The 72,089-nt window shown below is 44.6% G+C and overlaps 1 protein-coding gene and 1 non-coding gene across 2 annotated transcripts; one reads left to right on the forward strand and one right to left on the reverse strand.

Annotated features, from left to right (window-relative positions):
- Positions 1-26,891: 26,891 nt before the first annotated feature.
- LOC144674457 (zinc-binding protein A33-like) lies at positions 26,892-49,754 on the forward strand. The gene is made up of 6 exons (XM_078535796.1): positions 26,892-27,327; positions 27,418-27,513; positions 27,607-27,840; positions 28,919-28,941; positions 32,835-32,953; positions 47,923-49,754. The coding sequence occupies exons 1-6, from the start codon at positions 26,917-26,919 to the stop codon at positions 48,471-48,473; spliced, it is 1,434 nt and encodes a 477-aa protein (XP_078391922.1). The 5' UTR covers positions 26,892-26,916; the 3' UTR covers positions 48,474-49,754.
- Positions 49,755-58,495: 8,741 nt separating this feature from the next.
- LOC144674459 (U1 spliceosomal RNA) lies at positions 58,496-58,657 on the reverse strand. The gene has a single exon (XR_013574563.1). It is a non-coding gene; the product is annotated as a U1 spliceosomal RNA (small nuclear RNA).
- Between the last annotated feature and the right edge of the window lie 13,432 nt (positions 58,658-72,089).

A 72,089-nucleotide genomic window follows, 5' to 3' on the forward strand; every position in this document is an offset into this window, starting at 1 on the left:
CAGTTTTCACTGGCTTAAAAATTCCTACATTTCTATCTTTCTAAAGTTCTGATGAAAACTCATCTCTGCCTGAAACATTAACTCAGACTGACCTGAGTTTTTTCAGCATTTTTTTTTTTGTTTTTCACTTCAGACCTCCAGAATCTGCTGTATTTTGACTTTTCTTTAATGGTTAACCATATGGTTAAATAAATGGTTTATGTGGTGATGTCCTGCCATTTGTCAGCAAAATACAAGCTCATTTTTCTGGCTGTAAGATCTCATTAGGTTATCTTTAATATTGCCACTCCTCTTCCTTTTCTATCTTTTCTGAACATTTCGTATCCAGGAATATTTAATCCCCAGGTCTGCCTTTCTTTGAGCCAGGTCTCTGTTATAGTCACAATATCATATTTCCACATGGCAATCTGGGACTATAGCTCACCAATCTTATTTACCACAGGCCGTGCATTTACGTACATGCACAGCAGCCCTAATTTAGACTTCATTAATTTCTCCCATACTCTGAACCCACTTAATCTTCCACTATTTCCCCTTAGTCCACTCATAACAAATATCGAACTATTCCCCTCTCCAGAACTCGCCTAGTGTCTAACTTTACACACCCCGTTCCTTTTTTTCCCCATATGTGCTGGTGCCTATCCCCAGCGAATTTAGCTTAACCATCACCAGCCACACTAGGGAAGCGATTGTATTTGACATGAAGGATTGACTTGAGGAGTTCACCTGACATGCATCATAAACTCTCCTTTTTTTGTTTCATCATATTCTTTGTCTCCAACCACATCCACTAATTGGCCACTTGTGGAGCTCAATAAGCCTGAAGGTGCCGGGGCCATCCAACGCCTTCCCCACCCGCTTTGTAAAATTTCAGACAGGTTGGGTGTGGGCGGGTAAGTGGAGTGAAGCCAGCCCCGCTGGATATTACCCCAGCCTTTAAAATAATTTATGGGGGAGAATAAAATCCAGCCAGTGAGGTTCTACAAGAGATATCCTACAAGAGGCAGCCAATCTGCAACAGTAATTTTACATCCGGGTAGCAAATTGAAAATCAACCCCATAGGCCGGGATTTTGCAGCGCCGTCGTGGTGGGACCGGCCGTGGGAGATTCAGCGGCCCAGCCAAAAACCCATTGACTTTCAGCAGGGACGGACTATCCCAGTGGTGGGTAGGGCCAATAAATCTCACCCATCGTCTTTCATATTTGGCCTAACAAAACCTTTAATCATCTTACAAAGACTCCAAGCTAAGCCAAATTCTGACCATCTACCATCTAGATAAGCTTCTTTTCATTTATTCATTGGATATGGACATCACTGGTTCGGGCAATGCTTATTGCCCATTCCTAATTGCACTTCAGAAGGTGGCGGTGAGTCAACTTTTTGAAGCACTGCAGTACATGTGGTGTAGGTACACCCACGGTGCTCTTCGGGAGGGAGTCCCAGGAATTTGAACCAGCAACGGTTAAGGAACAGCGATATCGTTCCAAGACAGGTTGGTGAGTGAGTTGGAAGGGAATTTGCAGGTTCCCACGCATCTACTGCCCCTGTCCTTCTGGGTGGTAGAGGTCGTGGGTTTGGAAGGTGCTTTTGAAGGAGCCTTGGTGAGTTACTGAAGTGCATCTTGTAGATGGTACACACTACTGCACTAGTGTGTCGGTGGTGGATGGGGTGCCAATCAAATGGGCCACTTTGTCCTTGATGGTGTTGAGCTTCTTGAGTGTTGTTGGAGCTTATCCAGGCAAATGGAGCGTATTCCATCACACTCCTGGCTTGTGACTTGTAGATGGTGGACAGGCTTTGCGGAGTCAGGAATTGAGTTACTCGCTGCAGGATACCCAGCCTCTGTCCTGTTCTTGTAGCTGCTACTCCAGTTCAGTTTCTGGCCAATGCTAATCCACAGGATGTTGACAGTGAGGGATTAAGTAATGGTAATGCCATTGAATGTCAAGAGGAGATGTTTAGATTGTGTCTCGTTGGAGATTGTCATTGCCTGATACTTGTGTGGCATGAGTATTACCTGCCACTTATCAGGCCAAGCCTGAATGTTGTCCAGTCTTGCTGAAAGTGGACATGAACTACTTCAGTATCTGAGAAATCACAAATGGTGTTGAACATTGTACAATCATCAGTGAACAACCCCACTTCTGACCTTATGATGGAAGGAAAGTCATTGATGAAGCAGCTGAAGATGGGATCCAGCATCAGTCCAACTCGAGGGCAGGATTTTCACCTTCCGAGGTCCTTGATCCCATGGGAGGCCCTACGCTTACAATTGCCTGAGTGTACTTGAACTACTACTGTGTATAAACATACAGATTAGAAGAAGGCCATTCGACCCCTCGAGCCTTCTCTTTCATTCGATAAGATCATGGCTGATCTGATTGTGACCTCAACTTCACATTCCAGCTACTCCTGATAACCTTTGACTCCCTTGTTACTCAAGAATCTATCTACTTCTGCCTTAAAAATATTCAATGCCCCTGTCCCTACTGCTCTCTGGTGAAGGGAATTCCACAGACTCAGGACCCTCTTGAGAGAAAAAAACTTCTCATCTCCATTTTAAATGGGAAACCCCTTTAGTATTAAATTGTGTCCTCGAGCTCTAGTCTCTCTCAAAAGGGGAAAAACCCTCTCAGCATCCACTCTGTGAAGGCCTCTCAGGACCTTATATCAGGTGATCAACAAGATCACATCTCATTCTTCTAAATTCCAGTAAATATAGACCCAACCTGTCCAACCTTTCCTAAGATAACCCCTTGATCCCATAAATCAGTCGAGTGAACCTAATGCAATTATGCCCTTGCTTAAATAAGGAGACCAAAACTACACGGTACTCTAGGTGTGGTCTCACTGACACTCTGTACAACTGTAGCAAAATATTCGTCTATTTCCCTTGCAATAAATACCAACGTTCCATCTGCCTTCCTATTCATTTGCTGTACTTCCACAACAACCTTTTGTGATTCAAGTACCAGACACCCCACTTTCTTTGTACATCACAGCTCTGTAATCTCTCTCTATTTCATTAATTTGCTGCTTTTGTATTCTTCCTGCCAAAGTTGTCAAGTTCACATTTTCCCACAATATACTCCATCTGCCATTTTTTTTGCCCACTCACTTAACCTATCTATATCCCTTTTCAGAATCATTATGTTCTCTTCGCAACTTACTTTCCGATCTATCTTTGTGTCATCAGCAAATTTAGCAACCGTACATTTGGTCCCTCCATTAAAGACATTGATGTAGATTGTAAATGGTTGAGGCCCCAGCCCTGATCCCTGTGACATTCCACTAGTTACATCTTGCCAACCCAAAGATGACCAATTTATGCCTGCTCTCTGCATCCTGTAAACTAATCAGTCCTCTATCCGTGCTAATGCATTACCCTGTACACCATGACCTCTTGTATGGTAAACTTTTGATGTGGTGTGAGGCTCCCATTGGTTCTCCAACCTGTGGTGGTGGATTCTGTGGCCCTTGAGCTTAATTCTGCCCATGATTTCCACATTCGCAAGCAACCCCAGTTTCCTTAGGGCCTGTTTTTTCAGGTATGGTCACTTTTATACTTTTGCTTTGAAGGATTTTTTTTTAATGATCTAGTTTCAGATTTTTTGGATGGATAATCCTGGTGCACTCCAGGCAAGGTGACCAACCATGCCACCTTTTCCAGGGCTGTCCTGAAAGAGTTGTCTGCACTGAGAGTTGGTGGGTGAGAGAGTTTTAAGAGTTAATTTCTAACTAAAGTCTAGTTATTTCTTTAATTTAGCAATGAACTAAAAATTACTCTTTAAGTTAAGAGAAGTTAAGCTTTATTCCATCCATAAAACAGTGATATAGAAGCTCTCTGAGAGCAGTTGCAGCTAGTTAATTAGATAGCTGGCCTAAACTGGTTATCAGAAGCTTGAATCAGTAATCAGGGAGCATAAAAAGAGGCCTTCCTCAGCGCTGCCTTGTCTGCACTTGTTTTGCACCCGATTTCTTCTTTTGCTGTTCCCGGCATGAACTTCCTTCACTACCGTGTGTCTGCCCTGCATGTAAGTAGTTTTGATCCTGGAACGCACTCCGGCTGAATTGATGAACTGGAAGCGATAATCCCTCACTCCCCACTCTTTCGGGTCCGCACCCGCCCCTCTGCTCTTTCGGGTCCGCACCCGCCCCTCTGCTCTTTCCGGTCCGCACCCGCCCCTCTGCTCTTTCGGGTCCGCACCCGCCCCTCTGCTCTTTCGGGTCCGCACACGCCCCTCTGCTCTTTCGGGTCCGCACCCGCCCCTCTGCTCTTTCCGGTCCGCACCCGCCCCTCTGCTCTTTCCGGTCCGCATTTCCCCCTCCTCCCTCTTTCGGGTCCGCATTCCCCCCTCACCCCCTTTCGGGTCCGCATTCCCCCATCACCCTCTTTCGGATCCTCATCCCCCCCCCCTCTCCGACTTACCGTAATGCTCCGTATCCCTGTGCCAAGGTGTTTCAATCATCACAAAATATGATATTTCAAAGCGTAAGAGTTAATTGCATGCTGTACCTGACAACTTGCCCTTAAATATGGTTACAATATTTCTTCAGCAACTACCTCATGAAGAATAACAAGCTGATGGCTCTCTCCACCAAGCAGAGATAAACATCAGTCTTCCCAAGAGGCGCTTCCGTTGCCTGGAACGCTCAGGGGGTGCATTCCAGTACCCCCCAGATCGGGGTCTCTGTGATAGTGGTGGCATGCTGCGCTCTGCACAATCTTGCGCTGGAAAGGGGGGGATACAATTGACGATGAAGACCTTGACGCAGTGGATGAGGCTGCACATGCTGAATCCAGCAGTGGCTCAGAGGATGAGGGAGCACGGGACAATGAGGGGCAGGACTCCAACACGCTACTACACAAAGGAGGCAGGGACACCCGGGACACTTTAATCCAACGAACCTTCAGCTAGCGCCACACACGTTGGTCTGCAGGACCAGCATTGCCTGGCGCTTCCACATGTAGCACTTTGGTGCTACATCTTTTACCTCATCAGCTGCAAGTAAGGGCTTAGTACAGAAACATCAGTGTCCATTCAAACACGCATGATATGTCTGTGAAACATACAAATGCAGCACAAAGGAAACACCCTCAGCCATGGTGAGAAAAGTGGACTTTATTGCCACCAAAATAAATTACAAACGTCGCTCTGATGCAGATAATGATATATTCCCGAATCTAGGGCCAACACAAAATCACCAGTGACACACCTGTGGAGTGCCAAACGTTCCTTATACTTACATTTGCGGGTTGCTACGTCTTGGTGCCGCCCCATTGCTCCGAGTGGCTTGTGAGACAGCCTGCTGACTCTGCTTTCCTGTTGGCCTCGATGACCTTGGCGGGCATCCTCTGGCCCGTGGAGCTTGTGCTGGCCCCGCCTGGGAGGGAGTGGCCAGTTCCAGAACTCCCCAGTTGTCCCAGCCTCAACGCATGCAATGGTCACTGGCAGAGGGTCGGAGGAGCTGCTGCCCTCATCCGGAGCGCCCTGAGATGAGCTCGCAGCGATGACAGGCAGCTGCTGCACTGACGTGAGGTCACATTGGACCTCCCTGCTCACCGCAAATGAACGGGTACTGAGCTGCGACACTTGGCGCCCAGAACATCTCCCACATTGCCAATGACTACCTGTGGCCACTCGCGATGTGAGGGCTTGTAGGTCAGAGCGTAACCCAATCAGAAGATTCTCAATCTGCTGGAAGCCCCTCTCCATGATAGTCACCAATCTCTCAATGGAGGAAGCCTGCAGCTCTGTCCTGAGGTTCATGCCATCGCTGACACTCTGCCTGGATTCCTCCACCACACAGACCAAGTGAAGCACACCCTTGTGCAACCCTGCCAGATGCTCCCACGCACCCTGCCACTTCTCCTGCAGCTGCTGCATAGCTGACATCTCCAGAGGCAAATCATCACTGCCCAACTCAGCATATGCCTGGTCCCCTGCAGTCCCCCAGCTGCTGGCGCCATAGGCACTCTCTGTCCATGCCATCTCCTCCAGCGATTGTGAAGTGCCCTCTCCACTGTGCCCCGGGACGCTAGCCGATGTCATAATCCCTACCGATGTGTTTGTCGCTGCGCTGGTGCCTGGCTCGCTGAAATGATGTGACACAAGTTGCAAGTCTTGGCCCTCAGGTGTGGAGGGGGGGGGGCTCTGGACTTGTTGTTGATGATGCTGAAATTAACAACAAGGACAGTGCATCAGTTAGCATTCAGTCAGTAACACCTTTCATCCCTTTCCCCTCCAGCCTCATAATGCGCTCAACCTTCAAGAACCTATGGAGATGAACATTGGTGGGGTGGTAAATAGTCAAGAGGAGGCCCAAACATTACACGCACATACAGACAGGCTGGTCAGATGACCTAAGGAATGCCACGTGGAATGTGATGTGGATAAGTGTGCAGTTAAGCACTTGGGCAAGACAAACAAGGCACAGGAATACATGAGTAATGGTAGGACCGTGGGAAGTCACGACAATTACAGGGACCTTGTTGGGCAGAACCGTTCGGGTAGCAGAAGAGGAGCATAAGGCGTTTAACAAGGTCAAAGCCAGACTTGCCTTTATTAGCCGAGAAATAGAATGTATGAAATTAGAGGTCATGTTGCAGGTGCAGAAAACGCTGTCGAGGCCACATCTACACTTCTGCATTCACTTGTGATCTGCGCTTCATGGGAGGGATGGTAATTGAGTGGGGAGAGTGCAGAGGTTCCTGACCTGGATGCATGCTGGCCTGGAGAGTTGGAGTTATGAGGAAACATTTCATACACTTGCGACATTTGCTGTGGAGCACAGGAGATTGACAGGTCACATTATTGACCTTCATACTGTTATGAGGAGCATAGACCAGGTGGACAGAAGGCAACATTTCACTTTGGCGCAGGGATGACTAATGTGGTGGCATTTATTTAAGTTGAGTGCCATGAGGTTGACAGGTGAGGTGCTGAGGACCTTTTGGACAGAGTAATGTGGGACGCACTGGCTGAAAGAGTGGTGGAGGTACAAACCCTCCTAAGATGCAATAAGTCTTTGGATGTGCAGCAGCGATGCGATAGTGGTCACAAGTGGGATAAGGCGACATTGGAAGGAGCTAGAGACGTGCATCCTCAAGGGGCCGAGGGACCTTTGTGTATGACCCACTTGTCTGACTGTATCAGTCTGTGAATGAGCAGTGTTGCTGCATTAACGATTGCAGCAACCATCAGTGCTTTGGATGGTGGGGAGAAAGAGTGGATGGGACTGTGGCCCTCAAATACCTGGCCGCTGAACCCCAGCGTCGCCGACACCTGCCGACCTGGCCACCTGCCTCCTCCCCAGCTCCATTGCCTGCTCCTCATAAGTGGTGATGTGCTGCAGCATGGTGTGCCCACCACCAGTCCGCTGATGCTCCCGGCTATTGTTCTCGGTCTTTGCCTGCAGGGCAGAGAAGAGCATTTATTGGGGCTGATCGCTCATGTACTCTGCACATGCACCATGCACCCCAAACACAGTGGCCCATCTGAGGTCTCCAGCGGCTCCTGTCCACATTACTGGTGATCAGTCACCAGTAGATAGTACGGCTGCTCCCAACCCCCTCCCCTAATGGCCACCTTGGACACATTCGGCGTCCATCATTTTGAATAACACACGGATCTTAGCGCCCATGGCAAGGAGGCGCAACTAGGTGTGGCGCAGAGGCCAACAGACAGATAACCCTGGGAACCACAAGGGTTGGGAGGGCCTCAAAGGGCTAAGGCTACCTGCTGGGTAAAATGGCCATGGCGGACATGGTACTCACCCTTCCAGAGCACAAATCATTGAAGCGCTTGCAGCACTGTGTTCCTGTGTGCCACACAACATCTTGAGAGCTAACAGCCTCTGCCACCTCCTGCCATGCCTGCCTGGTCATGTGGGGGGCTCTCTTCCTCCCATCCTCTGGAAACAACACCTCCCGACGTTTTGACACCTCTTCCAGGAGGGCAGCAAGGTAGGCATCGGAGAACCGAGTGGCACATTGGACCCCTGCTGGCCTACCCTGCAGCCTGCCCCCCTGCTCCTCTGCCCTCACCTCTTCTGGTGCCCGGTCGCTGGCCATGGTAAACAGCCTAAAGGAGGCTGCCTGGCCTTTCTTTATACAGAGTGTCGATTCCCCATTGGAACCGGTGGTCTGAACATGCCGCTGCAGATTAGAATTTCCAGCTGGACACGGGAGTCTGAAACGTGTTGGGTGGGCCTTAACTGGCCCGCCCGTGCAAAATGGCAGCGCTGCCCGTTTCCCCGGCGGCGATCGTCTCCGTGCCCGCTGCCGATTGGGTCGGGCCCGCCCACTCGACAAACAGAAAATTCAGAAGAGAATGAAATGGAATATCAGACTGACGTAGAACAAAGAGTTGATTGAATAACGCCCATTAATCTGTGTTTCTTCGTCAACTTGTGCAATTCCAGACATTTACAAGTATTCTCTAAAATTATGAATTCGCTCACACCACATTCGTCCGGGTGGTCCATAATCACCCAAGTAATTCTTCTCTCATTCCCAAAGAGCCCTGGAACAATTTTCATATATAAGGACATTTGGAATATTGGAGGCAGAGCCTCTGTTAGCTCCTCTCTGACTTCCTTTCATAGTCCAGGTTACATGACATCGGATCTGGTGACTTAGTCACCTTGAGCTCTGCTATGATTTTCTTATAAAATTTCTATTTTTCCACAGTTGTTACCATTATTTCTTTTTCCATATTCTTCTCGACCATGCCTAAACATTTATTTCCACACCACTTGTATGAAAAAGGTGACAAATATTTATGTAGTGGCTCCACCATATTCCATCACCCTCCACAATTAAAGGGCTAGAAAGAGAAAGAGGGGTTCCTTTTCATGGCATATTGGCACTAGATCTGGGAGAGGGAAGATTCTCTATTGGACCGAGTAATGAGAATGAACCAGTGCAGATAAGAGAAGGAAAAGAAAGAGAACACACCAAGGCAATAGTGACCATAAGATGATGATAGAGAAGGACATAATCACAGACTCAGAATTTTAATGGCACAGAAGGAAGCCCTCATCATGTCTGCACTGGCTCAAATGAGCATTATGACCTAGTGCCATTGCCCTGCCTTTTCCCTGTACCCTTGGATGGCGTGAGGAGGGCGAATGGGTGTTTGAGGAGGAGGGGGAATGGGCAGGTGAGGAGGATGGGGATGGGTGGGTGAGAAGGAGGCATATGGGGTAAGAAGGAAGGGAATGGGAGATGAAGAGGAAGGGGCATGGTGAGGGTAAGGAGGAGAGTGCGATGGGGAGCTGAGGGAGAGGGGGAATCTGGAGGCTGAGAAGGGGGAGATGTGGTGAGGAGGAGGGAGGAGGGGGATGGCGAAAAGGGGGATGGGTTGAGGTGGAGGGAGGATGGCGTGAGGAGGGGGATGGGGAAAGGAGGAGGGGCGAATGGTGGCTTAGGAGGAGGGGTATGGGGCTGAGGAGGAGGTGAGTTGGGGTGTTGAGGAGACAAATTCAGGAAAATCAGCGAGAAATACAAGGCAAAAACAAAGATAAAAACCAAAAAGGGTCATGAGGACTCGAAACATCAACTCTTTTCTTCTCTGCCGATGCTGCCAGACCTGCTGATTTTTTCCAGGTAATTCTGTTTTTGTTTTGAGAAATACAAGGCAATTGACAAGAAACTATTTTGTATATAATAAGTTAGACTTGGTTATAAAAATTACACTTTTAAAATTTGCAGATGATACTAAACTTGGCAGCGAGCTGAATAGTGAAGAGAAGAGTAGCTGACTTCAGGAGCATATGGACTGGTGAAATGGACAGGCTCAAGGCAAATGAGATTTAATGTGGATAAGTGTGAAGTGATGCACTTCCATAGTGGAAAGATGTAGAGACATCATAACCTAAATGGACTTATTTAGACAGGGCCGGTCTTAATGTTGATTGACTGCCTGGGGAGAGCCTGATAATACTGAAAACAACCTCTGCAAAGAATTTGGCGAACTCCAAAATCTGTTTCGAACTAACACTAGTGCTAGTTAAATAGAACAAATTTCTGGTTTCTGAACACATGGATAACACTCAACACCCTGTTAACTCACATCAGTGGTGAGCAGTCAACAGTTGTAGCTTAGAAAATCACATTAGTGATTGAATGTGGGAGAGGACAGACTATCTTCACTTGTGACCCTGTCTATCGAAAATGATGTGATTCAAAATGTCTTGGTGAATAAGGTTTTTTTAAAATCGGCATTATTATTTATTAGTTCAGTGTTTAACGTGTAGATTATTTGCCACTTAAATGCAATGTTATTCTTATAACTTAAATAATAGTCAATCGAAGAAAAACTTCCAAGATTGCAGTTTTCTTTCTGAAACTTTCACTAAATACCACTACATACAACTCAAAGGGCATCAAAATACACATTTGTCCAGGCCAGCATTTTCCTAAAGGAACATAGGAACAGCAGAAGGGGTATTTAGCCCCTTGAAGCTGTTCTGTCATTCAGTGAGATCATAGCTGAGCTTCGATCTAACTCCATATACCTGCCTTTTCCTTTATCCCTTGGCTGACAAATATCAATCTATGTCTGACTTGAAATTCAAAATTGATCTAGCATCGATTGCCATTTGGGGAAGAGAGTTGCAGACTTCTACCAGTCTTTTCATCTTGAAGTATTTCCTCGTTTCACTCCTGTAACGTCTGGCTCTATTTTCCGGAATAACTTCCATCATTTCTTACTTTGTTATTTTGTCCTTCCCGCTCCTCTAGTACCTTTTCTTATTCATCCTCACCGTACACATATCTTTCTCTAGATACTCAACTCATCATCATTCCCACACTCATCACTACTCACAGCCAGAATCTCCCTGCACCTTCCCAACAGCATGTTTGTCCTAACCACGTTCTCTGGCTTCTGATCTACTGGATCTTCTGTATTAGGCTTTAGTGTTTGATTGAATGAAATGGTGGGGAGGTTCAATAGGCTTAATGTCCTACTCCTGTTCCAGTAGCTTCCCATTGTTGTGGCTTTATCAGTGTCTTTACAAGTGTTCTCCCTGTTGTCAGTGCATCCTCTATTATTTTATGTGTTTGGTTTCCCCCCGCACTTATTTCTGTTTCCTGCTGACTCTGTCTGTTGGTAAAAATCCCTGACACAGTTCTCCAGTGATTCCCCCCTCAATATTGAATACCAGCCCGTCCACTGACCGTTTAGCCAATTAGTCCTATATTATTCACTCTGCTTTTCTAATTAGCTTTTCAATCGCTTCCTTCCATTAGTTCATGTCCACTCCTGTCCAAGACCCAAAGGCTCTCCCTTCATGTTCTTTGCAGCTGAGATCAGCAATTTGCTCATCATTTTACTATTGACTCTTGTGCTCTTTCATGCTGGAAAATCAAAGCTTTTTGAGTCTATTTTTGGACTTTCATCAGGCTACAATGTGTTAACATTTGAATTTTGTATATTCCAGGACAGTACATCTGATGACATGTTCTCGAAAAATTACTGAGTAACATTATGAAGTGTTTGTTTCAGTTTCTGCTATTAAATATATCACATTTGCATAATTAGTTAAAATGTTTATCAGCCAATCAAAGCAGAAAGCCGTCTGTCACTGGGAGCATTTAATGGATGCACCCAGGATGGAGAATGGAGTGATGTAATAGACCTTCTCAGAACTGGTGTGGAGATATTTTGCTGTTTACTTATTTAACCCACAAACTCCTCAAGTGTGCACATCTACCAAATAGCAGGTATAGGTGAGGTGAGGGTGACTGCCCTTGACATCTCAGCTTCAGGGCATCATTGCAGGAGTTCCTTCAGATAGTGTCCTAGGCCAAACCATCTTCAGCTTCATCAATATACTTCCTTCCATCATAAGGTCAGAAGTGGGTTTGTTTGCTGATGATTGCACAATGTTCAGCACCATTCGTGACTTCTCAGACACTGGAGAAGCCCATGTCCAAATGCAGCAAGGCGTGGATAATATCCAGGCTTGGGCTGACAACTGGCTAGTAACATTTGCACCACACAAATGTCAGGCAATAACCATCTCTAACAAGAGAGAATCGAACCATCACCCCCTAACGTTCAATGGCATTACCATCACTGAATTCTCCACTATCAACCCCCTGGGGTTTACCATTAACCAGAAACTAAATTGGACCAGCCATATAAATACTGTGGCTAGAAGAGCAGTTAAGAGACTAGGAATCCTGCGATGAGTAACTCACCTCCTGACTCCCCAAAGCCTTTCCACCATCTTCACGGCACAAGTCAGGAGTTTGATGGAGTGCGACCCACTTGCCTGGATGAGTGCAGCTCTCACAACACTCAAGAAGCTTGACACCATCCAGGACAAAGTGGCCCGCTTGATTGGCCCCACATCCATAAACATTCACTCTTTCCATCACCGATGCACATCAGCAGCAGTGAGAACCAACTACAAGATGTACTGCAGGAATTCACCAAGGCTCCTTAGACTGCACCATCCAAACCCATGAACACTACTATCTAGAAGGGCAAGGGCAGCAGAAAGTTTGGAACACCACCACCTGGAAGTTCCCCTCCAATTCACTCACCATCATGTTTTGGAAATATATCGCCATTCTTTAACTCTTGGTGGGTCAAAATCCTAGAGCACCCTCCCTAAAAACACTGTGGCTGTACTTGCACCAAATGGACAGCAGCGGTTCAAGAAAACAGCTCACACACTTACCTCTTCTATGTGTCTTTGCTGGCTTCTTATGTCATCTTCACAACTCACTTTCCCAACTTTGTGTTATCAGCAAATTTAGCAATCACACTTTCAGTCCTTTCATCCAAGTCATTGATATAAATTGTAAACAGTGGATGCCCCAGCACTGATCCCTATGACACTCCACTCGCCACATCTTGCCAACTCAAAAGTGACCCACTATGCCTGCTCTCTGCTTCCTGTTAGCTATCTAATCTTCTACCCTTGCTAATATGTTACGCCCGACACCATGAGAAATTTCTTCGCTCATAGGATTGTGATGATTTGCAATTCTCTACACCAGAAGGTTGTGGAATCAGTGAATGTATTTAATACTAAGGACAGATTTTTGATCTCTCCAGGAATCACGGCATAGGGGGAGTGGGCAGGAAAGTGGAGATGATGCAGAATATCAGCGATGATCATATTGAATGATGGAGCAGTGTCTGGGCCCGATCGTCTACCCCTGCTCATGGTTCTTGTGTTCTTCTGGTCTAATCAAATCAATTCATTAATAAGAAACACTGATCTCAATCAGTAAGCTTGTCACAGTGGGTTCTTAAATGGCTTAAGACTGGAAAATTAAAAGAGACAGATGTTCACAACTGATTTGTCAAATAACGTTTGAGTGATAATAGAGAAAAAAACTTATAACATGAAATATTTGCACTTATATTATTAAAGAGTAAGAAACGGATATGAAGGGTGTGGAATTTGAGGAAAGTTGAAAACATTTGACAACAAAATGAGGAAAATCAGAAAGTAATGGTTCATGTGTAGAATGTGTTTTTAAAACCTATAGGAGAGAGAGATCAGAGATGTTAAACTATAATTTTCCCATCAATGTGACGTAAGAGGTTGACTGATACATTTTCACAAAAGGAGGGATTACGGTCAAGTGCTCAACGGTGGAGTTTCCCAACGCCTGTCCTTTATCACTGTGGAGCCTTGGAGAGGCTTCTGGAATATAATTAAACATCAAGTCCTCTTTTTAGATCAAGTGCTGCTTTTACTGTATATTTTAACAACAGTGCTTGGCAGCAAAGGTTTTGCACTGATTCATCTCAAACACGCTGATGTCCCACCACCTTCCGCCTGTGGAGCAACATTACAGGCAGGAAGGTCACCGGGTTCCTGCAGTTCACAGCTCATTCTACCCAGTAAGTTCCTCTCTACAATTGAGCTTCTATTTGTTTCTTCTCTCCCCCTCCTTCTTTCCCCCAGCCCTACAGAGGTCCTCGCTGATCTTTCAGTTCCCAGTTCCCATACAGGGTTTACACCCGGAATGTTAACCTGGCTTCTCTCTCCACCTGTGATAGAGACCCACACCCATCAGTTTACTGCAGGCAGAAGGCAGGGAGACAGTGTGAAATTATGGGATGGATCTGTTAGTGACCTTAAATACCACGGAATGCCAGCGGTGCAGAATTTTCCTGTTGTTATTCCATCCCGGCTTGTAGAAGGGAAAGATTCTCTCAGTGAAAGTGTGGGTGGAAGTGTGGAGATGGGACATGTTGTCCGCATTGTAAAACGACACCTGTCCACCCTCATAGCCCAGGAAAAACCCGATCTTCCGGGGATTCACACTCGGGGGGTCGATGAAGGGGTGGTTCTGCCAGAATAACCTGTTCCTGGTTCGAGCCACACTATCCAGTATCCAGTTTCAGGTCTCTGGTTGATCATCTTTTTACTGTTGGCAGACCCTTGGACCATTGTCAGACCCAACAAGTCTTGTTTCCCACCTTCACCTTCCAGCAATGTCTCCCTTTTATAAATTGCCCTAATCGCAGGACGCAGCCCCAGATGTCAAACCTCTCCGGGCTGCCGTTTGTCTCCGAGCCTCACACTGGTCCGGTTCTCAGACAGGATAAGCCGGGGATTCGCTGTGTTCAGATCCAGAGTCAGAGAGGCTGGATCTGGGGGAAAGTTAAAATAACACAGTCAGTGATTTAATATTCTGCTCTGTTTAATTTGAATGCTTTCCTTTTAAAGATCTCACTCAGGTTGTAGTTTAAATTCTTGGAATTTGCTGTTACCTGAGAGTTTACACCCTGGGTGTCTGGAGATAAAGACCTGAAATTCACTGGAAACATTGGGTGGAGGGGCGGGCTGCGGAGTGTGGGAGAGTGTGGTTGGAGAGCAAGAGTGCTCAGTGGGGAAGACAAACTGAATGATGGTGGGGTAAGGGGAAAGTACATTGCGGCAAGGGGTGAGTGAGCAGGGGTAATGAGGATGGTGCAGGGAAAAGTCTGGTTCAGTCAGAGACAGAGTCGGAGTCAGACACCGTGGACAAGGAGCGGATGGAGAATCGGTAATAACTTTGTAAGGTAATAACTTAAATCTTCTCAATACTCATTTGAAAGAAATTCCGGTTCCTACATAACTGAATTCCAAATAAGCTGCTTGAAAACAAACTGGTGGTGGAAGGTCCAAGACAGTTCGAAGAGAGGTAGAGTTGGTTGTCATTGGTGTACATCTGAAAACTGACCCTGTTTCTGTGGATGAGGTTGACCTGTGCAACATCTGGATCAGTAATAGAGAGATGTAAAGAATAAATCCTGGGGAGATTCCGGATACAGTGCTGAGGGGGGAAGAGAAACTATTGCTGCAGAAACACTTCTGTTGATCAAATTGGCAAATGTGGAACCAAATCAATACAGTCACACTGACAATTGAGGAGAGAAATTGGAGGAGAATGGTACTGATGACCATGTCAATGGTTACAGGATGGTCCAAGAGGATGATGAGGGTTAATGCGCTATACTCGCTGTCATAGTACATGTTATTTGTGACAATTATTAGACCCACTGACGCTCTGATGGATGAAAATCCTGTTGTTGGTTTAAACATGTAACTGCTGGAAAATGGACATGGATTTCAGAAGTGAGCACACATTCAAGGACTTTGTTAAGGTAAGGTTGGAGATCAAGTGCAAGAACAGCGATTGATGGTCGGTATTTTTGAAATGGGCCTTATGAAAGTGGGGGAATTTGAAAATTAGCTGGACAGGAAGTGAGGAGATGCCCCCATTTACAATGTGAGCTAACATGGGAACAGGACGGGAAGTTGGATAGCAGCAGTTCAGTGGGAATGTGCTTAATGGAGCTCGGAGGAGGGTCCAGAAGAGGATACAATCTCAGTAAAAAGCTGCAGCAAATACAGAGATCACAGTACAACTGGAATTCAGCTCAGACGAAAGCCAATTCCTGACCAGAACCCAGCAAAGTAGCAGAGTGAAGCTCAGAGATCAGCTATGCAGCGAAGTATTGTTCTGACCAGGAATTTATAACAAATGACATTAAACTTGAAGCGATTGAGTGGAAGAGCAGAATCATGGTAGCCAGTGAACACTGGGGGTGATATTGGAAATTGGTGAGGACGCAAAACAGTAGAATCACATTTTTTCAATTGTTCATGGGATGTGGATCTGGAGTCACATGTAGGCCAGACCAGGTAAGGACGGCAGATTTCCTTCCCTAAAGGGGCATTAGTGAATCAGATGAGTTTTTAAAACAATCGGCAATGGGGCAATGTAATAGTCATCATCAGACTTTTAATTCCAGATTTTTATTGAATTTAAATTTCACCAGCTGACATGGTGGGATTCGAAACTGACTCCCCAGAGCATAACCCTGGGTCTCTGGAATACTAGTCCAGTTACAGTACCACGATGCCACCTTTCACTCCCTTCCTATCTGCCTTCTCCACTCCCCTCCCCTCCTCCTTCCCACTGACAGGGTGGATATTATGTTTTGTTCAAGTCAATGAAAGTGAATATGGGGCGGAGAGCAGAACAGCTAACCAATTGGATACGGTCTGTATTGACCACCGACCTAAGTCCAATTATATGGCTGGAGCATTTCTCAGCAGAGTAGCACAGTCCTAATGGCTCAGGGATTCCTGAGTTCAGAAAGTCTAATGGGAGCAGCGTTCCAGCCATTGAAAAGAACAGAGGTTCAAACGCAGAACAGACAGAGGATAGGATGGACAATGTGTTCTGTACCTAGATTTACATTGTAGTTTAGGCTTTGTAGCCTGAACTAAACTGTACCAACAATTAGGGACATGAATCTTAAACAGTGCAGGAAAGGAGACTGGGGCTCCATTCTGCAGCCCGGATTCTGATTGGATATCAACTTGTGACAATATGCTTTGCAAAGAGAAGAGTGGAGCGAGAATAAAATAAAAATATCAAAAGATTGATCCGAATTATGCCGCTTTTTTCCAATAGGGATATTGGTTTAAAATATCAGAACAGAGATAGATGTGTATTTAATTGGTGAACTAAGAACTGTAAATAACAGAAACCAGATCAGTGAAAGTGGGTGACAGTCTAGGTTGAAGTGAATGACGCTGAGTGTCCTGTTCAATCAATATTTATCTCTCAAACAACATCACAGAAACAGATTATCTGGTCATTATCACATCTGTAGATTATAGAATGCCTGATGTGTTTCCTATATTGAAACAGTTAACAGACTTTGTAAACAACTCACTGGCTGTAAAGTGCTCTGGGATGTCATGTGGTCGTGAATGGCGCTATAGAAATGTAAAGTTATTTCTTTTTGTTCTCTTTATTGACAGTTTGTGCCCGGGAGGCTGCATGAATTATCCTGCCTGCTGCTGGCTGCTCCTCACCTTTCCACAACCCCGATATACTGCATTCACCACCTTCCCAACCAACCCCACTCCCACCCTACACTCACACTTTAAATACCTCCTACTCACTTTCACTGCTGCGAGAGCTGCTGGGTTTTTCCAGCACTTTCTGTTTTTATTACAAGGAGACCTCATCTTAACTTCGGAAATCTTCACTTTCTGTTTTGTTGTAGCTTACAGAATGGCCAATGTATTTTTTTGTGTGTGATTCTAATGAAGACTTCAACCGATCCTCGGATTGAGAAAGACAATCACAGAATGAAAGTGTTTCTGAAAACATGTGAGTGAATCTCTTGTTGATTGTACCTTGTAGATCTCAACAGCTTCATTGATCAGCAGGAGATGGTGCGACTCGTGATTCTGTTGGTCTCTCCCAGCAGGACATGTCTTGTCAGTTTCACAAAACAGCTTCACTTCTTCCCGATGATCCTCATGTTTAATTTCCTTGTCGCGTCCAGATTGAATTTTCCAGATGTTTTCAGCTGAATCACCATGGTGCCCAGTTCTAAACTCTTAAATCAGATGAAACATCCTTCCAGCATCTACCATGACAAAGCTCTTAACAATTTTAAATGCTGCAATGAGACAACCTTTCATTCTCCTCATCTCTACGGATTACATGCTAGATTTACACAAACTCTCCGCATAGAAATCCCCCATCAATTAGTTTCATGAAACTTCTTTCCACTCCCTCTATAATAAGCATATCCTACGATAGTTAAGGAGACCAAGACTGTACACAGTACCAGTTGACGACTCGCCTAGCCCCTGTATAATTACTGTAAGACTGCTTTACCCTTATACTCTAATCCCTTTGGAATAGAGTGAAAGGCAGGGGTTAACAGTGACCTGATTCGGGGATTAAAAAATATAAGGAAAAGCTTTAGGTGGAAAACACGAGGCTCATAATGACTTTTATTGGCACACGTGTCTCTGTGCTTGTCTGTAGAGTCTAAGGATGTCTGTACAGAGAGTTGACCGTCACATAATTTGCTCCGTAGAGTGAACCCCATTGCGATATTCACTTGAGTACCATACAAACCAGAAGTGTAGAAGATTGGGAGTTCATCACCACCATCTTCTCAAGGGTAATTAGGGGTGGGCAATAAATGCCGGCCTAGCCAGAGAACCGCACATCGCATGATTGAATTAAAGAAACTGACACCTAAACAAGAAGTTTGACACCATACTGACAGTGATTGTGTCTATTTCCTGAGTTCTTCAATCAGTTGGTACCACCATTACTGAACTCAAATCGTTCTGTTAGAACTACACCGTCTTGACGTCAACCATGTTCTTGAGGCTGAAGTTAAAGCCAGTTAAATACTACAGTTTATATCAAAGGTTAGACATTAATGGAAAATCATGCTGATTATATCTATCCCACATAATTGTGGATTTTAGTGTGGGGCTGCCCAGTTAAACTTTCCCAATGATGATCACGGAACATATAACCAAACAAGGGGATTGGATGAATTCAATTTGAGAAAGTGGTATCGATTAGATTTGAGTAGCAGAATACATGATAATCATTGTATGATCCAGCACAGAAGGAGCCCAATCGATCGATATGGCACATAATTTCCACGCACACACAAACCAATAAATTGGTACTAATATAATTTTATGATATTGCTATGTTGCCATTAAAATTTCGAGCACTTCCATTTGCCAACTTTGTAAACTTGTAAGCTTGAGGCCTTCTGACTAAGGTCCATCCTTAAATAATTCTAAATGCCTATAAAGCATCTTTCTTGTCCAGGGAGTTTTTGTACAGTTTTCTACTGATACTTTGATGTATAATACTGAAAATTTATGTGAGATTTGGCTGGGAGAGTGTTTCAATTTTTATTAATTGGAGCTGTTATAATTTAAAATACTGTTGCTGGATTAACCCTGCTGTACTGCAATTACATACCAGCAATAGTCCATTTACAAGTTAGAAGTAATAAAGCTGCTACACCTTCTGAGACCTAACTTCTGTATTTTAACCTTGTAATTTGGATATTTTATTTTATTGAAGCTTTTGCTTACTTTTCTTCACTTGTAGCCTTCCTTTGCAAAGTCACATTATCAGACTTCCTACAAAAGAAGAAAGCAAAATTACGATGCACTCCTGTTCTTTATAGTTGGATGATCAGCCATGATCATAATGAATGACGGAGAAGGCTCAAGGGCCGAATGGCCTACTCCTGCTCCCATTTTCTATGTTTCTATGATCCGTGGTGCCTGTGAACCTTCAAAGTTAGCCCCCACTTCTCGGGTCCTTTTTCTTTCATGCAGCACTGAGCTTCATTCAGCAGGTGGCAGCGGTGCACTTTGTATCAATGAAAAACTTGCGTCCATTCAGAGTCTCAACCCATCCCACAAACTAATGCGGTCCACAGTGAATTACTCACAAGCGCACATTCACCCGTCACAGTAAAATCCCACAAAATGCCCTCTGATAACGATACTCAATGATAATCTTCAGTAATCCTGCAAATAAAAAAATCTGACACCATAAATTCACAACAAGCTCTTAAATGGCTCGTAGCAAGGTGCAAAGTGCATATGGCAAATACTGCTGCCACCGAACACTGGTGGTGAAGGGGGGTGAATGTATAAGATAGTGGATGGGCAGCCGATAAGGCGGGCTGCGTTGTTCTGGATGATGCCGAGTTTCGTGAGTGTTGTTTGTTTTACCAGGCAAGTGGAGAATATTCCTTCACACTCTTGACAAAAAACTAGCATGCAGATGCAGCAAGAAATTGGGAAGGTAAATGCATGCTGGCCTTCATCGCGAGGAATACAGGAGTAAGGATATCTTGCTGCAGTCATGCAGAGACTTGCTGAGACTTCACCTGTAGTAATGTGCACAGTTTTGGTCTTCTCATCTAAAGAGGAATATACTCGCTACAGAAGTAGTGCAGCGGAGCTTCACTAGATTAATCCTGGAGGGATTGTTTTATGAGGAGAGATTGAGCAGACGGTCTGTATTCTCTAGAGGTTCAAAGAATAAGGGGTGACCTCATTGAAACTTACAAAATTCTTACAATGTGATAGGGTGGATGTAGATAAAATGCTCCCCCTGACTGGTGAGTCTAGATCCAGGGGAGATAATCTCAAGATAAGAGGTAGACCATTTAAGGCTGAGATGAGGAGGAATTTCTTCATTCAGAGGGTGGTAAATCTTTGGAATTCTCTACCCCAGAGGACTGTGGAAACTCAATCATCAAGCATGTGCAAGACAGAGATCGACAGATTTCTTGAGACCGATGTCATCAAAGAATATGGAGTTATTGCGGGGGAGTGGCATTGAAATAGATGATCAGCCATGATCTAATTGAATGGCAGAGCATGCTCGACAAGCCGAATGGCCTCCTCCTGTTCCTGTGTTCTTAGGCTCATAAACTGGTTCCAGAGCAGGTGTTAATGGTTACAGCAGAATGTGAACGGTGCTTAGAATCTGAAGATCCTGAATTCAATGCTGAGGCTGAAAGGCTGTAAAGGGCAGGATGGCAACATTCCTAATTCCTGTCAGGAACAACTAACACTACATTCCCTGTGGCTGTTTGAAAGGGAGACTTGTAGGTGTCATTTCAGAAACAAAGACAACAGTTAACAGTGGAGTCAGTAAAAGAGGAGTAATAATTACATAAGAACACACTTTAGATGGAAAATATGAGGTTCATAGACGATTTTACTGGGTAAAGCGACCCTATGGTCCTCTGTGGAGTCTAACAAGTTCCGTAGAGAGAGTTTAATGTCCAACATTTCATCCCGCAGAATGGATCCCATTGTGATATTCACCAGATGAACCGACAAACCAGGAGTTCAGTAGATTGGGGTTGATCTGCACAAACCAGAGTATTGATATCAAGACTGACTCCGATGCTGTTCAGTTCCAGAGATCTCCAATCACTTGGTTCCCACCATTACTGTTTTTAAATCCCTCTGTTAGCACAGCAATGCCAGGATGACAATCATGTTGGTTTATATAGCGGATTTCAAAACCAGCTAAATACTGCAGCATATATCACATTAATGCAGAATCTTAATTTGTAAATATTTCCCGGATAATTGTGGATATTAATGTGAGATTCTCCAACTAATCTTTCCCACTAACACCCCTGGGAACAAATCACGAAACAATGGGATTGATTGAATCGACTTTGTGAATCTGAATTTGATCGGATCCAAGTCTAAGAATGCTTGAAAGTTGCAGCCTCATACAACACAGAAGGAGACCACTCAGCCTTTCGAACCTATGAACCTTCAAAAACCATACTCAGCAATTCTTGGGCCGCTTTGAATGCTCAATTCTTTCATTCAGCACTGAAATTCTGTCAGAAAATAAAAGCAGAAAGTTCCTGGAAAAACTCAGCAGGTCTGGCAGTATTTGTAGAGAGAGAAGGAGAGTTAACATTTCCAAATTGCACTTTGGTGCTGCTTTGGGCTGCAGTAGATTGCTTAAGTTGGAGTTTGGTGACTGAGGGAGAGCGGTGAGCAAGGGAATGTGGTGATCCTTTGAGGACTGTGTGTACATTCAGGTAAGTATTTACTACTTTTAACACTTATAGTTTTCAAGGTTTTATTTTGTGGTTCATCGTTTGTACGGGCTATATTCTGTAACAATGAGGAGCAGAGAATAAGTAACCGAGAGTAATTGATATATCTGGTATTAAGTATAAGGTACAATTTAATTTAAAGTGGTAAGTCATGGCAGGAGAGCTCAGAGCCGTGGTTGCTCCTCCTGCTCCATGTGGGAAGCTGGGAACATTTCCTGTGCCCGGGGCCAGCATGTGTATGTGAGGTGTTTCCAGATGCAGCTCCTGGAAGCCCGGGTTTCGGAGCTCGAGCGGCGGCTGGGGACACTTTGGAGCATCTGCAAGGTGGAGAGTATTGTAGATAGCATATATAGAGAGGTGGTCACACCGCAGGCTAAGAGTCCACAGGCAGGAAGGGACTGGTTGACCACCAGGTGGAGCAAGACGACTAGGCAGGCAGTGCAGGAATGTCCTGTGGCTATTCCTCTGCAAAACATATATACAACTTTGGATACTGTTGGTGGAATGGCCTCTCACAGGAAAGCAGCAATAGCCAAATTCGTTGCACCACACTTGACTCTGCTGCACAGGGGAGGAGGAAAAAGTGTGGGAGTGCAATAATTTTAGGCGATTCAATAGTGAGGGGAATGGACAGGCGTTTCTGTGGCCACAAATGAGACTCCAGGACGGTTTGTTGCCTCCCTGGTCCTAGGGTGAAGGATGTCTCAGAATGGCTACAGGACATTCTGAAGGGGGAGGGTGAACAGCCGGTGGTCATGATAAACATTGGTACAAATGACATAGGTAAAAAAAAAGGTTGAGGTCCTAAAAGTAGAATATAGGGAGTTCGGAAGTAAGTTGAAAAGTCGGACTCAAAGTTTGTATCTTAGGATTACTACCAGTGCCACGTGCTAGCCAGTGTAGAAATAGCAGGATATTTCGAATGAATACGTAGCTGAGGTGATGGTGTGAGGAGGATTGTTTCACATTCTTGGGACATTGGGTCCAGTTCTGGGGCAGGTGGGACCAGTACAAACTGGACAGGTAACACCTGGGCAGGACCGGGACTGATGTCCTGGGGGGAATATTGGCAAGAGTGGTTGGGTAGTGTTTAAACTAAAATATCAAGGGGATGGGAACCTATGCAAGGAGTCAGAGGAGGGGGGATTATGGACAAGAACAAAAGACAGAAAGGGGAATAAGAAAAGAGATAGGCAGAGAAATCAATGGCAAGAATCAATCAAGGCCTTGGTTAAAAATAATGGGAATGGGACAAGTAATATTAAAAAGATAAGCCTTAAGGTTTTGTGCCTTAACACAAGAAGCATTCGCAATAAAGTGGATGAATTAATTAATAGATGTAAACAGGTATGATATAGTCGTGATTTCGGAGACATGGTTGCAAGGTGGCCAGGGACGGGAGCTGAACATCCAGGGGTATTCAGTGTTTAGGAAAGACAGACAATAAGAAAAAGATGGTGGAGTTGCATTGCTGGTTAAAGAGGAAATTAACGCAATAGCGAGGGGAGATATTAGCTCCAACGATGTGGAACCTGTATGGGTAGAGCTGAGAAACACTAAGGGGCAAAGAACGTTGGTAGGGTTTTTATATAGATCCCCAAATTGTAGCGGTGATGTTGGGAATAGCATTAAACAGGAAATTAAAGAGGCATGCTATAAAGGAACGTTTGTAATTATGGATGACTTTAATCTGCATTTAGATTGGGCAAACCAAATTAGAAAGAATACCATAGAGGAGGAATTCCTGGCGTGTATATTGGATGGTTTTCTAGATCAATACGTTGAGGAACCAACTAGAGAACAGGCCATCCTAGGCAGGGTATTCTGTAATGAGAAAGGAATTATTGGCAATCTAGTTGTGCGATGCCCCTTGGGGATGCATGACCATAATATGATAGAATTCCTCATCAAGGTGGAGAGTGATGTAGTTGAGTCTGAGACTAGGGTCCTGAATCTCAATAAAGGAAACTACGATGGTATGAGACACGAGTTGGCTCCGATGGATTGAGAAAACTTACCTAAATGGATGATGGTGGATAGGTAATGGCAAACATTCAAAGAGCGCATGGGTGAACTGCAAGAATTTTTTATTCCTAAACAAATACAAAAATACCTGGAAAAACTCAGCAGGTCTGACAGCATCTGCGGAGAGGAACACAGTTAACGCTTCAAGTCCGCATGGCTCTTCATCAGAACTAAGGCAAAATAGAAAAGAGGTGAAATATAAGCTGGTTTGGGGGTGGGGGAAGAGGGGTGGGACAGGTAGAGCTGGATAGAGGACCAGTGATAGGTGGAGATAACCAAAAGATGTCTTAGACAAAAGAACAAAGGGGTGTTGACGGTGGTGATATTAGCTAAGAAATGTGCGAATGGTTAAATTAAGGGTAGAAAGCAGGGCGATCAAGTGACAGAAAACTCTAGTGGGGGTGGGGCGGGGGTAAGGGATTGAAATAGGCTAAAAGGTAGAGGTAAAATAATGGATGGAAATACATTTAAAAATAATGGAGGACGAGACAGACTAGATGCAGGAAGGATGTTCCCGATCGTGGGGGAGTCCAGGACCAGGGGTCACAGTCTGAGGATACCGGGTAGACCATTTAGGACTGAGATGAGGATGAATTGCTTCACTCAGGGAGTGGTCAGCCTGTGGAATTCGCTACCACAGAAAGCAGTTGAGGCCAAAACATTGTATGTTTTCTAGAAGGAGTAAGATATAGCTCAATACCCGAAAGGGATCCAAGGGCATGGGGAGAAAGCGGGAGCAGGCTATTGAGTTGGATGATCAGCCATGATCATAATAAATGGCGGAGCAGGCTCGAAGGGTCGAATGGCCTACACCTGCTCCTAGTTTCTATGTTTCTTTGTTTATTAGGCTCTTCTTCGGAACTGATATTCTGTCAGCAGGTGGCAGTGATGCACTTTGTATGAATAAAAGAGACGATCACATAGAGTCTGAACCCATCCCAGAAACTGACTGCACCCGAAATTCATTACGCGCAAGTGCAGTAACCGCCGTTTTTCAGGGAAATGAATGAGTCATATTACACCCAGCACGACCCTGCAGAAAGGAAATTAGATGAATTACGGGTTAATCTGTCCTTGATGGTGTTGGTTGAGGGAGGAATGTTGTCCAGGACACCGGGAGAATTCCCCTGCTCCACTTTACCGTGGGATCTGAAACTCCCACTTGAGGCCTTGGTTGAATATCTCATTGGAAGGTCTCAGACTGTCGGACGGGGACAGGAAAAGGATTGGAACGTTCAGCCGCCTGAATGCCTTCCACCTTTCGATTAGATATGACTGACATGTCCCTCAACTCCATTTATCCGCCTCAGCTCCGTATGTTTTGATACCCTGGAAAATTACATTATTCCCAGTATTCCCCCTTAAAGGAGAGACAATTCCACATTTCTCCGACACTTGGAGGCGAAAAGTTGCTTCGAGATTTCACTCCGAATGGGCTCGGTCAAATTTTAATGATGATGACAGAACTCTCCTCATGTTGATGATGGGTGACAGTATTTTCCAAAATCGAGTAGAATTCCGACCGTTGGGGAGGAATGTTTCCAATGACAGGAACTTCCCAGGTTTTCCCTCCATTGAAATGAATGTCAGTAAATTCCGGTGGGCTGTGTAAGGGGTGTTCATGTCCCCCAGGCCAGATTGTCATTTCTGTGCCCCACACAGGAGCTGTTCAGCACCCAGACAGTGACATTAAAATCCAATGTTCAATACTGTCAAATGTATGAAACATTTTGCGCTAGAATATCAGACAATATCTCTGCAATAAAACAAGACATTTTTTTTCTCCAATCGACATTGATTTCTCCACTTCCCCTCTGCCGCCTTAACTCTTTGGCCAGAATTTTTCCGTCGGCGAGTTGGGGGCGGGTCCCCCTCGCCCATCGAGGGCTAAATTCTGCCCTATATTTTTCCAACTTTACTGAATTATCTGTTTATAATCCTGATGTATCTCAAAACTTCAATAGCCTGTGGTTTTCCTTTCTGCCGGAGCACAAGTGTCGGGGGAAGCTCTTCAAGTTTAACCCCAATAGGATGCCGTTTGATCCTCTCCCATTTTCCATTGGCCTGTCCCACAGTTCTGCCCCCCACACCCTGTGATGGCCTTCCTCTTTATCAAGGACTGGGAGGGCAGCACTGCCTGAGACATGAATGCACAGAGCTCAAAATCCCCGAGGCGGAGTTTGATTTTCTCTGAATTTTTTTTTCTATTTGTGAAACTAAATCTTATTTTCTCAAGCATTTACAAAGAAACTCCAAATACATTCTGCATAAAAACATATGTCAAGCCTCCTTTTCAATGCATTAATGCTCTCGACCTCAGCCACATCATGTGGCAGCGAGTTCCACATTGTGACCAATCGCCAGATGGAGAAATTCTCCCCAATATTGGGGGAAATATGTCACCCCAAAGCTTTCCTGCATCAGTTGAGGTGTCCCTGGGAAGGATCCATGAAGCACAGAGGTCTGTGAACCCTCTAAATTCTCTGTATCTATCTCTCGAAATACTTTCTTGAAGTTATGGTACTTTTTGCCTTAGTGTGAGCGACTGCAATCAGGAACGCATTTTAAGGATCTGGATCTCACACCTTGTTTCACCAGAGGGTTTGTAATCGGCAGCGAGTTCAGACTGGAGAAAAGTGCAATAGAATCTCGATCCCACCGATCTCCCCCTCCTCTCTCCCTCCCTCTCTCTCTCTTTCTCTCCACTGTCAACATTCCCTGGAGCCCAACCCGCCCTCGACAGGTTTCAATTATTCCCCTCCGTGCTTTAACTTTGCTTTTCCCCCTTTAGACTGGGCGTGTTATTTTTACTGTCCTGTGTGAAAGTCGCGAGGACATAGACCACGATGGAATAATAATTGCCTGAGGATCGAAGTGAACGTTATAAGAAAAAAGCTGAACTGAGGGTGTGCGGCAGCAACATCGAAACTGAAAGCGGTTTGAGTCAGGAAGTGCTGAGTGTGAACATGGCTTTCAGAGAACAGGTCCAGAGTTTGACCGAGGAGACAATTTGTTCCATTTGCCTTGATTTCTTCACTGATCCGGTTTCACTGGAATGTGGACACAACTTCTGCCGCTCCTGTATCACCCAGTGTTGGGAAAAGAAGGAGAAAAACTCCTGCCCGGAATGTAGAGAGGAGTTTCCGGAAAGAAACCTCAGGGTAAATAGGGCCTTAGCGAATCTGGCCGAGAAAACTCGAAAATTAATGCTGGATCCGAAAGAGAAGGAAAGCAAACTTCACTGTGAGGAACATCAGGAAGAAGTGAAGCTGTTTTGTGAAACTGACAAGAAATTGATCTGTGTCACTTGTGTAGTTTCGCGGGAACACAAATCTCACAACTTCCTGCCGATTAAAGAAGCTGTTGAAATCTACAAGGTAAAAGGGGATATATTTTCTAAGTTGATAGTTTTATCACATTTTCATGGTCTAACACTTCAATTCTGTGATTTTCTCTCCCAATCCCAGGGTCAGCTGAAATCTTCCTTAGATTCTCTCACACAGAAGAAATCGGCGGTTCGAGAAACGGAACAGAAACAGAAGCGGAAGATTTCCGAAGTCAGGGTAAGGTCTCCCTGTTCTGGTTTTCTGGGATCTCGGTCAGTTTTGCTCCCTTTATCGCGGGACATTAATTATGTTTCACATTTCATTTGGTAGGAACAGTCGAGCAGTCTGCAGACCCACATCACATCCGAGTTCACTAAAATGCACCAGATTCTCACTGAGAAAGAGCAGCGACTACTCAGAGATCTCAGGGAAGAAGAGGAGAGGATTCTAGAAAGAATGGAGAAAAACCTTCGAGAGATTGAAGAGAATTTAAATTCTATTGAGGAGAAGCTCTCAAAGTTGCAGAAACAGATGGAGCAAAAGGACGAGCTGATATTTTTAAAGGTGAGGGAATATATTGCGGGTCAGTTCAATGAAACTTCACACAGTCACAAAGTAACTGATAACTGTGGAATAAATATAGAATTTACTGAATAAATAAAAACGGAGTTAAGCACATTTCTGTCTGTTTCGTGGCAGTTTTGCGGTCTCCCCGAAATAATCGGCTTCCACATTGTCTGTAGATTCCCGAGAATACCTGTAACCTCCAGAGAATGAGTTTTCTTGATCTTCACACTTGCTTTGTGATTATTTCCGTGTTGCCAAGTTTATTTTTCACCTGGACCGCCCATTGTAATCCAGTTCCAGTTCATGTTGTGAGTGTGTGGGTGTGTCTGTTACGGTGTGTGAGAGTCACTGTGTCTGTGAGCGGGACTGATGTTGAGTTCCAGTTTATTTGACTCTCCACAACCTTCCTGCCAAAATGCATCACTTTACACTTCCGTGTTGAATCTAACATGCTCTGAGTCTGCTCATTTCACCAGCCGCCCTGTTTATGTCCTCCTGAAATGTGTGCAATTCTGGTTACCTCATGACAGAAAAGTAATTGAATTAGAGAGGGTACAGAGGAGATTTACAAGGATGTTACTAGGACTAGAAAATTGCAGCTATGAGGAAAGATTGGAAAGGCTGGGGTTGTTCTCCCTGGGACAGAGGAGACTGAGGGGAGATTTGAGATATACCGAATTGTGAGGGGCCTGATAGAGTGGGTGGGGAAGGGCCTATTTACTTAGCAGAGAGGTCAGTGACCAGGGGGCACAGATTTAAAGTGCATAGAAAGCTGAGAGGGAAGATGATGAAAAACCTTTACACCCAGACGGTTATGGGATCTGGAACTCACTGCCTGTAAGAGTAGTAGAGGCAGAAACCCTCAGCTCATTTAAAAGCTGTCTGGATATTGACATGAAGTGCTGTAAACTGCAGGGCTGGTGATCAAATGATGCAAAGTGCGATGAGGCTGGGTGGCTTGTTTTTCATCTGGCGCAGACAGGATGGGCCGACTGGCCTCTTTCTGTGCCGTAAACTTTCTATGATTCTAAATCTGTTACTGTGCTCCTCACTGTTCGTGATTCATTTATTTCAGGAGGAAGCTTGTCGGAAGAGAAGGTAGGACATGTTTTCTGCTGAAACTCTGCACAATTTGGTAAAATAACTCAGAAAGGTTTTGTTATGAATTTCTTTTCTAGTTACCATCGCAACATTAAAGTGCCGTTCATCGGGCGACAATAACTCTGCTTATGGTTTAAGCACCAGTCTTTTATTGTTATGACATGTTTTATTGCAGATATTAAATTAGATTTCATATAACTGGTCCACATGATTGTATTAAATTGCAAGATGCCATGCCGTCCTGAAGTGCTCACTTGCAGGCTGCAGACTGCTGTTAGTGCGGCTGTGGCCTTCCGACTGACCCTGAGAGAGCCACACCGTCCATGTTTCCATGGTGTCGACCATCCAAGTCCCTGCAAGGCTCCTGACCAAACCCAGACAGTCACATGTTAAGTGGGAACAGGTTTTGTTTTTATTCCAGTAATGAACCTTGACCTGTATCCTTAACACCGAGAAGACAGACCCAGCAGAGGTGGCGGCACTGTGGTATAAAGTTTGGAGGGAGTTGCCCTGGGAGTACTTAACATCGACTCGGAACCCGATGAAGTTTCATGGCATCGGGTGAAATATGGGCAAGGAAACATACTGATGATGACCACGTAGCAACCCGTTTGCTAACACCCTCCCCCCACCCCTCCCTCACATACTCTTTGGCTGATGAATCAGTACTCTTCCATGTTGAACGCCACTTGGAAGAAGCACCGAGAGTGGCAAGGGTGCAGGATATACACTGGATCGGGCACTTCAATGACCATCACCAAGAGTGACTCGTTAATGGAACTCCCTCCCTAACAGCACTGTGGCTGTACCTACACCACATGGCATGCAGCAGTTCAAGAAGGCAGCTCACCACCAACTTTTCAAGGGCAATTAGTGATGGGCAGTAAATGCTGGCCTAGCCAGCGATGCCCACATCTCATGAACGATTTTTTTCATAAAGCGCCACTACTGGCCGAGCTGGCTATGTCCCAAAGGACATAGCTGCTAGACTGGGTATGTGGCAGGTGATGAGGTAACCAACACGAGGATAAAAACGTACTTGATCTCATCCTCACCAATCTGCCTACCGCACATGCATCTGTTTATCTCTGCAGCAGTAGGAGTGACCACCGCACAGTCCTTGTGGAGATGAACTCCTGCCTTCACATTGAGGATACCCTCATTCAAAACTGGGCATCCATGAGGCGCTGTTGGCCATCAGCAGCAGCAGATTTGTACTAAACCACACTCTGCGACCTCATGGCTCAGCATATCCTGCACTCGGCTATTATCTCCATGGGTTTGGTCAGGAGCCTTGCAGGGAATTAACCCTGGTTGAATAAGAGTGCAAGAGGGCATGCCGGAAGCAGGACTATGCATGCCTAAAAATGAGGTGTCAACATAGTGAAGCTACAACCCAGGGCTCCTTGCATGTCAAACAGTGTAAGCAGCAATGGATAGACAGAGATAAGTGATCTCACAACCAATGGATCATATCAAAGCTTTGCAGTCCTGCTACATCCAGCGTTGCATGGCGGTGGACAATTAATCGACTAACGTAAGGAGAAGAGTTCACAAATACCCCACCCTCAATGATGGGGAGCCCAGCGCATCAGTGCAAACGATTAAGGCTGAAGTATTTGCAACCATCTTCAGCAAGATGTGCCCAGTGGATGACCCATCTCGCCCTTCTCCAGAAGTCCGCAGCATCACCGATGCCTGTCTTCAGCCAATTTGATTCACTCCACGTAATATTAAGAAATGGCTGAAGGCACTGGATACTGCAAAGGCCATGGGGCTTGACAATATTCTGGCAATAGTACTAAAGGCTTGTGCTCCAGGATTTATCGCACCCCTAGCGAAGCTGTTCCAGTACAACTGGCATGTACCCGGCAATGTGGAAAATTGCTCAGGTATATCATGTACACAAAAAGCAGGACAAATCTAACCTGGCCAAGTACTGCCTCGTAGGTCTACTCTCGATCATCAGTGAAGTGACGGAAGGGGTCTTCAACATTGCTATCAAGTGGCACTTACTAAGCAATAACCTTCTCACTGACGCTCAGTTTGGGTTCTGCCAGGGTTGCTCAGCTCCTGACCTCATTTTAATCTTGGTTCAAGCATGGACAGCAGAGCTGAACTCCAGAGGTGAGGTGAGAGTGACTGAACATTACATCATTTGACCGAGTGTGGCATCAAGGAACCCTAGCAAAACTGGAGTCAATAGTAATCGGAGGAAAACTCTCCACTGGTTCGAGTCATAACTATCTCAAAAGAAGATGGTTGTGGTTGTTGGAGGTCAATTATCTCATTTCCAGGAAATCACTGTAGGAGTTCTTCAGGGCACTGTCTTATGCCCAACCATCTTCAACTGCTTCATCATTGACCTTCCGTCCATCATATGTGGTCAGAAGTGGGGACGTTCGCTGATGATTGCATTATGTTCAGCACCATTTGTTACTCCTCAGATACTGAAGCACTCCATGTCCAAATGCAGCAAGACGTAAACAATATCCAGGCTTGGGCTGACAACTGGCAAGTAACATTTTCCCCACACAAGTGCCAGGCAATGGCTATCGCCAACATGAGAGAATCTAACCATCGCCACTTGATATTCCGTCGCTTGCTATTACCATTACAGAATCCCCCACTATCAACATCCTGAGGGATACCATTGAGCACAAACTGAACTGGACTAACCATATAAATACAATGGCTATAAGCACAGGTCAGAGGCTAGGAATCCTGCGATGAGTAACTCAGCCTGCCCATCACCTACGAGCCACATTTCAGGAGCATGATGAACTTTCCACTTGCCTGGATGAGTGCGGCTCCGATAACATTCAGAAAGTTTGACATCATCCAGGACAATGCAGCCCACTTGACTGACACCCCATCCACAATCATTAACTCTCTCCACCACCAACGAACAGTGGCAGCAGTGTGTACCATCTAATAGATGCACTGCAGGAACTCACCATGCCTCCTTAGACAACACCTTCCAAATCCATGACTGCTACCATCTAGAAAGACACGTGCAGAAGATGAGTGGGAGCACCACTAATTGGAAGCTCCCCTCCAAGCCACTCACCATCCTGACTTAGAACTATATCATTATTCCTTCACTGCCACTGGATCAAATTCCTGGAACGCCCTCTCTTACAGCACTGTGGGTGTACCTAGACCACTTGGACTGCAGGGGTTCAAGAAGGCAGCTCACAACCACCTTCTAAAGGGACAGTTAGTGATTGGAAATAAATGCTGGGCTATCCAGCGAAGCCCACACCATGTGAATGAATGAAAAAGATCAACGCAAAAGCAGAAACGTGTTTTAAGATATAAAGGAATATTTGCACCAAACCACAAGGAGATATTAATACCAAAGATGAGGTACATTTTAAAATGCCTTAAAGGAAGAAAGAGAAATAGAGAGGCAGAAAGGTTTAGAGAAGGAATTTCAGAGCTCAGGGCCTCGGCAGATGAAGGTCCAGCTGCCAATGGTGAAGCGATTAAAATCAGGGATATTCAATTGGCCAGAAGTAGAGGAGCGCAGGTGTCTCGGAGAGTTGGGTTGATGTTTTCAGCCTTTGCTTTTATTCTACAAGCTTTGTTTGTAATAGAGCAAGTGGACAGGCTAAATGTTTATCTTCTCCTGTGATCTGTGATATACAAGCAACTAATTTGTTATCAGGCTGTGGGCCTTAGCAGGACATGAGTGTTTCCATCCTCTGCCCTTGCATTTCCAAGTTATCTTTTGCTCAGTTATAGAGAGAAATTTCACTTTCTATCACATTTGTTCTAATATGAAAAATGCTGAAAGATATGCATTTTGGGGTAGCTTCACCATTTAAATCATGTCTAAAATGCTCAAATGGGATGAATTTATAGCATTAATTCTTTAATATTTACAGGATTAGTGATGACACTCCGAAACTCTCAGTAGCAGATGTTGCAGCCCTGTCTTTCGGAAAGTACATAGGACCTTTACAGTACAGAGCGTGGAGGGAAATGATCAATTCCATTGACCCTGGTAAAACTTTTATATTAATTTTCCTAACTATAATTCCAGTTGTGAAGGAAATAAATGAGCTTCAAAGTTCCAGGGGTGTGGGGGAAACAGGAAATCCAACGTTCCTCCAGTGAGGGGTTGTGGTCGTATGATCATCATAAGATTATAAGAAATAGGAGCAGCAGGAGGCCTTTTGGCCCATTAAACCTGTCCCGCCATTTGATAAGATCATGGCTCATTTAACTGTGGCTTTAACTGCCCTTTTTCCCTGTTCCCTATAGCCCTTAACTCCACTGTCATTCAAAAATCTGTCTAATTCAGCCCTGAGTCTATACAACAGCCTGGTCTCCATTGCTGTCTGTGGAACAGAATTCCAAAGGCTAACATCCCTCAAAGAGAAGAAATTCCTTCTCATCTCTATCTCAAAAGGGAGACAGACCCCTGATTTATAAACTATGTCCACTGCTTCTAGATACCCTCACAAGAGGAATCATCCTCCCACTATCAACACTATCAAGCTCCCTCAGAATCATATATGTTTCACTAAGATCACCTCTAATTTTTCTAAACTTCAAGAGTATAGGGTTAAATGTCTCAAACTTTCTTCATCAGACAACTCCTTCATCCAGGAATCAGCCTAGCGAACCTTCCCTGAACTGCTTCGAAGACATAAATATAACTCCCTTAAGTAAGGAAATGAAAACTGTGAAGTGAAAGTCAACATTGTCCCAGAGGACCATCGGCTGCGCTCTCATTAGAGAGAGACGACTGGTGGTGAGTTTAACCTGAGGGTCACCACACCTCAGGTGTGGGGTGAGGTTGAAAAGGCAGGGCCTTCATGGATGTTCAAAACCTCCCCACACATGAACAATTCCTCCCCCTCCCCCACTCTTTAGGTTAAAGTCCTCTTCACAGACCTAGTTGTACAATTTGCCAGGACACTGGTTCCAGCGTGGTTCAAGTGAAGGCCATTCTAATAGTTTCACTCACTTTTTCCCCAGCGTTAGTGCCAGTGCCCCATGAATTGAAACACATTTTTCCAACACCAATCTTTGAGCCACACATCCAATTCTCTGATCGTATTCACTCCATGCCAATCAGCTGATGCCTCAGGCTGAGATTATTACCTTTGAATTTAGTGCCTAACTGCACATACTCTTTCAGTAGAACCTCTTTCTTAGTCCTATCAATATGAGTATCCACGGGGACTATAAGAACTGGATGCTTTTCCTTCCACTCCAAGTTCCTCACCAGCCCTGAGAGGATTACTTTGACTCTGGCACAGGACAGGCAACACAGCCTTTGGAATGCATGCACTTGCCTGAAGTGAAGAGTTTCTATCCCCCTAACTAACCTGTCCCCTACTACAATGACATTCCTTTTTGCATTTGGATAGCTTCCTGCACCACTGTGCCATAGTCAGTTTGCTCATCCTCCCTGCATTCATGCTCTCGTCCACATGAGGTGCAAGGGCTTTGAATCTGTTGGGCAATTGCAAAGGCTGGACTTTCTAACCTGACTTTCTTCCCTTTCCCTGACCACTGAACAAATCGGAATACCTAAGGGTGTCACTGCCTCCTGGAACAAAATGTTCTGGTAACTTTACCCCTCTTCAGTGCATTGCACTGTCCAAATCACGGATTCCAGTGGATCAGCTCAGAGCTGAGGTTCCTCAAGCTGCAGACACTTACTGCAGATGTGGTTGCCGTAAATCAGACGGGTAGCCTCTGGTCCCCACCTGCTGCAACTGCAACACATCACCTGCCCATCTTTATTTCATTTTTATCTAACTGATTCGATTTCAAGTGGCTCTGGTGGAATGCAAACAGAGGATTATAAGCATTTTATTGCTGTGTAAGTGCCACTTGATGGCATTGTCAACATCACATTCTACAACTTGCCTGAAGATTGAGAGTAGACTGTTGGACCATTGATTGTCCACATTGCATTTGTCCTGCTTTTTGTCGGCAGGATATACTTGGGCAATTTCCCACATTGTCGAGCAGATGGCTGTGTTGTAAGTCGACTGGAACAATTTGGCTATGGGTGTCACTAATTTCAGAGTTAAAATCTTCAGTACTACAGCTGGGATGTTGTTAGTGTCCATTGCCTTTGCTGTTTCCAGTGAGTTCATCCCTTACTTGTGATCATGTGCAGTCAGTTGCCTCAGCTGAAGACTGGCATCTATGACATTGGTAACGTTGGAAGGAGACCAAGATGGATCATCGAGGTCATTGTTTCTCCTGCAGCTGTTGCCCTGATTTGAGATGTGGTGGTTGCCACGAGTACTCAATCAGTGTTAAATCTGCTGTGTGAGTGGCACGGATGCAGTTTTAAGGCTAAGAGACTGAAGCTCTACGCTGTCTTCTTAACAGTAGAAAATCAGAGGCTGCACATTATTGTTGACTGCAAGAGGGATTTGGGTGTAATATTAAAGAGATGTTTGTGCATTTGCCTAAATCCTTTGTCGACCGCACATGGAGATTTTGGTGGCGTGCTCGTCTACTTTATCTCCATTATCAAAGGTGGCAGTAGGCCTCACATAAAAGGTTTGCAACCATAGAATGATAGAAAAGTTACGGCGCAGTAAGAGGCCTGCGCCAGCCAAAGAAAAAAGAAACTAGCCGCTCATTTTAATCCCAATTTCCAGCTCCTGGTACATATCTTTGCAGGATACAACACTTCAGGTGCAGATCCAGGTACCTTTCAAATGAGTTGAGTATTTCAGCCTAAATCACCAACCAGGCCAAGACTTCCAGACGCCCATCACCCTCTGGGTGCAAAATATTTTCCTCATTTCCCCTCTAATCCTTTTACCAATCACTGTAAATCTGTGCCCTGTGGTAACCAGCATCTGATACAGTTCCATCACAACGTCTTTGCCTTGGACTTAAATACCTCATCCAATAAAGAAAAGCATTCCATATGGTGTCTAGACCACTGTACCCACTTGTACTGCCACCTTCCAGGATATGCGGCATGCACGCCAACGTTCCTCAGCCCCACCTCAAATGCATTACACACACTTATCCGGATTGAATTCAATTTTTCCACTCAACAAAACCATTGATATAATTCTGGAGATAACAGCTACCCTCTACACTTCCAACTACAGGGAAAATGTTTGTGTCATCAGCAAATGTCCCAATCATACCTCCCACATTTACGCCCAAACCATGAATATATGCAACAAGCAGCAAGGACTCCAACACTGAGCCCTGTCAATCACCACTGGAAACCATTTTCCATTTGCAAAAATATCTATCGACCATTACCTTTTGTTTCCTGTTGCTGAGCCAATTTTGGATCCAACTCACCACCTTCCCTGTGACCCATGTGATCTCACTTTCCTGACCAGTCTGCCATGTGGGACCTTGTCAAATGCCTCACTAAAATCCATGTGGACAATGTCTGCTCCACTACCCTCATCAATCCTGCTTGTTGGTTCCTCAAAAATTTCGATTAAGTTAGTAAGACATGATCTTCCCCTACACAACCATGCTGGCTATTCCTGATCAATCAATGCCCTTCTAAGTGACACTTTATCCTGCCTCTCAGAATTGATTCCAATAATTTGTCCACAACTGAAGTCAGGCTGACCAGCCTATCATTTTCTTGCCAATCCCTCACAACCTTTTTAAATAATGGTACAATGTTCAAAGACCTCCAACCATCTGGTACCTCACCTGTCTCTATTGAGGATTGGAACATAATCCTCAGGGCATCCATTATTTCCTCCCTGGCTTCTTTTAACAACCCGAGATACAATCCATGTGGTCCTGGTTATATATCCACGTTCAAGGATGTCAGTTCCTCCATTACTTCCTCTCTCACTATACTTATTTTATCTAATATTTCACACTACTCCTCTTGAACTAGAATGTTTGCATCATCCCTCTCTTTAGTGAAGACTGAGACAAAGTACGCATTGAGAACCCTGCCCACATCCTCAGCATCAACGCACAGGTTACCATGTACATCTCTGATAGGCCCTACCCTTCCTTTAGTTATTCTTTTGCTCTTAATGTACTGGCAAATCTCCTTAGGGTTTTATATGATTTTACCTGCCAACATTTTTGCAAATCCTCGCTTTGCTTTCCTAATTTACATATTTACTTCACCCATGTACTTTCTATACTCCTCTAGACTTGCTTTTTGTGACTGCCATGAGCCTTCTTTTTTTGCTTCATCTTGACCTGTCTGCTTCTGTGTAACCTGGGGGCTCTAGATTTGTCAGTATCACCATTCTTTTTATGGGGACATGTCTCCACTGTGCCCATAGAATCTTGCTTTTGACAACATTTTCCCGTCTAATGACTCTACCCAGTCCACTTTCGCCAATTAACCTCTCAGCTTTGTAAAATTTGTCTCCCCCCAATTTAGAACTTTTATCCCTGCTTTCTATTTACCCTTTTCCATAATGGTGTTAAATCTAACTGTCTTATGGTCAGTATCTCCAAAATGGTCACCCACTGCTACTTCATCCACTTGCCCAGGTTCATTTGCTAAGACTAAATCTTGAATTGCGCCCCCTCTCGTTGGGCTTGTTATGTGCTGGCTAAGAAAGTTCTCTTGAATGCAGTTCAAGAATTTTGTGCCCTCTGTGCCCTTCACACTGTTTGCATCCCAATTCATATTAGGGTAGCTAAAGCATCCAAATATTGCCGTCCTATTGTTTTTGCACTTAGAAATTTGCCTACATATTTGCCCCATTCCACCATTTGGGGGCCTGAGTACACTCCTAGTAGTGTGCCTGCCCCTTTTTTATTTCTGAGCTCCACCCATAGGGCCTTATTTGATGCTTCATTTTGGATGTCATCCCTCCTTTCAGCTGTCATTGATTCTTGAATCGATAATGCTACACCCCCACCTTTTTTATCCCCCTCTCTACCCTGCCTGAAAACTCTATATCCAGGGATGGTAATCTGCAATTTTCGCCCCTCCGTATGCCAGGTTTCTGTTATGGCGATGATATCATGCTGCCATGTGTCTAACCAAAGTGCATTGGATATCATTGAAGGATCGTTGCTTGTTTAGAGCACGAGGAGAGGGAGTGTAGATTGGACCTGTGCTGAGGACTGTGAGGAGATCCATGTGAATGATCAGCAGCTTTAACTGTCCTGTGCAGGGTCCATGCAGGAAAGAGGTTTTCCTTGACTGTGGGTGTCACAATGACAGATCACGGTCTTCCACTTAAGCTAAAGTCCATCTGAGACTCAGACTTGTAGGGGTCTCTGTGACTGGATGGTCAGGGGCCTTGCACCTCAGCAAAGCATAGTGCAGGTGAGGCACTCAGTGAGAGGACTACAAAGTAACCCCTAAACTTGTTGGCATGATAAACATGTCAAAGGATATGCGATTATGATGTGTGAGTGGTGACTGGCGGGGTGGGGGGGGGCGCAGGAACATGAAAATTTCTCATCAATATGCATGGAGCAGCGATTTATAGGGGTCAAACGTTCTCATGTTGCTCCTCCCTGTCTGGTTATGGTTGAAAGAGCTCTCTGCTAGGTCGGCTCCCCTTTGAGAGCAGGTGTCAGGGTTAGCAAGAGCCGGCCTCAGGGAAGTCAAGATGGCGGCCATTGGCCTGACCACAGGTGTATCACAGGCGGTGCTCTTATCTACAAATGGGTGAAAGGCAATGCTGGAGGTGGCTTCGTAGATCCCGGGATCTATCTGCCAGCTTCTCCACAATGAGCTGCGGCCATAAGGGCTTGGAGGGAATCCAATGCTGGTGGCGTTGAAGGTCACGCCCGCCTTGAACTTCTTTAATAATGGACCCATCTAGGGCTTCACTTGGGATCAATGCGTCAGCTTTCAGTCAGTGACACACAAGTGTATTCAGAATGCCCAATCAGGATAGTGCATCTCTGGAAAGTTTAGATTTGACATTCCTTCCAATCTGTCGTGTTCAGGACTTTGTCAGTGCATTGCTGAAATCACAATTCTACTTACAGGTGCCTGAGGTTGCAGGAGATGGTGCAGATCCTAATAAGCGCATTTGGCGCCAGGGTTCAGCATTTTATTATAGTTGAGCACATGCAAGGCTCAAACCAACAGCAGGGAAGATGTCACTACTGCAATTTAATTCTGCTCTCATAAATAAAGGTACATTTGCGAAACCTATGGTCAGTAAACAAGAAGGTGCTGGGGCCTTCCAGCCTCCAAAGGATAGAAAACCAAAAAGTTCAACAAATGTCCCGGAAGCTTACTCTGCCCAGAATCTGGTAACTATCAGATTGGTATGGGCCTGTCTACCACATCATATTCCAGCTATAGCCTCTGCATGTGGTTTGGCCACATCCTGGCCCTCCCATCCCCTTCATTGTCCTTCTCATGGGAGCAGACATCTTGCTTCCCCATGTCTCGCTCAGGCAACACATCCCCATTTTGTATCACGAGGCTGTGCAGGGTGCAGCAGACAATGATGATCTGAGACATTCTCAGTATGGGAAAGCACTGCCTGAGCCATCCAAACATCTGAACCTCATCTTTAGGAGCTCAATCATCTGCTCAGTCAGGGACCTGGTGGGGGTATAGCCATCATTGTATCTCCTCAGCAGTACTCTGCGGGTGGTGAACTGGCATCATCAGCCATTTTTGCTTGGGGTATTCCTTGTCCCTGAGGATCCTGCCCGGCAATCACCGAGATAGTTCCTTTAATACCCTCCACTACCCTCGAGACCCTACAGAGAGACCAGTGCCTTGGTAACATAGAAAGACTAAACACATGAGCCCTTGTCAGGCATGACCATTCAGTTGGGGGTATGGAGTTTTGGAGTCATGAGTTGGCCACCACCCGTGCTCCTTGGAGGCTTCCACCTCTCTCTCTCCATTCATCCCTGCCTCTGACTGCAGCTGATGGCGAATGGACAGAATGAATGGAAGCTCCATACCTTGCTGGGATCTCGATGTGATGAGATGGGCATAAACCTGCTGACGTGTGGGCTTCACCATAGAGGGGAGAACACGACTGAGCATGGATGACATCCAGTTACCTCATAATTATTAGGGTGTGCCTTTAGTCGGCCATTTGCGCTGACCTTGAGCACCACCCACCAAAAAGACCTTGCTCCCACTTCGAGGCATCTTACTTACTGACTAACTGCGTGGTCAACGCCAGATTTGAAGAATGGTGTGTGTCACCTTCCAAACTTCATCCGCCAACTTCTACCCTTCCCCCTGCCACCCACCAACTTCCCCCCATCACATTAACCCACCCAATATCAGCTTTCCACTCCCCTCTGTCATGCTTGAACCTCCCTTCGTTCCACTGGGCATTATTCTGATCCACCTCCACATGCCCTCCCGACCCTGAGATCTGATGTGTACAGGCCCAACCTAAACAACCCCTCAAAACCTTTATTAACCAACCATGCAATAATATACACTTCCAACACCAGTTGTTCAGTGAGATCCGCTTGTCGGAGCCCATTCCCACGTGGTCAGTCTGCTGAATGACTTCTCCTGCACGACTTCCTGTGACTGATCACGTCACGCTTTCCTGGCTGTCCTTGTGGCTGTGGCTTTATATCCCTTTCTGACCCTGGTCCCTTGATATATAAGTTAATACCTTGATTCGGGTCATCCAATTGTGTTTCATGCTTTATCAATCCCTCCACCTGCATGTGGTCATTTCCTGCTCTCAGCAGGGGATATCTCCAGGTGTATGCCAGCTATGGATGTAATATCTGTATCTTGATAAGGCAGTAAGAAAGCTATTCACACATATCCAGAGAGGCCATTGTCTATGAAAGTTGCTGTAGATGGAGTGCCTGTTGGTGAGCCACCACCTCAATGACATGTCCTGAAATGTCTGTGTGTTTAGTTAAAACTGTCTTTATTTTTAAACAGTTGAAAAAGAGTTTCAGAAAGAGTAAACCTTGTTTGGATGGTAACGCAATATGTGAAAATCAGACAGTAAATCAGTAACCCAGCTTACATCGTGCTCAATATCAATCTCCATCGGAGTTAATGGAAACAGATATTGAGTGGAATGTGTTCCAAGCTGCTACTTCAGTGTTGTCCAAGTCACACAACCGTCCATGACAAATTTCAACCCCTCCCTCTGTGTCTCCATGTCACCTTGGAGCATCTGCTGTTGACTCTTGATTGCCTTCTGGATGAGAAAATCTGGATGGTGAACATGTCCCTCGTGTGCAAGTGCACGGGTATAGAAAGGAGCAGTTTCAGGTGCAGTGTTTGCACCAATGAGCACGTCAAATAGGACTCTGGAGGAGTAATTTCTGCATTTCTGGGCACCACACTTTGGGAAGGATGTCAAGACATTGGAGAGGGTACAGGGGGTACTTACCAGCACAGTAGCACTGATGAGGGACTTCAGTTTACAGGGTAGTTGGATAAGCTGGTAATGCTCTCCCGAGAACAGAGAAGTTTAAAGGGAGATTTAATCCAGGAATATGAATTATGGGGGCTTTATTGAGCAGATCAGGAGAATCTGTTTACTCTGGTAAGTGTGTCTGTAACTAAAGGCTAAGATTTAAAATAATCACCAAAAGAATTAGAGGGGTAATGAGCAAAAATGAAATCTCACAGACTATGTTCATGATCTGCAATTCATTATCTGAAAATGTGGATTTCATAGGAACTTTCAAAAATGAATTGAAGATGTTCTCAAATGGACTAATATGCAGGGATCCGGGCAAAAAGCTGGACTAGAAGATTAAATTGGACAGCCTGCACAAGTACGATGGGCTGAATGGCCTCCTTCTGCACCATAAGATTCCATTATCTAGTCCAACTCATAATTGGGCTGGGATGTTTTTAAGGGACTAGGGCAGTCCCGAAAACAGGCGTTAGGCGCCATCCATCTGCTAATGTTGGTGCTGTTTTGGACTCTGTCCAAAAAGTGGGATGTCCTGAGACTCAAGCCCTGAGCCTTGGGTTTCCTGGACATGGATGTGGGCGACAGTGAAAAGCTGAGCACATTTATTTTCCTGTTTACAATTTGGAGATGGGGGAGGCAGCAGTGTTTTTCTCAGCTCCTCAATGCTCCTGTCCACACTGTATGACACAATGCCCATCCCCCTCCCACTGCTGCCTGGCCCCTTCACACTCTACGCTCACCTACCCACTGTCTCCCCAATATCACCCACCCAAATCTGCACTTGCTCCTCCCGCATCTCTGCTCTCTCCCCTCCCCCACTCTCTATACTCACCACCCACTCCCTCTACCCTCCCCCCCAGTCCTCCCTTCCTCGATTTCTTGCTCCCATGTGCCCTCTGCCTCCCCCCCTGCAGATTTTCCTCACAACCCTCCTTCCTCACCTGCTTTCTCTCTCATCTCACTTTCCTGGTCCCCTGCTCCCCTCCACCTCCCGTCCCGTGGCCTTTGTTCTTTCTCTCCGTCCATTCCTACACATACTCCACTCCCCATCCATCCCCTCTCTCACTCACTTCCCTCCAGTCAGTCTTCCCTCCCCATTCCGCACATCTTCCCTCATCTTGGTCCCATACTCTCCCTGTCCTCCCTGTCCCGCACACTGTCCCTCGCAACCCCCCCTCTTTACCCTCCAGCTTTCTTTCTCCCCTCCCTCTCCCTTGCTCTCTCTCCGCTCCACCTCCCAACCTCTCTCCACTCCCCCTTCCACCATCTCAGCCCTCCCCTTCCACCATTGTCACTGTCCCCTTCAGCTAACTCTGGCTCCACTCTGTCCACTCATTGACCACACCCCCACCCCTCCCAATCTCTCACTCCTTCATCACCCTTTCTCCCTCCCCTCCCCCTCCCTCTCCCCTCTCTCTATTCACACGTTTTTTCTCTCTCTCTCTCCCAATCCCGCTCCTGTGTTTGGGTTGCTGAGCTGTAACTAGTGGAGTGACACAGGGATGAGCGCTGGGAACTCAACTATTTACGATCTATATCAATGACTTGGATGAAGGGACCGAATGTCTGGTAGTTAAATTTGTTCATGACACAAAGATATTAGGAATTTAACTTGTTAAGAGCACATGAAGAGTCTACAAAAGGATTTAGATAGATTAATTGTTAGTTAATTTATCGGGTAGATTATAATGTCCAAATTCATGAACTTGTCCACTTGGCAGGAAGAATATCAAGGCAACGTATTATTTTAATAGAGAGGATGATTAAAACTATATTGTTGGAGTTCTGACTGTGTATTTTTGGTGTGGAGCGATTGTAAGTTCACACCTGTGGGAATAACCTTTGTGTTGTCTGGAGATTGTAACATTTAAGGTTCAGAATGTACCAAGGGTTGATACATTCAGATCCTGTCTCAGGGCAAGGGGGGCTGAACCCTGCTGGGAGATCACAGGTTAACAGGTGAATTCAAAGGTCAGTGAACAACCATTTGTGTTCATTTGTATTGAGTTAAAAGAGTTGGGAGCAGCAGCTGGTGCAGCAGCTCAGCTGAGGTGCTGGGACCGTCCCTGTGTTGAGATGCTGGAGTGGAACTGCTGTCAGCAGGTTATAATTTGCCTTACAAACTACCAGGAGACTCAGGTACAGGCCACGATCTTTCATTAGTGATTCAAGCGTACGTAGGGAGAGACAGCGTGGGGCAGTCTTGACCGAGCTGTGCAGATTACAGCGAAATCTTTTTATACACAATTAGTCACAGACTCATAATCTAATCTTGTCAATTCACAATCATATGCTTAAAGAGGCCTTCGGCTTTTGTCACTTATTTCCCGTGTGTACAGACACGCGACATTGTTCTCATCCTCGTAAGACCACCATCTCCTGCTGACTGTGCAGGAGTCTGTGCCTCCAGACTACAACAGCCACTCACTCCCTGGCCTTGTTCTTTGTTCTACTGCCTTGCCCATCATCTCCTTTCTTATTCTGTCTGAAACACATCTGCTATTCTCCCGTTCTGCTTTTCTGCTTATATTTTATTGTTACTAACAGGCAATTCTAACTAAAATTGTTTAACCCTTTCAAGATACTGGAGTAGAACTGCTCTTGGCAGGAGTAGATCGTCCAGCCCTTCCAGCCCACTCTGGCATTCAATGAAATCATGGCCTATTCTCTACTTCAATATCATTTTCCTGCACTATCCCCTTATCCATTGATGTTTTTAATATGTAGAAAACTATCCATCTCAGTCTTGCGCATACTCAGTAACTGAGCCTCCACAACCGTCTGGGACAGAAACTTACAAAGATTCATCACCCTCTGAGTGAAGAAATTCCTCCTCATCTTGGTCTTAAATGACCTGCCCCTTAATCTGAAACTGTGTCCCCTAGTTCTCGACTGCCCCACCACCGCAACCAGGGAAACACCCTTCCTGCATTTATCCTGTCAAGTCCTGTCAGAATTTTGTATGTTTGAATGAGATCACCTTTCATTTTTCTAAACTCCAGAGAGCAAAGGACCCGTCTATTTCATCTTTGCTCACAGGACTGAAAGGTCCGAGGAATACTCTGGTACAAAATTTCAACACTCGGAGTCCAGATGCAATATTCAAGTGGTTCCTTTATTACACATGTGGGCAGCTAACGCTGGGCAATCCAGGCGCTTCTCCACCGAGGTTCAAATGAGCACAGTTAATATATATTTTTTTACTACCAGTTACAACTTAATGGTGCTAGTTAGATAAAGGCCACAGCACAATAATCTGATCATTGTGTTCTTGTACAGTAATTGCAGAGACTGGGCATTATCCTTTTGGGAGACAACAAAGAATATGCGTTTGTTCTAGACAAAAGGTTTACGGGGGCTGACTGGGTGTGTTTCGGGGCTATCAAATGGTGTTAAATGGCCTTCCCCATCTCTTGATCGAGTCATCCTGAGTCCCTGCCCATGTGTGTCTCCCATTTCCTAATAGCAAATTTACAGCTGAGCCCTTTGTGCAAGTTTTTATTTTTCATGTAAGGCTGTGATTGTCTGTGTATGCTTTGGCAACCGAGTTGCTGGTCCTAGCTGGCACTTTAAAATAAATCCAAATTTTCTGCATCTTCAGGACAATCCCTCCATTCCAGGAATTTATTTGTGAACCTTCATTACACTCAGTCTATGGCAAATATACCTTTCCTCATGTTCGGAGACCAAAGCTGCACATATTAGTCCAGATGCCGTCTCACCAAGGCGATATATAATTGTAGTAAGACACCTTTACTCCTGTAACCAAATCATCTTGCAATAAAAGCCAACATAGCATTTGCCTTCTAAATTCCTTGCTGTACCGGCTTTCAGTGACTCATGAACATGGACACATAAGTCCCTTTTATGCTTAACATTTCCCAGCCTCTCTCCATTTAAGAAATACCCTACATTTTGGTTTTTCCCACAAAAGTGGATATCCTCACATTTCTCCACCTTGAATTCCATCTGCCACATTTTTGCCCACTCACTGAGCCTCTCCAAATCTCCTTCAATCATCTCTGCATCCTGCTCACAACTGACACTTCCATCTGCAAACTTGGAAATATTACATTTGATCCCAACATTCAAATCATTGATATGGATTGTGAATGTCTGGGGCCCAAGCACCTATCCTTGCGATACCCCACTAGTCACAGCCTGATCACCTGAAAATGACCCATTTATTCCTACTCTTTGTTTTCTGCCCATAAACCAGTTCTCAATCCATGCCAGTACATTCCACCAAATTGCATTTGCTCTGATTTTGTTTGCACACCTCTGTTGTGGGACCTTATCAAAAGCTTTCTGAAAATCTGAATAAACGACATCCTCCAGTTACCCTTTCCCTATTCTCCTAGTTACATCCTCCAAAAACTCCAACAGGGGTTTGTTAAACGTGATTCCCCTTTCATCAAGTCCATGTTGATTCTGCCCAAGCTTCCCATTATTTCTAAGCGTCCCGTTATCACATCCTTTATTTTAGGCTCTTGCATTGCCCCTACGACTGATGTTAGGCTAACAGGTCTGTAATTCCCTGTTTTCTCTCTTCCTTCTTTCTTAAATAGTGGGGTTACATTTCCCACCTTCCAATCTGCAGGAACAATTCCAAAGTGACTCAAATTTTGAAAGATGACCACCAATGCACCGACTTTCTCTACAGCCACCTCATTCAACATTCTGGGATGTAGATCATCAGGTCCAGGGGATTTATCTCCTTTAGGTCCCATTAATTTCTCTTGTACTCTTTTTTTACCTAATAATATTGTGTTGCAGTTCCTTGTTGATATTTGTCCTTTGATCCTCCATTATTCTGGGGGGTTTTTAATGGTGATAATTGACATTTTTGCAGATTATGAGCAAGTTCATGTGATTTGCCTTACTCGTGTCTGTCATTAACCATATGGTTTGTGGTGTGTTCGACCGCAGTTTTCCTGTTAATTAATGTTTACCTCATGTTAATTCTTTATGTTAGAATATAAGAGGTAATATTATCTGTTTGCATTGTTGACTCTTGGTTAGTAAAATTCTTCTGTTTGTTTCAAAACATGGAATCTTATGGATTTATCCTCTTAGCAAGCAACTGGGATTTCAAATTTGGTCGACTAACATAAAAAAGTTAATGGTCACTAAGCAGATCATAACCAAATTTGAGGGTCTTGCCTGGGACTGTAACAAATTTGGGGTCTGGCCTTGCAATGTACCAAGGGAGACAGCAGAACTCTACAGTAGAGTGGGATCTGGACAATCTGGTACATGAATCACTAAATTACTTTGCAGGTACAGCAAGTGATTAGGAAGGTAAATGGAATGTTCATGTTTATTGCAAGAGGAATCGAGTACTAAACTATGCAATTGTTGCTACAGCTGTACAGGGTCTTAGTGAGACTGCATCTGAAGTCTGTGTACCATTTTGATCTCCTTACTTAAGAAATGAGATAGTTACATAAGACGCAGTTCAGAGAAGATTCGCTCGACTGATTCTTGGGATGAATGGATTATCTTATGATAAAAGGTAGAACAGGTTTGGCCTTTACTCATTGGAGTTTAGAAGGATGAGAGGTGATCTTACTGAATCGTGTAAGACGCTGAGGGGATTTGACAAGGTGGATGCCGAGAGGACATTTACCTTGGAGAGGCATCTGGAAATAGGGGACAGTTTTAAAATTAGGAGTCTCCCATTTAAGACTGAGATGAGGAGAATTTGTTTTCTGTCAGAGGGTGGTTAGTGTTTGGAATTCTCTTCCCCAGCGAGCAGTGGAGGCTGGGTCATTGAATATATCCAATCAGATCAGCCATTATCTCCTCCCCTTCTCTCTTTTTCACTCTGCCCGATTTGCGTTCACCCTCCAGTTCTTGCTCGCTCTCTCTCTCACGCCTTTAAGCTCTCCCTGCTCCCCTGCACTCTCTACCCCTCCATCTCGTTCTCCCTCTCACACCATCACACTCTCCCTGCCCCCCTGCACTCTCTACCCCTTCATCTCACTTTCACCCTCGCACTCTCCCTGACCCCCTGCACTCTCTACCCCTCCATCTCGTTCTCCCTCTCACACCATCACACTCTCACTGCCCCCCTGAACTCTCTACCCCTTCATCTCACTTTCACCCTCGCACTCTCCCTGCCCCCCTGCACTCTCTACCCCTTCATCTCACTTTCACCCTCGCACTCTCCCTGCCCCCCTGCACTCTCTACCCCTCCATCTCACTCTCACATCCCCACACACTTCCTGCCACCCCCCCTGCTCTCTTTACTCCACCCTCTCTTTCTTACCCACTCTCCCAATCTCTGTCATGCTGGTCTCTCTCTCTCTCTCTCTCCGGCTCCCATGTTCTCAAACCCTCCTGCTCTCACTCTCTCCCACCTCTTCCTCTCCATCAGTCCACCCACACTCTCCCTCTCCACGTTCCTGCTCCCTCCTCTGCTGCCATTTTCTCTCCTCAACTTCACATTCCCCCCCCCTCCATCTCTTTCCAGCTCCCTCGCCCTCCCTCTCTCTCTCTCTCTCTCCCTCCCTCTCCCTCTCTCCCTCTCCCTCTCTCTCTCTCCCTCTCTCTCTCTCTCTCTCTCCCTTCCTCACACTCTCTCCCCCTCCCCAGCCCCTCTCTCTAAATCACTGACTGTGTTATTTTAACTTTCCCCCAGCTCCAGCCTCTCTGACTCTGGATCTGAACACAGCGAATCCCCGGCTCATCCTGTCTGAGGACCGGACCAGTGTGAGACTCGGAGACAAACGGCAGCCGCTCCCTGACACCCCGGAGAGGTTTGATCCCTGGGTCTGTGTCCTGGGATCAGAGGGATTCACATCAGGGAGACATTACTGGGAGGTGGAGGTGGGGGAGAAGACTCGGTGGGGGCTCGGAGTGGCCCGAGAGTCTGTGGACAGGAAAGGGGGAATCTCCCTGATCCTCGAGTCCGGATTGTGGGTTGTGGGGCTGGTTCCCGGATTTGGTTATTTAGCCGCCACCTCCCCCTCTGAAACCCCCCTCACCCCGAGTGTGAATCCCCGGAAGATCGGGGTTTTCCTGGACTATGAGGGTGGACAGGTGTCATTTTACAATGCGGACAACATGTCCCATCTCCACACTTTCACCCACACTTTCACTGGGAGAATCTTTCCCATCTTCCACCCGGGACCGAATGACGGCGGGAAAAACTCGGCCCCGCTGAGAATCTGCGGGATTCAAGGTCACTAACAGATCCATCCCATAATTTCACACCGTCTCCCTGCCTCCTGCCAGCTGTAAACTGATGGGTGTGGGTCTCAGTCACAGGTGGAGAGAGAAGCCAGGTTAACATTCCGGGTATAAACCCTGTATGGGAACTGGGAACTGAAAGATCAGCGAGGACCTCTGTAGGGCTGGGGGAAAGAAGGAGGGGGAGAGAAGAAACAAATAGAAGCTCAATTGTAGAGAGGAACTTACAGGGTAGAATGAGCTGTGAACTGCAGGAACCCGGTGACCTTCCTGCCTGTAATGTTGCTCCACAGGCGGAAGGTGGTGGGACATCAGCTTGTTTGAGATGAATCAGTTTAGTGATTCTCAAACTGGGGTCCGGGGAGTCTTTCCCGGGGGGTCCAGGAAATAATTTCTCCAGAGGGTGGGAGAGAGAGAGAAAAGCACAAGAGGGGGAGGAAGTGAAGTGGGGGAAATGACAAGCTCCCCGCTTTGTATAAATTCCCAGGAGTTAGTGTTATCCCTGCATGAGCAGCTGTCAAGATTTCCACCCCCAAACCTCCCGAATTCTCTCCCTTCTTCACGGTGATGGACATTTCGGCTGTCATGGTTTTCAGCGGTGAGTCTGATATTTCCTTTCGGTAGGAGGGGAGGTGGAAGACCAGCTGCTGCTGTGATACTCGTCTGTCTTCAATTTGGGCTCAGGCAGTGAGCAAGTGCCGTTATCATGCTGCCTGGCCTGCTGAGTATTTCCATTATTTTCTGTTTATATTAATCTCTAATTGGTTTGTTTCTTGTAATCGCGATAAAACTGTCATCTTGACTTTCTTCAAACTCTCACCATGTTTCAATAACACTGAGTAACTGGACTGGGTTGGTACACGCCTGTAAATATTTCCCAGACTGTCAAATTCAAGTGGGTACTCTGTAATAAAATTGGAGGGGTGTTTCCGGTTTCGTTTACGTTAAAATGTGAACGTGCTTCGAGACTGTTTGAGCATGTAAATGATGTGACACTGTTGTGAATACTGATGTGATAGTCTGTCTGTATTGAACGTGATGTGTGAACTGATCGGGTATGTATGCCATTAACAGGCAGTGTTAACCATGTGAAAAGTAGTTCAGTTGCTGCATTAGAATGTTTGTCATGGGCTTTCTCTTGTACTGAAGCTCCTCCGAGTGCAACATGATCATTTGAATATCATTGCAATTTCTGTGATGGTCATTTTGAAATGTTCTTTTAGATATTTTAGGAATAAAGTATATTTTGCAAAAAAAATGTGGAGTCACAGTTATCATTTATCTCTGGTTTGTCTGCTCTGTCTCATCACTTTCCTGTCAGTGAAATAGTCCTTAAATCACTATTATGTAGTTACCTATTTTATTAAAAATATGTAACTCTGTACATGTAACCTGTTCATATTATCATTTTTATATAGCATTATAATTTACATTGAGAGTCCATGATTACATTTGTAAATTGGTTCTTTAACGAAAAGAATCTGAAAACGAGTGGAATAGAAGCCGTTTTCTCAAAAAGGACACAGTTCATCATTAAATCTAAGAAACAGAAACTAAACATGCTATTTGTTTTATTTACAAATTGCTCCAGAGTCTGGGTCCTTACAGCCCCCATTCCAAATTTACCTGGATGATTTTAAGAGCTTCTGGATGGAGTAAATGGAGTGACAGATGCCTGTAAATTGTCCTGAAGTTTACTCTGGTACTTCAGCCATCACTCCCGCGGATAGGGACCTGAGATGGGCAGTGGAAATGCCAGCCTGCTTCAGGTAGGAAGCAATGCAAAATCGTAAAATCACAATGCACTGACTGTGGTCAATCAGCCCCCTCTGTCTGGAGAGGCACCTTGATAGAGCTATTCAACTGGTCCCAGTCCAGTTCCTTTTCCCCCACTGCCAATCCCTTTTTGAAAGTTAGTTTTGAATATTGTTTCCACCACACTGGCAGGCAGTACATTCCAGATAATAATGGGCTGCGGGAAAATCCGTATTCATCTCACTCTGGATTTTTTTTAAACAATACCTTACACCTGTATCCTTTGGTTGCTGAACCCTCTGCCACTGGAAACAGTTTCTCCCTATTTTCTCAAAACCTTTCATGATTTTGTACTTCTCTATTAAATTTTCCATTAAACTTCCCTGCAGAAGCACTGGTCATAATCTTCCAATCCCCTTAGGTACAGGAGAGGAGCCAGAGGACTGGAGAATTGTAAATGTTTCATCCTTGTTCAGAAACGGTCTAAGAATAAATCCAGCAGCTCCAGGTAAGACAGTTTAACCTCTGTGCTGGGAAAGCTTTTAGAAGTGATAACCTTGGGCACAGTTAAAAAACACGTAGACAATTGTGTGGAGTACTTAAGGAAAGCCAGCCCGGATTTTTCAAAAGAAATGTGTCCAACCAACTTGATTGAGTTTTCTAATGTGGTAACAGGTAGGATTGATAGGGTAATATGGCTAATGTGGTATTTATAGAATTCCAAAAAGGCATTTGAAAAAAGTCATATAATAGGCTAACATGAAAATTTGAAGCCCACGGGATGAAATGGGCAGTGACAGTATGAATATGAATTTGCCTCAGCAGCAGAAACAGGTATGGTGAATGGTTATTTTTCAGACTGGAGTAGTTTTACAGTGTTGTTCCCAAGAGGTCGGTGTTATGACATGGCAGATGATATGTGCTGGGCGGACCACATCCCCGCGGGAAATTTGGTCGCTCTATCACAATGGTTTTACAATTTGTATTTATTATGAGAAGATGTGTGCACTAAATTCAGAAATAATGAGTCCACTAAGACTTTAGAGATCTTAAAAATTAAGTTAGAGTACTTATGAACAAAAAAAAAGATTTCAAACACATAATTCAGACTATAAATTACTTACTCCTATACCAACACCTAACATTCCTAATATTAACCTGATTCCCAGCTACATATCCCCTATTAAGGCAACAGAACAAAATAGATTTTAGAATTTAAAAAAAACCAGCAAGTTAACACAGTACCCACTTGACAGTGGAATTCCAAATGGCCTCCCCAACATCAGTTACTTTACATAGCAGACTTATGGACAAATGGCTGGTGGATTCTTGAAGACAGGAATGTGAGCGGGGAGTAGGATGTTAAGAGGCCTCAAGGCAATTTAGACGAGTTGAGTGAGTGGGAGAATACATGTCAGATGTAGTATAACGTGGATAAGTGTGAAGTTATTCACTTCCCAAGGAAAAACAGAATATTATTTAAATCATGTCAGATTGGGAATTGTTGATGTACAAAGGGATCTGGGTGTCCTTGCATACCAATCACTGAAAGCAAGCATGCAAGTGCAGCAAGCAGTTGCAAGAGGACTTGAGTACAGGGGTAAGTATGTCTTCCTGCAGCTATACAGGTCCTTGGTGAGACCACACCTGGAGTATTGTGTGCAGTTTTGATCTCCTGAGCGGAGAAAGAAAACTTGCCATACAGGCAGTGCAGCGAAGGTTCACCAGACTGATTCCTGGGATTGTCGTATGAAAAGACATTGGGTCGAGTGGGCCTGTATTCACACGAGTTTAGAAGAATGAGAGGGGATCTCATTGAAACATGTAAAATTCTGACTGGGCTGTACAGGCTGGATACAGGGATGATGTTTCCTCTGGCTGCGGGGTCTAGAACAAGGGGTCTCAATCTTAGGATACAGAGTAGGCCTCCAGTACTGAAAGGAGGAGAATCCTCTTCACTCAGAGGGTGGTTAATTCTCTGCCACCGAGGGCTGTGAAGGCCAATTCACTGAATATGTTGAAGAAGGAATTAGGTAGATATCTGGACACTAAAGTTGTCAAAGGGGCTGGGGAGAGATCGAGACTATGGCGCTGAGATGGAGGATCAGGCATGATCATATTGAATGGTGGAGGAGGCTCGAAGGGCGAATGAGCTACTCCTGCTTCTATTTTTCTATGTTTTTCCACTCCTGTTAGATCTTACATGGCCCTCTCCTCACATAGCTTTTCATTCTCCTTTAATTTTCCCTTTAATATGTAAATTCAACTGTTTGATATGACTCTGAAACATCAAACTCTGAAAAGGAAGGTAAAAAATAAAATATTTTTCAGGCACATAAATAAAAATAGGAAGGCTGGGATGGAAATAGGACCATTAAGGGATAGATAGGATAATGCCACAGATAAGGATAGAGATAGGGCAGAAATATTAAATGATTACTCGACCCCTCTGGCTGTACGGCTCACAATGAATGTATGTAGTTAATACTAAATGTATCATTATTGTATTGAAGCACCTCAGAGTGCAACATGATGTAGGTTGATAACTCCAATACCATTGCACTGTCTGACTGTCATGTACAGATTGAAATGATTGTAATATTCATTAATTGTATTGATGCACCTCATGATCCCTGTTTAAAAGTTTAATCTGATTGCACCTTTTGTGATGGCAATTTAGAAATGTTTTGTAATGTCCTTTTAGATATTTTATGAATAAAGTATATTTTTCTAAATAAATTAATTGATTACTTAATTACAGTGTTTAACAGGGAGCTAGAACAGGTAGATATGATATTGAATGATGATCTAACTTTTCAGGTAAGTGCAATTAAAATAAGAGAAAAGGGATCGAATCAAACTCAAAGAGGATAAAGCCCTGGCCCAGAAGTTTCACACCCACACATTTAAAATAAATCTAGGGAATAGATAGCAGAGGTATTACTGCAGATTTGAAATATGTTTTTGAGGAAAAGGTGTAGTGCTAGAGGACTGGCAGATAGCAAATGTAATTCATGTTCTTAAAAAGGCAGAACAGAATGTACCCAGGGAATAGTAGATCAGTCAACTAATGTTGGTGCTAGAAGAAATAATGCAATCCCTACTAGAGAGAGGAAGAACTTCTAACAAAAAGAAACAAATCATTAGCATGGATTTCAAAAAGGAAAATCTCTCTTGACCAAAGTTATGATTTTTTTGGAAGAGGTAACAGCGACAGTAGACAATGGTAATGTAGTAGATGCAAGTTACCTGGATTTTCAAAAGGCCTTTGACAATGCCTCTTACAATAGGCTACTGAATAAAGTCAGAGAATATGGAGTCAGCGGAGAAGGGAAGAATGGATTGCTAGCAGGTAGAAAGCAGAGGGTAGTTATTCAGAGTGGCAGAAAGTGGGAAATAGTATTTGACAAGGTTCAGTACTGGGCCCACTGTTGTTGATAATTTGCATTAATGGTTTGAACTTCAGAATCAGAAACACAATTTATAAATGGATGACATGTGTCTATATATGTGCATGTGTGCTTGCGTGTGTGTGTGTGTGTGTGCGTGTGTGTGTGTGTGTGAGAGAGAGAGAGAGAAACAGTCAGTCAGTCAATACTGGGGAGGGAAAGGCTGAAGAGAAACAAACCAAGCAGGAGGGCTTCTTTTTGAAGGGATCAAATTGAAAATTAGGGAAGTTAAGCTAAATTTATTTCAAACATTGGTTAGATCATACTTACAGTACTGCACGTGGCTCTGGTCAATTTATTATTAAAAAGGATAGAGGAACTGGGGAGGGTGCAGAGAGGATTTAAAAAATTCTTCCATTTCCACAAACTCCAGCATGATGCCATCCCCCAAACGCATCCTCACTCCATCTCCCACCCCTGTCGGCATTCCATAGGGACTGTTCCCTCTGGGACACCTTGGTCCAGTCCTCCATCATTCCCAACACCTCAGCCCCCTCCCATGGCACCTTCGCATACAATCACAGAAGGTGCAATGCCTGTCCCTTTAGTCCCCCCTACTCCTCACGGTCCAAGGGCCCAAATACTCCTTTCAAGTGAAGAAGTGCTTCACTTGCACTCCCTCAATTTGGTCTACTGCATTTGCTGCTCCCAATGATGTCACATCTACATTGGAGATACCAAACTTAGACTGGGTGATCGCTTTGCAGAACACCTTCGGTCTGTCTGCAGGCATGACCCAGACTGAGGTAAACGTCAATTCCTGTTCGACAGGTACTAGAAACTGTAATACTATTGTTTTCAAAATATAAACTTTATTCATAAAGTTAAGGTAAATTACACGACAGTTCCAATTTGACATCACATAAAGTGCAACACAGTTCTATTATGTTTAATGCCTGGCTATGACATTCTGAGGCAATTCAGTATGCTCACAAACAGTTTGCAAATAGATTTACAATTCTCATTTCATATCAAACATTCCCTGGTACGTTGTCTGGGGAAAAGAAAATTAAATGATAAAACAGAAAATAATTGAGGGGAAAATGCACAAATATTGAAGAAAACCAGATACTGAGTTGCTGCACTAAGGCTCACTCACCTGTACATTATCTTACACAGTGCTCTCTCCCCCTCATTCACTGTGTGAACCACCTAGGGACACCGGGGAGCCTTGCTCGCCTGTACAGGTACATTATCTTGCACTCAATGTCGGTGATTTTACAATGATATAAAGGCATCAATTGCACATAAGTAATTGTGTAAACATGCTGTGGGTTCATTTACTGAGATGAGGAACATGGGAACAGATATACATGGATAGAAAGCTTGAAGGCATCAGCAGCAGAACTGACTGTTGTGTGCTCTGCTCAATATCAAAAGTGAAACTAAAGCTAGGTAGCATGACACATTTCCCTTCTAGTGATGATAGGCAGCTATCTCTTAAAGGCATATTACAGCATTCCTCCTTTTTAAAGATACTTTAACCCCTTCCAAAGAAGTGTAACTAATTACAATACATGTTCATGTTTAGTTACCATTACATCAGCGTATCGAACAGATGAATCTATGAGTCCCTGAAGGGTAAAGGCAATCTGCTGGTACACCCAGATCCTATGATGGTAACTTTATCTGGAGGTGTATTTAATTGCTCACAGTGACCTGCCCGATTCTGAGACTTGGATAATGTTTCTGGTTTCATTAGGGATCTTGTCCTAAAGTCAATAGGAATGTCCAGTGGTTGAGGAGCTGGAATAGATCTGATTTCTCCTCAGTTACGTCTCACCATTGTGCCTTTTTGTGTCATTACTTCATAGGACCCTGGTTCTGAACCAATCTTTGATGCCTCGGCTGGTTGCCACGTACCCTTCTGTGGGCCCCTGGACGTGAACTTGTCCCAACTGTAAACTTGGCAGCTCTGTACCCACATTTTTATCAAGACATTGGCCGTCTTCTCGTGCAGTTTTAAAACTTGCTCTCTAGTCTTTGAGACAGTAGAATGGGTAAGAGTCCGTAAATTGGTATGCATTGGTCGACCTAACAAGATCTGTGCCAGTTACAGAATAATTCCACTTAAAGGTATCACTCTTGGATGTAACATTGCAATGGGTAGATCTTGCTTGGTCTGTCTACATTTGAGAATTAGGGATTTCACTGTGCAAATCATTCATTCATCTGGGCCATTAGATCAAGCTAATATCAGGTCATAAAGATTCCAGTTTGATCGGCTGCCTGCCTTTAGAAATGACTTACCGGGAGGTGCCTGACTTGTCCCAATATGGCCAAAATGATCTTATGTGCTCGTGGAGATACTGAATTGAATCAGGCCATCCGTTTTCCACAGTTTCTGTAGTGTCACCTTTCACCATTTCTTCTTGTAGCTGCTAGCATTTGTTTTGCACAAAATGTTCTGGATCAATTGACAGACTTGCATTCTCCTGCAAGCGTAATGTTGCAGCTCACTTTTAATTGACAATTATGTCTAAAGATCCTGGATATTTCGCTTTTAGTTCATGATCTGAGGTGACAGGCGTCGTTTATGAGTTTGATCTGCCTTGTGAGGTCTGATTGATTCCATGGATTGTTGCTCGTGTGAGGTCATGGCATGCTGATACACCTAGAGACTCTGGGCTAGAGTCTCCATGATGTAGAACATCTGTGTCACCAGGAGGATTGACTGTACTTACAGTCCAGGAGTATGATCCTGCACATGGAATTTGTGAGCTGTTGTATGCTGAGTGTTTCACAGCAGTGGGTTTTGCCATGTCTGCAGATATGTGTCTTTTAGAATTAGTAGGAGTAGCATGTTGGCACTTGCCCCTGTGTCAATGTTGACCAATAATGAATCCTTACCAACTTTCTTAGGGCAGCTAATTCGAATCTTGGCAAACACTTCAGATGGTGAGATGGCATCAATGCTTTCCATAAGATTGACGGTGTGAAATAGGTGCTCTTCACACTCCATCTCATTGTGCACATCGTCATTTTCTTGTTTGTCAATTGCTTCGTGTATATGTTTCTGGCGGGATACCAGCTGGCCATCCTCATTGCTGAAAACTACCTGTTGCAAGCGGGTTGTTTGGATCAGCACACGGCTCTTTGTAGCTGCATCAGCCTTTGCTCAAGTGCACAGCCTCTGCCAAAGGCCCTTTCTGCCACATGCCTTACAGAATCGATGAAAAGCTGGGAATTTCCTTGGTGCATGCAAAAGGCCACACCCTCCACATGTCCTGCTAGGTTTGGGTTTCCTAGTGAGTGCTTCAACAACTGGGTTGTACCTTGGACCTGTAAGTTTAATCAAACTGTGAGGATCGCTTTGTACCTACAACCATCCTCTTCAGCCGCTCTTGAATGCTACACCTTTTCAGTTTGTCTAACAGATCTTCCTGGAATCCTTCCATGGGAGTGGATGTGATCACCAACTCAGCAATTCTGCCTGCTAGCTCTGCATTTGAAAAATCACAGAACGTCCCCTTTTCTCTGCACCTGCTGATGAAGTGGTCTACGGATTCTGTAAAAAAAACCAAAAATAGCTGGAAAAACTTAGCAGGTCGGACAGCATCTGCGAAGATGAATATGGTTGTAGTGTCGAGTCCGTATGACTCTTCATCAGAACTAAAGAAAAATAGAAATGAGGTGAAATATAAGCTGGTTGATGGGGCTGGGATAGGTGAAGCTGGATAGAGGGCCAGTGACAGGTGGAGGCAAAGAAGAGATTGCCAAACATGTCATAGACAAAGGGACAAAGGATTTTTATGGTAATGATATTATCTAAGGAATGTGCTAATGGTGGCATTAAGGGTAGAAAGCAAGACGAAGAAGTGACAAATGGCCCGAGTGGGTGTGGGGTGAGGGGAAGGGATCGAAATAGGCTAAAAACTGGAGATAAAACAATGGATGGAATAAATTTAACATTAATAGAAATTGGTGGGAAAAGGAAAATATATTTTAAAAATATATATTTTAAAAATGACAAATTATTAGAAAAAAGGGGGATCGGAAAGGTGCTAAGGATGGGGGAGAGAGGTCATGCGCTAAAGTTGTTGAACTCAATGTTAAGCCCGGAAGGTTGATAAGTGCCTAATCGGAAGATGAGGTGCTGTTCCTCCAGTTTGCGTTGAGCTTCACTGGAACATTGCAGCAGGCCAGGGACGGATATTTGGGCATGGAGGGTGTTGTCGAAATGACATGAACTCTAATTGATGAAGACAGAAGTTGAACCTGATTCTGCACCAGTCGCCCAATATCTTTTGGGGATCCTTTAGCTCTTCTGCTGTTGATCCTGACGTGTTCAGCCTGTGTAGACGACAATGATATTATCTTGCCCCCTCACATTCTGTGAACCAGATGCTGTTCAAAAGGGAATTGAATAAATAATAAAAGAAAAATGAAAAAGATCATTTCAGGAGCCGATTTGGCATTGGGAGTTAAAAGCCTAAAGACATTTTAGAAGCAGCTCGCTGCTGCAATGGGGGAATCATTTGTTTCTGGGTGAATGAATTTCAAAAGCGTCTCTTCCTCAAAACCGTTTCTCTTGCTTATGCCACCCTCTGCTGGCCGATGAACGTTAGTACACAAGCAGAGAGGAAATCATGATAAATGCAGTGAGTGCAGAGCGACCTCAAATGCCAGCGTTAAAATAAAAGCAAAACACTGCGGATGTTGGCGATCTTGGACCTCGAAACGTTAACACTATTTGCTTCTCCATATACATGTGTCCCTTATGTGTTAATTTTTCGAGTACTTTGTAGTACATGCAACAACGGTCTCTGTTGGTGAACAAATATGTTACAGTAAAATCTGACATTAATTAGTTAATCAGAGGAGAGCGCAAATGCAGTCCTCCCGCTCCCACAAATTTTACAGTCGAGAATCCCGCATTTGGGGACATCGCAGGTGTCAGCACACTCGAAGTGCAATGGGCTGACCTCGTCCTGGGAGAACAATATTTTTTTGGACAAATATACTTTATTCATTAAATATCTGGAAGAACATTACAAAACATTTCTAAATCGCCATCACAAAAAGTGCAATCAAATTCAACTTTTAGACATGGATCAAGAGCTGCTTCAACACTATCAATGAATATTACAGTTATTTCAATATGATCATTACAGACAGTCGGAAAGTGCAATGGTATTGGAGTTATCAACATACATCCTGTTGCACTCTGAGGGTGCTTCAATACAATTATGATACATTTAGTATTCACTGCATACATTCAATGTGAGCCGGACAGCCCGAGGGGTCGATACAATTCCCAGTCTCTCGGTGCACTATGACAGAAAGGTCTTAGACAGCAACCTTTCCCTATTGCGCCTTTGCGGCGGCTGCTCCAAGCTTTAGTGTGTCTCTCAGCTCATAGTCCTGGACCTTGGAATGTGCCAGTCAGCAACACTCGGTCAGGGACAACTCTTTGCACTGGAAGACCAACAAGTTTCTTGCAGACCAAAGAGCGTTGTTCACTGAGTTGATGATCCTCCAGCTGCAGTTGGTGTTTGTCTCGTTGTGTGTCCCTGGGAACAGCCCTTAGAGCACAGAGTCCTGTGACACAGCTCTGCTCGGGATGAACATCGACAGAAACCACTGCATCTCTCTCCAGACCTTCTTTGTAAAGGCACTATCCACAAGGAGGTGAACAAAAGTCTCTTGCCACCCCCGTACCACACACAGCCACCTCGAGGGCAAGGTGCAGGGAGGGTGAGACTCCTGGCGTGTAGGAAGGATCTGATTGGGAGGCACCTTGGTGCCTTTTGGAAAGTTCTGGCGATGAACTATTCTGCCACATGACTTTGACAGTCTGCTCGGAGAACCATTGGACAGGATCCAACATCTCCTTTTCCTGCAGGGCCTCTAAAACATTACATGCCGACCACTGCCTGATGGACTTGTGGTCAAAGAAGTTTCTCTGCATAAATTTTTCCACAAGGGACAGGTGGTACGGCACGGTCCAACTACTTGGAGCATTCCGCGGCAGCGTAGCCAGACCCATCCTTCGCAACACCGGGGACAGGTAGAACCTCAGCACGTAGTGACACTTGGTGTTTGCGTACCCAGGATCTACACACAGCTTGATGCAGCCACACACAAAGGTGGCCATCATGATAAGGGCGATGTTGGGCACGTTTTCTCCCCATTATCTAGAGGCATCCCTGTGGACACGATCCATTTTCGAACTCCAGATAAAGCGAAAGATGGCTCAGGTGATCGCCATCGCTCAGGAGTCTGGAATGGGCCAGGCCTGCGCCACGTACAGCAACAGCGAGAGTGTCTCACACCTGATGACCAGGTTCTTACCTGCAATGGAGAGGGAGAGTCGCTGCCACATGCCCAGTTTTCTTTCCACCATAGACACTCGCTCCTTCCAGTTTCTAACGCATGCCCCGGTCCCTCCGAATCATATCCCCAGCACCTTCAGGCCATCTGACCTGACGGTGAAGGGGACAAAGGATCAGTCAGCCCAGTTCCCAAAGAACATGGCCTCACTATTCCCATGATTTACCTTGGCTCCCCAGGCCAGTTCAAACTGGTCGCAGATGTTTATCAGCCTGTGCACCGACAGCAGATCCGAGCAGAAGACGGTGACATCGTCCATGTACAGGGAATCTTTGACCTGAGTGCCTCCACTGCCTGGGATCGTCACTCCTCTTATGCCCTGATGGACTCAGCAAAGGGTTCTATGCAACACACAAACAGAACAGGGAAGAGAGGGAAGCCCTGCCTGACTCCAGATTTAATTGGAAAACTTTCTGATTCCCACCCATTGATTTGAGACTGCGCTACTGATGTTAGTGTAGAGCAGTTGGATCCAGTTGCAGATTCCCTCCCCAAACCCCACTTTGCAGAGCACATCCACCATGTAGGTGTGCAATATTCTGTCAAAGGCCTTCTCCTGATCCAGGCTGATGAGGCAGGTATCCACACCCCTGTCCTGCACATAGGTAATCGTATCCCTGAGCAGTGCAAGGCTGTCCGAGATCTTCCTGCCGGGCACAGTGCAGGTCTGGTCAGGGTGGATCATCAACTGCAGAGCAGACTTGACCCGATTGGCGATGACCTTGGACATAATCTTATAGTCCACATTCAACAGTGAGATGAGTCGCCAATTTGTAATTTCCTCTCTTTCCCCCTTGTGCTTGTAGATGAGGGTGATGATGCCTTTCCTCATGGATTCTGACATGCTACCAGCCAGGAGCATACTCTCGTACACTTCTAGCAGGTCTGGGCTGATCCAGTCCCACAGAGCCGAATACAACTCAGCCGGTAAGCCATTGCTTCCAGGAGTCTTACACTTCTCGAAGGACTCAAGGACCTTAGTCAGTTCGTCAGGCGATAGCAGTTTGTCCAGGCTCTCCCGCTTGGAGCAACAGTTAGAACTTGGTGGTTGGGGTAAGGTTGCTGAGGAAGTTTTTGGAGTCGCAAAGATGTTGTTTATTGTAAAAGCTAAATGCAGCTCTGAAGAAGGGTCATAGAGACTCGAAACATTAACTCTGTCTTTCTCTCCACAGATGCTGCCAGGCTTGCTGAGATTTTCCAGCATTTTCTGTTGTTTCTGATGTAGTTTTTTGTCTCCAGGAGAGGCGATTAGAGCCCTGGGGAGTATCCGAGGAGAAAATTAAAAGGTCCATTATTGGGGTTTATGTGGGGGTTATTGGCTTTCAGGATAATGTTAGTTGGGAAACAGGGGTGGTTATTGGGGTTCCGGGTAATGTTAGAGGGGACTGGGGGATTATTGGGGTTCAGGGTAATGTTATTGGGGGCAGGGGTTATTGGGGTTCAGGAAAATGTTTTGGGGGCACTGGTAGGTTATTGGGGTTCAGGGTAATGTTAGTGTGGACGGGGGTTATTGGTGTTTAAGATAATGTTAGTGGGGGCGGGGAATTATTGGGGTTCAGGGTAATGTTGTTGGGATGGGGGGTTATTAGGGTTCAGGATAATGGTATTGGGGGCACCGGGGTATTATTGGGATTCAGGATAATGTTCCTGGGGACACCGGGGTATTATTGGGGTTCAGGATAATGTTAGTGGGGACACGGCAGGGGGTTTATTGGAGGTCACGGTGTGGTCGTGGGGGTGATGGGGTGTGAGGCGGACTCGCTCGAACTCACTGAGGGAATGCTGCCTGCAGTATGGATATTCCCCATTTGGTGGCGCCACTCCTTCACCTCTCAGGCTGACCCCTCATTCTGCTCTCTCCAAAACTCAGGCATCTTCACTGCAAAACAGTCCCGGCCTGTTCCCAAGGCATTCTCAACGCTTCACTCAGTTTGTCTCCTTCAATATTTTTTTTAAAAGAGAAGTCTTTTTCTCCCTTTCTTTCTGGTCCCACCCCTCTGTGCCGCCCAAATTTCTCTTTGAATTGCTGGGTGGCCCTGGGCTTAACCCCCACTGGTTTTGAGGTTAGGTTGGAGAAGCTAGGCTTGTTCTCCCTGGAGCGAAGGTGGTGGGTCTAATAGAGGTGGACAAGATTATGACAGGTTTAGATAAGGCCGGCAAAGGAAGGCCGCTGCCATTAGCTCCCATATACAAGGACTAGTGTCTGTAAGTGTGGCGGGAAGCAGAGACAGAGATTCCGTTTGACTGAGGATCTGACAGGCCACTCGCTTCGTTCCCCTGTAGACTAGTGAGGACAGGGATGATGTGTAACAGGGACTTGGCAAGAGATGGGATATAAGCGGTAGAGTTACAGATGAACTGAAGTTTATGTTGGGCGGTGGGCGGGTTACTGGCGATGAGAACATTGGAATAGTCAGGACTGGAGTCAGATTGATGGCTGAGTGTGTCAGTCGGGCTGAAGTCTGGGCAAAGCTGGACAATGTTACAGGAATGGAGTTTTTGCGATCATGGGGTCAGCAGTTCATTTCCGGGTTGGAGCATAATCGATATGTGTGAAAGACAGCGCACTGATTAACTAGCCTAACATAGTGCAAATTAATAATGTTGTCTTATCTCTTCGTTCATTATCTTCCATTGTACAGAATCCAAAAGTGCTGTATCCTCAAGAACATTTCACTTTTGTGAAAACAGGTTTTGTAACTTATGGCGCAAACAATAATTTTCACTTGGAAGCATATACTTACGCAAAGACGTGTGGCAGGTCAGAATATTGGAAAGAATATAAAGAACAGCAAAGAATGACAAAAAGATTAATAAGGAGAGATCATTAGAGTATGAGGGAAAGCTAGCTAGTAATATAAAGACAGGTAGTTAGAATTTCTATAAATATTTAAATAAATTAGTTAACAATGTGAGTGTTGGTCCTCTAGAGAATGAGTGTGGGGATTTGATAATGGAAAGTAGAGAGATGGTGGATGAATTAAACAATTTTGCTTAGGTCTTCACTATAGCGAACACAAGTAACATCCTGGAAATAGCTGTAAATCCGGAAATGGAAGGAAGGGAGGAACTTGGGAAAATTACAGTCACCAGGCAAGTGGCATTGAGCAGATTGTTGGGGCTGCGGGCTGACACATCCCCAGTTCCAGATGGACTTCAACCTAAGGCCTTGAAAGAAGTGGCTAGTGAGATAGTTGATGCATTGATTTTAATTTTCCAAAATTCCCTAAATTTGGGGAAGGTTCCAGTAGATTGGAAAATAGTGAATTTTACTCCTTTATTCAAAAAGGGAGGGCGACAGAAAGCAGAAAACTATAGGCCAGTTAGCCTAGTATCTGTCATGGGGAAAATATTAGAAGCTATTACTAAAGATGTTATAGGAGGGCACTTAGAAAAATTCAAGGCAATCATACAGAGTCAACATGGTTTTGCAGAAGGGAAATCATGTTTAACCAATCTATTAGAGTTTTTGAAGGAATCACATGTGCTGAGGATAAAGGGGAACCAGTGGATATACTGTACTTAGATTTCCAGAAAGCATTTGCTAAAGTGCCACATCAAAGGTCGTTGCAGAAAATAAAAGCTCATGGTGCAGGTGGTGACATATTGGCAAGGATAGAAGATTGGCTGGCTAACAGGAAGCAGAGAGTAGGCATAAATGGGTCTTTTTATGGTTGGCAGGATGTGACGGGTAGTGTGCCACAGGGATCAGTGCTGGGGCCTCAACTGTTTACAATTTATATAAATGACTTGGATGAAGGGACCAAAGGAATGGTTGGTAAATTTGCTGATGACACAAAGATAGGTAGGAAATTAAATTGTGAAGAGGATGTAATGAGGCTACAAAGTGAAACAGATAGGTTAAGTGGGCAAAGATCTGGCAAATGGAGTATGATGTGGGAAATTGTGAAATTATTCATTTTGGCAGGAAGAATAAAAAAGAAGCTTATTATCTCAATGGTGAGAGATTGCAGAGCTAAGATTCAGAGGTGTCCTTGTGCATGAATCACAAAATGTTAATATGCAGTTACAGCAGGTAATTAGGAAAGCTAATAGAATGCTATCATTTATTGTGAGGAGAATTGATTACAAAAGTAGGGAGGTTATGCTTCAGTTGTACAGAGCACTGGTGAGACCATATCTGGAGTATTGTGCACAGTACCGGTCTCCTTATTTAAATAATGTCGTAAAAGAGTTAGAAGCATTTCAGAGAAGATTTACTAGACTAATGTCAGGAAAGGGAAGGCTGTCTTATGAGGAAAGGCTGGACACGTTAGGCTTGCATCCACTGGAATTTAGAAGAATAAGAGGTGAATTAATTGAAACCTTTAAGATCCTGAGGGGTCTTGACAGGGTGGATGTGGAGAGGATGTTTCCTCTTGTGGGAGAATCTAGAGCTAGGAGTCAATGTTTAAAAATAAGGTGTCTCTCATTTAAGACAGAGGTGAGGAGAAATTTTTTTCTCTCAGAGGGTGGTGAGTCTTTGGAACTCACTGCCTCAAAAGACGGTGGAAGCAGAGTCTTTGAATAGTTTTAAGGCAGAGATGGATTGATTCTTGATTAACAAAGAGGTGAAAGGTTAGCGGGGGTCAGGCAGGAATGTGGGGTTGAGGTTACATTCAGATCAACCATGATCTTATTGAATGGCAGAACAGGCTCGAGGGGCTGAGTGGCCTACTCCAGCTCCTAATTCGTATGTAGGTTCTAAGAAAATATAAATAAACAAAAGCATGAACAGGAAACTCAAATGTGGAAGATTGGTTATGCATTTCGTTGGAGCCTGTCCTGCAGAAAAGAATTAGCAATTTTAATTCCTTTTATACTTCAGAATTATCGGATTTAAGGTTTTGTTAGAAATGGGAGAGACAACGTGACATTTCTACTATCAACAAATACCGCTTATCCAAAATTAGCTCACCAGTTACTCCAAGTATCCTATCTCCTCTGGACCCAGTTCACACAGACGCTGAACCCCATCTGACTCATCAGCCTTTCACGCTGACGTTGAATCCCTTTCTCACCTAAATCTCTGCACAGGTCCACATTAAGAGGAACCACGTCAGGTCATTTTGAGCTAGTAACCCGGGACAATTGCCAAAATGATGCTGGATTATAACCAGCATTGCGATGTGAAGCTGGGAGCTGGGTTTTGACTGACAAACCAGCTTCACATGGGTCCTCAGAGAGAGGAGACTGGGTGGAAAAGGTACTCAGGTCTAAGAGGCTCCTGGCCAGGGTGCTCACCAAATGCACCTTACATTTTTTCTGCAATTAAAAATGCCACCGATGATTCTGCAATGTTTTCTTGCTGAGGATCACAAGTCACCTTGCTCAACATATATCAAATATTACGAGTCATGACTTGATCGTTTTTACCCATTAATTCAACAAGATCAGTGTTCAATGTTTTGGGTTTGAATTACTTGGGTGGGGGTGGGTGATGGTGGTGGAGGAGGTGGAATTATCTATACAGTCAGGCTTTCTTTAAAATCGGAGTGTGCTACTTGGAAGAAATGCATCTCAGTTTCAGAATGTACAGTGGGACAATGATGTGACAAAAATGAAGCATCCTGGACAAAAGGAAAGGATGTCAAATGCTAGGCCCGTGTTCCCACGGAATAGTTTTGTTCAGGGCTACTGACTGTCCCTCAGAGGCGGACTGACTGTGGGGAAATTTCCGCCAGTGCCTCTCGAAATGATGAATGCCTGTGTCTGAATGTTGCCCCCTCCCGGGCTCTGCATCCATCCACTGCTCCTTCCATCACAGCCTCATCTGTGACTGCTTTCTCTGGCCCCATGTAACCGCACCCTTCCCAATTGTTTCAGTGATCAACACACACCTCTGCTCTGTTGATACACCCCGAGGAAAATGATAACAGCGGCTGAGGAGACAACCAACAGTTGTTAAGGGTGCTAAGGACAGGCTGACTGTCCTTGGTTGTGCCAATGCAGCCGGCACACGCAAATGTAAATTGTCTGTAATTGGGAAGAGCAAACGTCCTAGATGCTTCAAAAGGATTTGGACATTACCTGTTCACTATTCTGCCAATGAGGGTAACCAGGGACATGTTTTCTGATTGATTTCACAACCACTTTGTACCAGAGGCACGTTGGGTAGCTGTGAAATCATGTTGCTCCTGGACAATGGTTAAGCACATTCTCCTGCTGAACTCTTGGTGAAGAACAATGTTTTCGCTGTTTATTTTTCCCCCAAAGTAACGTCATTAACTCAGTCAATGGACCAAGGTAATTTTCGGATCATGAAATGTAAATATAAAGACTCCTTCTTGAATAGTATATTTGGCACTATGACAGAGGCCTGGGGGGTGGAAGGCTTCCAAAAGGAGTTTACAGTTTTTAAAAAATTCACTCATGTGACGTAGGCATCACTGATTAGACCAGCCTTTATTGTCCTTGTTCAGAGTCACATGTAGGCCAGGTAAGGACAGCAGATTTGCTCCCGTAAAGGACATTAATGAACCAGATGGGTTTTTACAACAATAAGCAATGGTTCCATGGCTATTATCAGACTTTAAATTCCCCATTTTGATTGAATTTAAATTTCACCATCTGTATTGGTGGGATTTCAACCTGGGTCCCCAGAGCATTGCCTTCGGTCACTAGAGTATTAGTCCAGTGACAATACCACTATACCACTAGCTCCCCCTGACACCATCTATGTATCTGCTAATGTGTGGTGCCTTGTTGATAAAGACAGCGACCCACGGTGGGACAACCTTTGGCCTGCAACAGTGTTCATCGAAACGATAATATTGACAAAGAACTTTGAAGATTTTCATGTGAACATGGGAAAAAATTCTGGTAAACTAGCTCCTTGAGTATTCTAGATGCATATGAAAGGAATGTGTGAATACACTGGAGGCTGAGGATATCGAAGAAGTGTTTAACACCGTTAACAATGCTCCCAATGTGCATTCTTTGACTGACAGGGAGATTGCAGGAATGGTGTTACATCAAGATCAACTTGATAAATACAGTGTTGATGAGTGAACCCAGTAGAGAAAGTGTCCATGGATGATATTCTTAAGATGTGTGACAGGTTGATAGATGCACTCGAAGAATGTGCAATTATAAGTGAGCAAGAAATAATGTCAATCAAAAGACAAACTTATGAAAGAAAAGCCAATGTTGATGATGCAAATGAAGCTGGGGAAAGTATTCAAGAATGCCTCCCAGGAGAGAACATCAACACTCTGAACCCTCTCCTACAAGCAGAATTGCAATGGATGGGTAGTATGACAGGTACCCTGCATTTATTATTCAGTGATACATCTTACTTTTCTGGCCATTTTATTCAATTTAGGCTTGGACTATTGTAATGTAAGTAGGCCCAGTTCCATATGTGGTATCCCGAAAATCAAAATTATCTGAAATCCGAAATGCGATTGGCCCCGAGGATTTCGGATAACAGATACTCAACCTGTAGAATATTGCAGAATGAAATTCTAGCTATGCTAGAGATGAATGATTCAAAATACCACACAGTTGAAAATAAAATGCCTACTGCCCACCGGCAGCAAAATGTTTCACTTAATAAGCAGTTTTACTACCATATATGTCTCAGCGATTAGCTGATGGAATCAAACAGCCTGTTCCTTTGGTTGCTCATAATAGGCAGAGTACACAACCAGCCCACACTTGCAAAACTGTCCGATGTGATCCCGTGATTGGGCAGCACTTACTGAACAACCTTGAGTGTGCTAATGACTACACTGATGACCAATTTACGATAACAATCTCAAATATGATGTCAAACTTGAACTGTTTTCTTTTGCAAATTTTTATCAATAAAGTATATTTTTTGGGAAGAAGTTGGTTGGTTCCTGGATCTATTCCAGCTGTTGTGTGAGTGACTTTAACATACACCGTATGTTAATCCCAGATGTACGAGCTAGAGGTTCTGTCAAAGACTGCAGCAGGTTTGAGACATGAGGTTTAGTGATATTTGTAATGTTGGGAAGCCAAATGAAGAATGAATGCTTCAGCTAAGGAATGGTTCGATTGCACAGAAGTGTGGGACTCACATCACTTAGAATAACAGTCCCAGCTTCTCTAATCTATCCACCTCAAGTTCCTCAGCCCTGGAATCATGGTCGTGAATCTTTTTTGCACCTTCTCTAAAGCATTCGTCACGGCTGGGCATCCTTCTAAACATGTAAGATGATAGCCATGCAGCACATCCATTGGAGGTGGCTGTAGTGCAATTGGAAATGTACTATATGACCAGACACTCCTATGTTGAATGTCAGGAATCCAGCAACTTATCAGGAAAAAAAGGGAAGCTGCAGACACAACATCCTGGAAGACTCCTGCCCTGGCCACTCTGAGTCAACCTGCATGCTCCAGATGGCCTGCAACTGATCATGGACAAGATAAAATCAATAGCAAACCCTCATCCTTCTCACTTGACTGCAGACTCCAGAAGGAATTGCATTACTCCAGTATGACATGATCACCATGTGCAAGTGCGCGCACGTATACACTCAAACAATGTAGCAAAATGCTGGGAATCTGAAAAAAAACTGAAAGCTCTTGGAAACACTTAGTCAGCATCTGTGGAAAGGGAAGCAAACTGAATGGTTCAGATCTATGTAACTTGAGGAGGACGAGGAAGTAAAATATATTTGAATGTGTAAATGGAGACTATAATTGCTATTACCTTATTGTGATTTAGAGCAGAGAGGAGATTAAAGAGTGAGTCCGAGCCAGAAAATAGCTAGAAGGGAGCGCTGTGTGTGTGTTTGTGTTGGATACATTGCAACAGAAAAGAGTGGGCCTGGTTTCTAAACCAAACATTGCTCTATCTTCATTAATGTCCCTTCTTTTCATTTATAATTCTGACTCTTTCCACACTCTGTTCACAGCCATTTCTCAGAATAAGATTTGGGCATTGCTGTTGTGACAATCCTTGGCCAGACCCTGGGATGTGGGGGGAGATCCGGTTAGGGACTAATAACGTTTTGTAGATAAAGGTTGAGATTCAAGACACTTTCTTTTGGAATAAAGCCACGAGATTCCTTGGATTTTGAACAAACAAAAACAAATATTACTACACAAGTTCAGAAAGATAAAACATTTTCAAATCTGTCTTACACTCTAACATTCAGGGTAAGTATGAGATACATGTGAATTAACAGATGAACTGTGGTCGAACACACCACACTACAGAGTAAATGGCAGAGGCAACCAAGACACAGCCCATGGATTTCTCAAGAACCCACCCAGACATCAGTAAACACCAGTCAAACAATCTCATTAAAACTCTGCCCCATGAGGGATTCCCAGCTCCACCTTTGCAGAACTCTCCTTGGAATTCTCTCCAAAAGTCACTCCCACTTGGGCACTTTAACAATAGCCACCTTACAGGGTTTCAATCTCGCCTTCTGAGATTCATTCTCATTGGATTCCCCAGTACAGTCCAACACTAGCTCACAAACATACTTTCAGATCTATGGCCATGCCAAGAAGAGTACCACTGCCTACAGCCCACTTAAGGTCTGCTCCCCACAGCTTTCTTTAAATTGACTGAGACCTGTTCCTGTCTTCGTGTCTGTGACACTTGCAAGCTGACTTCATGAAACTGACTGCTTCAAGAAGAGCTGTGTACTGACCCTTGAACTTAGCTGGGGACCTATCAAAACACTCCCAATAGGGTCCCACCCTTGTTACTCAGCAGGAATCATTGTAACAGGCATTGGAACACCCTGCACCTTTTAAATATTACAATCTACACAGACTGCAAATTTAGCCCCCAGGGAGACAAAAGATCAATGCATTTCATGACACTGTGTAGCATGTTGTCCAGAGGTGGTGCGACTTCCATGCTGCTTGCTTGCACCATACCATCTATTCTTGTTTCCCTTTTTCCATGTACAGCTATGTTTTTACATAGCTGTGAAATGGGTTGGTTAGTTTTATTACAGTCTTTTATGGTATTTGAAATGTTGTACAAATATGATTGTGTTAGACATTGGAAAGGCTGGTATTGGTGTTTTCCTTCTTGCAATGGTCACTTATTTAACACATGGTGGAATATGGATAATAACTTCATGGTGAACTGTTTTGTGGAACGTTGTAAGCCTGCTCAATTAACTCGAGTAACTGCACCTCATCGTTCAATTTGTCCGTTACAGCCTTCTGGGATCAACATTGAGTTCAACAACCTTAGATTCAGCATCTGCAATATTTGGCTTTGATATTGTTGGGTTCAACAATCTTAGATCATAACCTCTGCCTCCATCTTGTTCTAGTTTTTGTTTTGTTGGATTAGTCTTGTCTCTTTATACCTTCTTTGCATTCAGGTGGTTGTTACATAGTCTCGTCTGGACAGTTTTGCTCCTCCTAACTATACCCATTTACCACTCTCTTTGGCTGTTGCATCATGAAATCTTGTAGTATTTAATCTCCCCTGTCCTGCATAGACCTTCCCTTTTGTTCTTCCTGCCCTTTCCTCTGATTTAATAGCTCCTCCATTTCGATCTTTCAACACTTCTGATGAAATCCCACCTCGATCTGAAACGTTAATTCGACCTATTTTGTTGTGTGTGTGTGTGTGTGTTACGGTTTCTGTTGACGTTTCCCTGTCCTTACACACTGCGCCATTATCATACGATCAAGCCTTTGCTTAACTTGAGAAACGTCATTTTTTGCCCCATTCGCCAATGTTTTTTGCAAATCCGATTTTCCAGCCCTTCCGCAATGTAACCGCGGCTCTGCCGCTTCATGATTGAAATGTTCACCAGAACATTTTTTTTGTGCAGGAGTTGGAGATATTGTTGAAATAAAATTGCGCTTTGTCTGGGCTGAAGCTCCGACTTTCGTTTCTACTCTTGTTCTGTTTGCTGCCTTTTTGCTCCAGAGTCTGGGCGGTGGCCCAGAGTTTATTGTATCCCCAAAGGGGCAACAGAGCAAATCGTGTTCAAACTGGAGGGGATTCCTGCAGCTTTTAGGTCTGATCGTGTGCCATTTGAAAATGTTACTGTATTTACCTTGGGATTGGTTTTTCCCCCTCCCTCATTGGTCAGCACTTTTTAACTCTCTGCCCCCCCTCCCCCCTCTCTCACTGTTCAGTAGTTTATTTTTGTGTCTCTAGCTGAGTATCAACATCTGTTTGTGGAGGAGCTTCCACCAAGTGGGGAAATCAAGGGTGGGGTAGAGAGGAATCCAAAGGCCAGGAGAGCAATGTGCAATTTGACAGCCTGGGCCACTCTGTCACTCCCAACACCTCATCCCCTTCCCACAGCACCTTCACATGAAATCGCAGGAGGTGTAACATCTGCCCCTTCACCACCACTCTCCGCAATCACCTCTTCCAGGTGAAGCAGCATTTCTCTTGCTTTTGATTCACTTTAGTCTATTGCATTCGCTGCTTACATTGGGGAGACCAAAAACAGAATGGATGACTGGTGTGCGGAACACCTTTTCTCAGTCCACAAGCATAAACCCCAACCTTTCTGTCGCTTGCCGTATCAATTTGCCATCTTGCTGTCATCCTCTGTCCTCGGCCTGCACAATGTTCCAGTGAAGGTCAAGCAAACTGGAGGAAAAGCACCTCATCTTCTGATTTAGGCACTTCACAGCCTTCTGGACTGAACATTGAGTTCAACAACTTCAGACCACGAACTCTGTACTCCATTTGGATTTTTTTTTTCGACGCCACCCACCCAGCCCCAAATGCCAGTCTGTATCTTTTTGTTAAGTTTTGCTTTCAGGAAGTGCTGACCGTTGTTCTGCTACTAATGCATCATCTTGCTTCAGACAGGGCTAATCATTCTGCTGCTACCAACATCGGCTTTGGTCTCTAATACTATCATTACTACTCTCTTTGTCATTTAATCTCTCCTCATTTCCTACTTTGCTCCACCTGCTGCACACCATCTTCCCCCACATCTTTTCAACAGCATAAAACCCATCACATTTTTACCTCTCCAGCTCTGAAGAAGTCTCATGGACTCAAAATGTTAACTCTGTTTCCTTCTCGTTGTTGCCAGACCTGCTGTGTATTTCCAGCATTTTCTGTTTTGATTTCAGATTTCTAGCATGTGAAGTTTTTTGTTTT

The sequence above is a fragment of the Cetorhinus maximus genome, unplaced genomic scaffold (genome assembly GCF_964194155.1).
Source record: "Cetorhinus maximus unplaced genomic scaffold, sCetMax3.hap1.1 HAP1_SCAFFOLD_657, whole genome shotgun sequence".
Lineage (NCBI taxonomy): Eukaryota > Metazoa > Chordata > Chondrichthyes > Lamniformes > Cetorhinidae > Cetorhinus > Cetorhinus maximus.

What these genes read in the sequence shown, in the direction of transcription:
- LOC144674457 (XM_078535796.1), top strand. Translation starts at nt 26,917, where the DNA reads ATGGCTTTCAGAGAACAGGTCCAGAGTTTGACCGAGGAGACAATTTGT. An exon ending in GGAAGATTTCCGAAGTCAGG is followed by an intron (nt 27,514 to 27,606) that starts GTAAGGTCTCCC and finishes TTCATTTGGTAG; the next exon opens with GAACAGTCGAGCAGTCTGCA. An exon ending in ACGAGCTGATATTTTTAAAG is followed by an intron (nt 27,841 to 28,918) that starts GTGAGGGAATAT and finishes CATTTATTTCAG; the next exon opens with GAGGAAGCTTGTCGGAAGAG.